This window comes from Parambassis ranga, chromosome 24, assembly GCF_900634625.1.
Source record: "Parambassis ranga chromosome 24, fParRan2.1, whole genome shotgun sequence".
NCBI lineage: Eukaryota > Metazoa > Chordata > Actinopteri > Ambassidae > Parambassis > Parambassis ranga.
This window is the reverse complement of record NC_041043.1, coordinates 10,186,104-10,248,357: the sequence shown is the minus strand read 5'-3', so window position 1 is coordinate 10,248,357 and position 62,254 is coordinate 10,186,104. Positions and strand designations below refer to the sequence as shown.

Genomic DNA, 62,254 nt, shown 5'->3' with positions numbered 1-62,254 from the left:
GACTGCAGGTCATTCGGTTTAACGGCATGTGTCACAAGAGACACATTCATGTGAGGTAATTCCATCATTGATCGTTTGCTTCAATGTAAATGTAATACTGACCGAGAGAGAAATGAATGTGAAATGAACTCCAAAATCTCCATTTACTGTTCCAATTACGGACAAAAAATGAGATCCAGGTGTCACATTGTAACTTTCACATAGTCTTTACTTGAACTGCAGAGCTGTGCAAACCCACTCTACTATAAATCCAAAACAAATAGGTCTCTTTGTGGTGTGTCGGTCGGGGGGCTGATTCGAGTCAGACGCGATGTTGAAAATCGCACACAGTGAGAAAAAGTTCTCGACCATGAGAATGGAGATGAAGCAGGGTTTTCATATCAAACTAATAAGAGTCATATGGCAAGAGAAAGGCATCAGCCATCCACACTGGGGATTGATGTGGAGAGCGGAGTGAGAGATCATGGCAGCGCAGTGTTTTTCTTGTGCTGTTGCGAAAACAGACGCCAGGACTCGGTACAAGTAGCAGCCGCTTCGTAATACGTGGTTTTAGAAGCAAATGAGCAATATAACCACGAGTGACTCTGGACACCAGACGGCATGTGTCAACATCAGGCTACATCATATATTTTTGTCGATAATGTTCTTTTAACCTTAACGTTGTGTTATGAAGTAGCAACAACCTCTTCTTCATGGGCAGGAGATCATTATTAGTGGATGCAGAGAAGGTTGGAGCCTCCGTCAGATTACCTTTCACTGGGAACAGCTTGCCAAAAAGCCCCGGAGGCTTCAAGCAAAACCCTAATTTCCTTGCAAATCCCATACACCAATATTGGTTTTAAACTAGCAAAGCATTTTACGTCATCTCCAGAGACCGGTGGTGTCCAAAAGTATAGGAAGTGGAGTCACGGAAAGGATTTGACACTCATGCCAGAAGACCTGTATGAATTTAAATCTGCTCACATCATAGAGGCAGCCTGCTTTAAACTGTGTTTTGCCACGGTTTAAATATCCATGTAATAAATAAGCGCTTCCTGCATAAGACAAGGTGTGTAGACTTTTCCATTTTGTTATGCTATCACCTTTCAAACCACAACAAACATATAAAACTGTTATTGTAAAATAATATTTCCCCTTTAATGTGATTTATATATTTGGAATGCTTAAACTTGAACTCAAAGAAAACTCAATAAAGGTGCCACTATTCACAATAATAGTGAAATAAGCACATTCATTATTTCCTTATTCCAAATCTACAAATTACATATACAGATATACTTTTTTATATGTATGCATTACATTTTTATATATGATTACAATATTACCATCTCTAGGTCCCCACCTGGTCTTCATGGCTTGGCTCTAATATCAAGTCAGACCCCTCAATGTTTTGCATTATTAAGGGTGTGACTGTGGGATTACAAGCTAAGCTAACAAAAAATCATAAAAAGAAGAAAAACAATTATTAAAGGTAGGGTAGGAGATTTTGAAAACTCAGTGAGATCAGCCAGATTTCGAAAGTAAACACACACCCCTTTCTCTCGGAGCTCACCCCGAAGCTATGCCTCTCAATCACATGGACGCACATTACCTGAAGATGAGCTGCGGTCTGTGACTTCGGCCATCATGCACGTACCTCTCTGGTGCGTGCAGAGCAGGAAGAGAGTGACAACCAGCCAATACTCCGTGCAGGTTCCACCCGGAGGATTGGCTGATGTTTTTAGCATTTTATAGCTTCCACAGATTATTATTATTCTTCGTCTTAATGCGAAACTGACAAACTAATTGGTTGCTATCGGATGGTAAAGAGAAGTTACACTAATTTAACAAAAAGTGCATCAGAATGAAATCTCCTACCCTACCTTTAATATTGTTGTTGTTGTTGTTGTTGTTGTTGTTGTTGTTGTTAATGATAATGATGATGATGTGACTGTTGTTTCTTCTTCTATGCATTTTAGTTCCTTCCACTGTTCGTTCACATATGTAGATCAGAATATCTTCACCTGGAGCTCACTCCTCCTGTGCACATGTCAATAAGAATTTTTGGGCAGTGAGTGAATGAACAACTGTGATCACTTAGTGAAAGCTCTTTGTATCAGATAGTTTACTCTGTTTTGTGTCCTACTGTATTTTTGCAATCTGCTGATGGAGCAACCAAACTTTCCCTCATGGCTCATTTAATCGTTATTTTAACTCGAAATTAAGTTTTTGCTTCAAGCAAACTCAGCAACACGAGGGGGGTTCCCCAGCATCCTGCTGTGTGCACCAGCAGCCCGTATTTCCCTAAGAAGGATATTTGTTGCATCACATTTTTGAGTGATGACTGATGTTGAGGCAAAAGACTAAATGCTGTGTAAGATTAAGGGGGATAAAGGGGGATTCCAACCTAAAAACACTGAGCATAAATTCTGTGTGCGTGTGTATGTGTGTGCATGCGGACACACATGTGTTCCACACTTTACAAAAGTAAAGGATTCCTCTGTGCACGCTCGCTGGGTGCGTCAGGAATATGTCTTTTTTGATAAATTCTGCGAGTAAATCCGAGGCTTTAGAGGCGGTGGGTTCGGTAGTTGACTTAACTAAGCCAAAGCCAGCTCTTGCTGTTGCTACACATTCACTGGGCTTTGTGGAAGTCTTAGACTATGATTGATCATAATTCACTAAGCTGGCTTACTGCAGCGCTGATGTAACTTCCCTTTTTCGCTCGCAGTGATCACATCCACAGTTGACCCTTTCTTGCCAAGGAATTGTTTCCAGAGGAATGGTGTGTTTCACCTCAATAAAATCCAAACATGAAGAGTTTGGGGGGGGGGGGGGCAAACAGACAGACACAGACAGACGATGCAGCAAATCAGGAAGCTGTGTGGAGAGATACACACCTGGTTCATCCAATAGTGAGACAGACCAATGAAAGTCAGGCAGACAATCCTGGATCAGAGTCAGCCTGAGGGGGCCAGAAAATGACTCAACAGCGGTTGTTGATGCAGAGTAAATCAAAGAGGACGCAGACGGTGCACTGTGGACCCTAAGAACAGGTGCATTAGAGTTTTTTTTTTACTAAATCTTGTTAGTTCCTCTTAAATTACTGACTTGTTATCCAAAAACCAAATAAATTTACAGCTAATTCTGACAGTCTACAATAATATAGACACATTGGTTAGACAGAGGCGCGTTTTTATCACTAGGACTGTGTTATTATTATTATTTTATCATTATTTGACAGGAAGAACTGGGATGCAGTTGGGGAGGCTGCAGGCTGGAACTGAGAACTATAGCCTCAGTTTATAGGGCAGCTGCTTTCCCAGGTGCCCCTTTAAACTCCATCTCTGCTGGGGTAAATATCTGAGCGAGCAAAAACTAATGACAACAAAAAAAGCGGTGCTCCTCATAACAGCCAAAGTGGAGTCTGCTGGGTAAAACCTGTGCCTGAGTTACCCAATGTAATGACTGTACCTCCTAAAACAAACTCAGGTAATAGGCTTTAAACAACCAACACATGTTGCACCACTGCGCACAATGAAAACAGACTCTTGTGTGATGCAAACATTCTGAGTATCAGTGTGGGGAAGACAACAAAAAGTGGTGGAGGACTACAGGATGAGAGACCTCTCCACCTCTTCGTTGGAGGAGCAGCTATAGAGATGGTGACCACACTTGAAAGCCTCGGCCGGAACATCACCAACAAAATCACATGGGCCAAAATCTCAGCCAGCATCATCGAGACGGCTCCCTAACTCAACTGATGACGGCAAGGTTTGAAAAATTCTACAAAGTTTATTTCAGTTTATTTCCTGAACCTTACAATGACAAGGAAGAAGAATACAAAAGAAAAGTCTCTCTGTGGGTTTTTTTACAAGTGATTTCTTACTGTACTGTGCAGCAGGCTGGATGGCTGCCTGGATGCTATCAGCCAACAGCAGCTGCATTTGTTTGGTGAATCACAAATAGGGTGTGTTGTGTATCTAACTGCCTCTGCCTTCACTACCTAACATCTTCATCCAGATGGTGATTGTCAAGTGAAGATTTCTTCTGATCTCAGAAGCTGTCCAATGGATCAAAGTAGACATGGCAGAGGTGAAGTTAATTTTTTTTCTCTTTTTATTGAAGGTGATTGATCTTAGGAGTTTTAGGAGCTTCTCTAGGAACACATGTTCCTAGGGTGGTGGCCAGCAGTGCCTTGGAACAGCAAAGCATGATGTATACAGAGCATTAAAAGAAAAATGAGGTCTGATTAAAATGAGGGCTGTGTTTTCTGAGAACATAATGAAGAACATGGACACACTGTAGAGATATCAGTGGACATTTCAGGTGTGCAGGTGTTGGCTGATCTCAGTGTGCACGGTTTTAAGGTTATAAATGTACCTGAGTGCCAGAGAAAACACATACCACATCAGGTCGGAGTGTTATCACAGTCACATGTGTTACTGACACAGGTTATCTGGCAGTAATGTTTCATCTCTTGTGCCAGCTGTGTGTCACATGTGTTGTGATAATGCTGAAGATGCAAAGACAGACTGAAGCCATGCAGCTCACAGAGCCAGGAAAGGTCCAGGTGAGCTGCATCAGCTGATCATTTCTAAGACAGGCTGCAGCTGCATTCCAGTTGTCCCACTTTATGCTCTCACTCACCCAGTTACATAATGTTTACAACACGTTTTTTTGTACATTCTTAATATTTACGCATCTTTCCACAACAATGATTTTTTTTAATACAATAAGTTTTGTGTTACTTTGTTGTATCAACAAACATGACAGCATCTGCAGCTGTGACTGAGTACGCCTGAGGCTGGGGACACATTCATCACATGACTTTGCCAACAGTTGAAAAGACTAGGACCCCGTTCAAACTGGGGAAAGTCAATCCAGCTAGAGTGGATTGAATCTGGATTTAAGCAGGATATATGGAGACCTATTTTCAATCTGGCTATTTCACACGTGTCCACGCTCTATCCGGCATCTTTGCTGTCCTAAAAACTGATATGGCACACATGTTTGCAGTTGATCAGTTCACACTACTCGACTGCATCCAGCCTCAGCCTGAGAAATTCAAACATGTTTGAATGACTGCGACTCGGGTTGGGTCGGGTCTGGGCATCATCTTTACAGAACTTAAAGATCAAAAACTATCCAATGATTGAATTTCAAAAGTCAATCATTTTAATTATATTACGACTACGTCTTCCATCGTGCAGACAAAATGAAAGTAATGATGGTGTGACACATTCAGTGAAGAACAAAGCCTGCTGGTATCAATTAGCTGAGGACACTGCCTCTGGGTCGTAGTCAGGGAGGCAGGCATCCTGGGTAGAACACTGAAGGTGAATGGTGTGAAGCAGAAATGGCCTTTGGCTGAGGGTAGAGTGTGGGAAAGGAAAACAAAAGAAACAGCTTGGCTGATACTGTATCATCCTTACTTCTTGGCAGCTTTGTCTGCCATTAATTTCTAAACTTTTCCATCATTATCAGTTCATTTGTGAGGTGTCTACAGATAAGACAAGTGGTAAAAAAACACAAACTGTCATCTCTTCCTTTTAATGCATCTATTGTACATGTGTGAGCTGAAGTTTCCGTTGTAGACCAAATCCATAACTCCAAAAACCTGTCGCAGATAAGGCCTCATCCATTTATTGACTGTTTTATTACTCTGCATCAAACAGTTGCATTGAACTTTATGACACAATCAGTTCAGGACCTCTATGTACCGAGCACTTGGCTCTGAGCTTATTGGATTTGTCCACGGGACTGGTGATAGTTTCACTGCGAGCTTCTGACCATTTATTCTGTTTCTCCGTATTCAGAGGTGAATGTGAATACCGGTATTCTTCTGTGTAGTATCTACTAAACAAGAGTCCACAAATGTGCATGTTTTCAGTAGTTAACTCTTTTCTATTTATAGACATCAGTCATCCGTATGTGTCTTTTTGTAAGTGATTGCTGGGTCACATTTATGTAGATTGATTGTAGCTCTCTTTCTTCAGGCTGACGACAAATGCCGCAGAGGGTGATTAAATCCAGGCCCAAAGCTCGGTCGCTTCAGGGGTGGATTTTCCGAGTGCAAGGGACTTGGCGCCGGGGATCCTGTGTATTTTCCACCCTGATCTCTGCTTGGCAGAGGCCTAAATAATAAAGCTCTTTTTACTGAGCTGCCCGGGGTTCCCTGTGTACAAACACAAGCCCCCGCACCCCCTTGTCTCTGCTGTTTTAACGTGACCCGCCGCCATGGGGGTTTACCTCACACCCCACTAAGCTCCTGCCCTGCAGTTGTCTAAAAGTCAGCACCCCCCCACTCACACACACACATATGCACACACAGTAGGGTCAAGCCAATTTGGAGGTAATTTTACTGGGACTAAAGTGCACAATGCTGGGCTTGATCAGCGAACAGGAGCACAGCTAACAACGGACAACCATCTAAACGTGAGAAAAAGAAAAAAAAAAGTCATGGAAAAAGTTTCTAAATGGTGAAGGGAGTTTCAGTGCACACTGTAACCATACCTACACCTTAATATTCCACATATGTTCTTGTGTTTTGACACGATCCTTGTTATTTTTAATTGCATCATGGGGTGCACGGAGTCCAGTACGATCACGGAAACGTAGCAAGCGGTGATGAAACGTCCATTCATGCAGCCATGCATGGCTGTGTGTTTATTTAACTACTGTGCAGGTTAATCTGGGTCCTCAAAGCCTGCTGCTGTGTGTTAGTGCCAAGGCTCACAAACCTTGTGCACTCTGATCAGCCTGCCAGCTTTGAAACCTGAGGCAGCCAGAGAAACCTCCTTCGAAAGCTACGGCCCCGGCCTCTTCTGCACTAAGAAGAAAATTTAAAGGTAAATGAGTGAGGGTTTTTTTTAAGCAAACTGCTGCATGAATACCTCACTTGTCAGAAGATGTGTGCCTTACAGTAGAAAATGTTCCATACTATGTCCAATAACACTATTGGTCATTACAATGTGTGATTTTTCTAACACCTTTACCTCCTTATGCCCACAAACATAAAGTATTAAATGGACATCCAGTCTCTCAACGACTGTGTAGGCGGAGGAGTGCCCTCTGCAAGCCAAAACAGTAGCTCAGCAGTGGAGGAAAATTAAGTGATTTTTCCATTTTTACCGGCTGAGACATTTTTCCCATGAACAATAAAACTAAAACAACGCATAAGCCTCAGGGAACACTGGAAGAAATTAGTCCCCAACTGCAGTAGCTAATCAACACAGCCACAACAGTCTTTGTGACGCCCTCTGTGCATGACAGAAGCTTTTAAAGCAAAATGTTAGTGTGGCACTCTAGAGACCTTTTGAGTGGTAATCTCTGTAAATCACATGAAAATCACCATGACATAAACATTTTAGATCATTTTAGAGGAGGGCTGTTTAGTATGATTGTGTCAATGTTTTGAAAAATACTGAAAAATAAAACAGACGATGCCAAAATGCTTTGACATGATGAGCAGAGTGCATTAAAGGGTCACCTTTTCTTTTTTAGATTTTTACATAATTATATCTTTAAAGACCCCTAAAGCCTGAAACTAACCCTTGTTTCTTTCTTTTATTCATCAATCAAACATGTATGAGCCACTCAGGTTTTCAGCCCCTTCTGTCACAAAGGGACTTAATTTGGTATGCAATTTAACTGTTTGTTAGTAGACATGCTATTTCCAATTCATGTCATTTTTCAGAAATGGGCAGCAGCATCTCATTTGCATCTAAAGCTCCACACACTGACAGCCGATTTGAGACTAAGCTAACATCAGCAGTGTACATAAAAAATGGAACAGTCACTATTATTACTGCTGAATTATTGACAGAAATTACAATTGTATGTAATTGTATAGACAGGAACAATAGCTCAATTGTGTCGCGCGTCGCTGACATAGCTAGCAGTTAACTTGCTAATGTGTGATTATTGTTAGTCCTACCTGTGAGCCCCTAAACATGTTCCCGCCTCATCAACATATACCGTACACATGTTCCTCGTCTGTTTTTGGATGTTCAAACTAAACACATTCATTTTTCAGTGCTCATTATTAAACAACTAGAGAAGGCCACACACACACACACTGGAAATATCTGATGACTGAAGAAAAATGGGATTAGTCTTTATCTTCTCTGTGGGATGAAGAAAAAGAAGAAGAACACACTGATATGAAGCACAGCACCTCCTCTGGCTCCCAGCCAGCACTAAATATCAAGAATCAGTTAACAGTTTGCCTCCATGGCAGCACCTCCCTTCCCTGCAGCCCATCTGCGAATGAGTTAAATGTCTCCACAATCTGCAGGGATGAGGTGCTCGTTCAGCGGCCTCTCCAAAATACACCGAGTGACCATCTGTGTGTGACAAAGTCTTTACCACACTTACTTGTATTTCACTCTGAACCCTAATAATACTTTCATCTCCTCACTTTCAACATCTCAAAGATCTCTGCAGCTGTTTTGATATCCCGCTTGCTCGACCTTCTCACTGTTCCTGTTTTTCTCATCTCTATAAAATGATTTGGCTTTTATCTTTTTTCCTTTTTCCCGCCTGTGTGTGTCTGCACACAGCTCCCTCTTTTTACTACTGTGTCGTACGTGGCCAGCACCATCAATCTCTGTAGCTGTTTGAACAAGCAACACAAACAGGAGGCTCTGCGTCACACCACTGCATTCGCGGCGGCCTCCTCCCTCCACATTTCTCCATCCAGCTCATGCTTTATGAGTCTGATGGCTATCTGCACTCCTACACTAACTGGCAGTGTTATTGGCAAATTGATGGTTTATTTCAAGTTTCTAACCAGAGAAAGCCTACAATCTAGTCCCTCAACCTCATTTGGAATAAACAGCACACAACTGCTTACAGAATGCTGTTTTCCTCCCTAACCTCTCTATACGAGCTAAATATAGTGTTTATAATTTTAGCTGTGTATTTTTTTGGTTTTCTAGGCTTGTGGGTGCAGGATGGATCATGGCGTGGATAGTTGATAATATCCGTGAAGCGCCAAGTAAGCAGATAGGATCGGCCACACTTAACTGTAATGACGCAGATTCCCATCATGCACTGCGGAATAAATCATCATGCCGCCGAGTGAGGTACACCATCACCCGTCCTGTGGTATAATGCTGGTAATACTGGCAACCTGGGGCATCACAATTCCCACAAGGCCCTATTATCAGCATGTCTCCATAGGATGGTGTCATTAGTTTATGTTAGCTATACTCTAGAGGAGGAGTTTCTTAGATTAGCATTTTGTAGGACATTTTAGCATTGGCAGACCTGAACCGGCTCCTTGTTAGAAAGATGGCTGTTGTGCTACATATAGTAACAGGTTGATGTGCTGCTGTCAGTTAGCATTTCAGCTAAGTCGCTAAGTAGTAGTTTGACCAACAAGGACTCAACAACAACATGTTAGATTGAATAGCAAACTTTATGTAAAAATATTGATTATGGAAATTTAAATTACATTAAATACTAAATACTGTTATTTAATGGCTCGGGCATCTGTCTCGAATGCCCGCTGGACGACTCCCTGGGCAGGTGTTCCACCGAGTGGAGACCTCAGTGGAGACCCAGGATGCAGTGGAGAGACTATGTCTCTTGGCTGGCCTGGGAACACCTCGGGATTCCCCCAGAAGAGCTAGAAGAAGTGTCCAGTGAGACACTGGATAAGCAGCAACCCGGCCCCGGATAAGCAGTTGAAGCAGTTGAAGATGGATGGATGGATACTGAATGCATTTACATATTTAAAATCTGTAATCCAATGTCTGTAATCAGATTTAAAAGTGCTAATTATACCCTAATATCTCTTATCTCCATGGTTACGAAGCTCATTTCCAAAACACTCAATCACATTAGCACCAATCCTAGCCTATATATATATATATACATATATACATACATGCATGTGCTGTTTATTGTTTTATACTGTGTTTGTAGCTTTTTTCTGTTTCCTCCACAGTGTTTTATATATATGCACACAAGCAGAAAACAATCATTTGTGGATTTAACCTCCAGTGTTTTGCCGTTACCTTAAATGTGATGCTGCACAGAAGTGCTGCATATAAACTGATATTCATCAAGAGGCTGTCACAACACATAACTCCCTCTTAAACCACTAACTGTTGCTCTTATGCGTCTGTGTGTGGCCTACACAAACAAGATTTATCTCCAGGTTTATCTCTTTGGCCAATAAATGTGTTTTCTAAAATGACAAACTATTCCCTTAAGATTTGCATGAGATTTATTGTCAGATATTTGTATGCAAATCAAAACCTGTTTAACAAAAAGTGGAAAAAAACAGGTTTCCCTTTCGAGCCCACACCAGACAGGCAAAAAGCACTTAGTAAGAGCCAAATTAGCCAAACTTTTGCACACACAGTAAGTTCTTCCAAGCGGCTCTAAAATGTCATACGCATACAAGGGGCCTTATTCAAACATCCATTTCTACATGTGGGTGGGCAGGAGTTTCCCTATTGAGCTCGAGGTCACACCCTGCCGTGTCCTCATCCTTTCATGACCTTCCTGTCTACAGATCCACATTAACGAAGCTTGTGAGGCTCATTTGTGTGGCATATTGCTTTTTCCCCCTCATCCTCGTATCCTTCTTGAACTTCTTTAGACACTATAATACTACTACTATTTCAGCAAACCTGTAGTACCAGCAGGAAAAAAAACATGACAAAAAGGAAAAATTCAAGAAAGACTCAATGCCAAGGATCAGTCACAGGCTAACTAGAGAACAATGAGATCATCAGGGAATCAGTCTGCTCTTTCAGTACTGGCCTTAAGTCAGGATGATCTCATAACTGAGGCAAGTGTATCTCTTGATGCCAATGACACGTTCAGTTTATTCAGAATAACGTTTGCACTCTCTTAAAATAATCAATACATCTATCAAAGGTGATTCCAAAACAATTATCATGACAACAGGATTATTTTTGTTTCTCCTGAATTCTTTTGGGCCTTCCTGTTCATTAGAGTGGAGCAGTGTTGCAATGCTACCACCGTGTGGCCACATAAGGACAATACAGTCCTGCTGCCATTAGAAAAGTGGACAAAGTATTGATGCACATCATCAGCAGTCCCTTTAATTCCAGAGATGTGCATGTTGGGTTAATTAAGGACTCAGGTGACCTGTTCAGGGTGTACCCCACCTCTCACCCACTGACAACAGAGACAGGCTCCAGTCCTCCTGTTACCCTGTACTGCAGGACAAATAAGGGTCACTCATCAATTCACACACCGACTTTAAACTTGATAGTTCAGTTAGTAGATGCATGTTTTAAACTAACTTTATCTTGTCTGTGTTTCTCAAAGACCCACCCACTGAGCTCCTCCACCACATATAAACCTGTTTCCCCACCAAACAGAACTGATGAAGCTGCAGGAGGAGCAGCGAAACATCTTCAAGAAAACTCTACAAGTCTAGACACCTCTCTTTAATCTTCTGAATTTCACATACACACTGCATGTGTGTACTTTTTGCCAACACTGGATACCACAAGGCCTGCTATTTTTGAGAGCACTGACCCAGTTATACAGTCACACACTGGTTTGCTTCCTGTGTGATACACCTCACTTACTGACAGGTGCTGTCAACGAGATAATCAGAGTTACTGCCCTCACCTGTCAGTGTTCTGTGGTGCACTAAAAGAATCGTAATGAATAACATTTAAAAAACTGTTTTATTTCATGTTAAATAAGTAAATATGAAAGTTGTTACAAACAGTACAGCTACACATGTTCTCCTGCTCTTCCCTTACTCTGGATTAGAAACCCCTTTACAATCATCGATCAACATGAATCAACAGAATTGGTGTCCAGTCATTATGTAAACACATAATCAACAATTTTGTGCAAAAAAATGTTTCACAGATTTGTCTGATTTAGCGACAGCGTTTAATTTAAACTTAAATATATGCAGTTATAAAACACTGTACACCTAACAGGCTAGCTGATTGTCAGTACACTGTTAGAGAAAGGAGATGACGGTCACTTTGAGGTTAGTGTGTGCATCTATAACTGGGCTTCTTTGATAATAGAGGGGGCATCCAGACTCCTGTGGTCGCAGTCGGAAGGTCCCTGTCGATCAGAAGAAGCAAGTTAAAGATTTGGATTCACTGACGCACAAAGAAGATGTTTGGCTTAACAACACTCAAGCTTTTAGACACATTCTGCACACTGAAAGCATTACTTTTAAGAAAAGATGCAACGTTTTCTGTACAGTCAATCAATAAAAATGCAGTGAACAAATAATAAATGTTAGAATTCTATAACACATTTGTTGTTGCTGTGATGACATCACTGATGTTTGAAGACAAAAGGAGCAGTGTTTGAATAAAATATCAGCTCATCAGCTCTTTAACATGCACACAGAAAATGGAAAAAAGGTGAAAGACTGATGTTTACTCAGAGCAGCTAAACTTTAACAAGATAATTAAATAATCTTTGTGGTCAGTGGTCATAAAGGTTAATGTGATCTCCAGCCAGGCCGGAACTAAAAGGAATACGGCACAAATTCCAGTTAGACTAAACTATAAATTGATTACAATCTCGTGACAAAAGGTGGGAGATCAATGTTTTTATATACACTTAGCCATTACTGTGCACAAACTAAATCAGCTTCCAGAAACTGAAGTGAATTTGATTTATTGATCCTTAGGAATAAAAGATGGATCGATCAGCAGGTGTGACGGTGGAGGGTGCAGTGCAGTGCAGTAGGTGATTAACAACAGTGTGTGGTGATTGTTCAGTGCTCCTACCTTTGTGCATCTGTATGATGAGCTAAGATTTGAGAAGATTTTTTTTTTTTTTTGGAAACAGAAAAGATTTATTGATCAGGCTTGAGAAGGAGGAGTCTGCGGCTGGGAGATTAGCGCTGTGGCTCCGTAGTCTTGTCCCGACATCTGTCCCTCCGCCTAAAACAACAGCTACTCATCATTTCTCAGTCAGAGGTTACAGTGCGTGTGTGTGGGCCTCCAGTCAATGCGGTTTATATTTAAATCTCAAAACAAATCCAGATTATGATTTTAAAGGTGAAGTTCACTCAAACATCTGATTTTCAAATGCCGTTTGGACTTATCTCCAATTAAAAAGGGGAAATAGGAATAAGTGATTCTGTATCTTTAAAGAAAATGTCAAGAATATGGCCAAATTATTGCTTTTTTAAATAAAATTTTGAAGAATTTGTTAAGATATTACTATATTATATCATGAAGATGTGAGGCGACTTCAACACAGATCTTGGAGACCCACCCAGAAACAGAAAGAAAAGTGTTATGACAGAATAGAAACAGAGAAATCACACCAATCGGACACTGTTATACACACACAGCATGTTTGTTACACTTTTATCTCAACATGAACCCTTTAGTGCTGCGCTAATAAACAAATCGTATGCAGGAGGATAAGGCTGATACCTAACACATGCAGATGTGCACACACAAAGCATTTATCCCACATCTAACAACGCTTTTGTGTAAAATTGGTGCAGACATGCACAACACAGAGCACACAGCTGGTTATTTATAGAGCAGCACAAGACACAAATATGACTTGGACTGCATGCCTTCAAAGCAAACAAACAAGGACGCATGAGTGAACACTTTTCTTTGCCACAGTATACACTGACAATACACTACTAATCCATTCCTTATTCATTATTCAGTCATATTAATTGTATATTCACAGCCAGGCTTAAGTGACTCTGACGTGTCAAAATGTCCACTATGACAAAAGATGTATTTCCACCACTATTGTTTCTCTACACACACATATACATTGACATATTGATAAGGTTGTGGCTAACGGTTTAAGATTTCCACACTCATTTATCAACAAATCTCCCCTAATCTTCAAAGGATGTCATCACTGTCAACATGGCTACCACTAAACCTTTAGAAGGTGTTGCTCTCAAATGCTTCTTATTTCTTTCTACCTTAGGCCACAAACCTACCAATCAACCCTCATAATCCCCCAACAAACTACCTCCAACACTTACAGTTGCTTTAGCCAGGAGGTTCGCAGTTTGACGCCGTAGATCAGACTTGATTAAGCCTACAGGGAGAAAAAAGACACAGATATACACACACAGGAGAAAATGATGCATAACTGGCATGAAGAATGAAAATAAGATTAATGGTTATGTTTCAAATACGCAGAAAAGCCATGTTACAGTGATTAATTCAATGGCAGGGTGTAATGCAATGTTTGTCCAGTAGGTGGCTCCGATGCACAGACACATGACAGCTTGTTAAATATTTCCAAAGACTGTGCGACAACAAATCTGAGTGTAACTCAGGTCATGCATAATTATATAAACAGCTTCATCACAATTTAATAATTAACTTTAATTCCCACCTAAGAACTATGTGTCACAACAAAAAGTAACCTTTGTGACTAAATACACACAGAGAGAGAGAAAGAGAAAACAAACACTTCTGTATGTATTTCTTGGAAAGAACTGAATATTATAGATGAGAGAGAATGAGAGGGAGGGTTTTTCTTTTAAAACTGGCACAACAAGAAGTCCACTCATATGTCTAAATGCTGAGTAACTTACAAAAAGGCAGTGAGTCAGTCTGTCTGACCTTTGTGAGTGTTTCTCCAGAGTGCACAGAGTTTAGCGCTTCAGTGGCTGATGCATTTTTAAGAAGTTATATATTGCTCATAAAACCCCTCAATGGAGTATGCAAAAACATTTCTGAGGGCCTTTGTTCTGACTGAAGCACAAATAATCCACGAAAAATATACTTTTCTCGGGGAAAGGACAGAAAGGATGGTAACAATTAAAGCAAGCAATACCTGTGGTTAAACTCTGTCTGTTCCCTTTTATAAAGAAATCTCTACAATCTCTAAACCCTGAGCTGCTCCGCATCTTTATACACAAAACACAGTAACAAGTTTGTCTCAAATTACACAAAAAACAGAATCATCTGTATTCTTGGAACCTATGTTGCTTTAAATAAACAGATCAGAAAGAGCTGCAGACAAACAGGATTCTCATGCATGTCTGTATGTGTGACTTAAAATCAGAAGTTGGTTATGACTCCATACATCACACTGCAGAAAGGTCTTACCTGTTATTATTGTGCCTATTAGAAGAAAGACGCACAGGAAGATGTTTCCTGCCAGAGTGCCGAAGCTGTCGATGATCTTCCCCTGGCAGATGGTGAATATAATGCCAAACACCTGTATGTGCAGGACACGCAAGGGTAAAACTGGTGTTCGCACATAAGCACAATAAAGGTGCTTCTGTCATTCAGATGCAAAGGCCAAGAAAGCTACACCTAAGCAGGTGATGTATCTGTATATATTGTGATCTGTACCTGTGCTGAACAGTTGAGGAGTCCTGAGGAGGTTCCCTCTGACTCTGGATACGTCAGCTCCACCGCAAATTCAAAGCCCAGCGGCAGGTAGCCCGTCATGAAGAAGCTGGACACACATTCAGAAAACATACTCAGAAATTATGATTATAGGAACTGCAGCCGCACGCTCCGCTCAGTAATGCATCATATCTTAACATAATAATACTTCACAAGTGGTTAAAAGCTGCATACTACTGTGGGAATTTAAAATGTTTGCCCTTGTTACTGCCTGCGGTGATGTCACATGAGATTCCTTTGCTCACATGACAGCAGGAAGTTATCCTTTCACTGAAGTAACAAACAAAGCCTTCTGGCATGGTGGTCAGTACAGACTCTGTTTCCAGACACAGAGCAGCTGAAATATTGCTTTTGTTTGTTTTTTTTCACCACAATATGTTAAACATTTTCTGATTTGGAGGTCAAGAAAATGTCCTCGACTTTGATACTATGTCATCAAAACCTGCTGAAGGAAGGTTCCAGTGTCTAGGGAGATGAAGGAAGGGATTATAATGTACAGACACACCTATTCTTAATGACTAAACTGAACTCTCTAAAAGGACCGAATGTAATTTACAGGGAAAATAAATGGAGGTTTAATACAGAGCCTTATGTGGAAAGCATCACACTAAATGTGCATAACTTCCTATTTATTTTGGCCTTATGTATATATTTATATTGCGTGTTAACTAATATTTGGGAAATAATTAATTTGACTACCTCTACACTCAAGTCAAATTTCCATTGTGTCATTTTTGTCTGTACCACAGAGTCTCTGTGAAGCAGTGTGGACAGTGTGTGAGTGTGTGTGTGTGTGTGTGTGGGGGGGGGGGGGGGGGGGGGGATTTTCTTGGTGGAATGACTTAAATTAGTTCAATTAAATTAACTAAAATGAATCACGTAGCTGTGACCTATAGCTGTACAGTGTTTTCCATTGAACAGACAGCTAACTGTTAACTTTGCTCTACATAACCAGAATGCATTCATGAATGCATGTGGATCAGTGGGTAAGGTAAATCTTTACCCACTGTGGGTCCCCACTGTGCGTAAGCGTCTATATGTGACAGTGAGAGTCAAAAGACACGCTGTCAAGTGTAACTGCTAACTTTGCCGACTCTACTAAGTTACATTTCATTACTTTCTAGTGAAAACTCATCAGCCTTGAGTAACCTTAACGGAAAACCTGTGTGTTGTGAACACTCAGATTTGTAAGGGTATTTTTTTAATGAGTAGTGCTTACTTAACATAACTCAGAATGTTTATGTAACCTGAACTGATATTTTATAGTATGACAAACTAATTATTTTGACTTTGACTACACTCAAATTTACTGTCATTGCATGAGTAGGCTACACACAAATAGTTCAAAAACAAAATAGTGTATCCACTGACTGACAGAACTGTATTATTCAAGTGTTTTCTCTCATGCACATTAGAAAAAAATAAAAGAACGAATGGATGAAATAATACCCAAGAGATCCAGCAGTAATGAAGACCACCCAGAGGTGTCCCAAACTGAGTGTGGCAGCATAGACGATCATCCCAACCAGAGACATGAAGTACACTGCGAGGGTGGTCTGCCTGAAAGAACAGTACTACAGTTGTCATCATGATAAACTGATGCCTTTTCAGTTTGTAACATTCAATATCACAGTAAGTGCTGCAACACAATTCAATCCAACCCAATTCTATCCACGTGCAGGCCTCAGGAAAAAGGTTACAGTTTATTTTGCAACAAAGGGTAAGTAACTAAAAACTACAAGGGAGAGTAACTCTGGTCAGACACTCTGGGCGACTGCAGCGGAGACTGGATGGGACCAGAGCTGAGCGGGTCCACGATAGATGAATAACTGAGGGAGAGTGGAGGTGAGTGAGGTCCTCTCCACTCTGCCCTGTATCTGCACGAATGAGTCAAATTTATATGAATCTTTCATTGGAACAGTATGTCACACATGATGCATTTAAGGACCATTAAAAAGTTGAAAATCTAATGTTTTTTTCTGTTTTGGTACAATTTTTTGCATTTTAAAGGTGCTACGGTCACTTTCTGACCACTAGTAGTGCTAGAAGTGCATTTTCTATGTCCTCATGAGATCTCCCTAATTTGCATTACTCCTTTTGCATTTTGCAAAACAAAGCCTTGACAATGTCTCATGACAGAGGACATTAAAAACATTTGTTACAGAACTACACTGATCAGGTGGACGCTGCTGTCAATAAACAAGCTGAGGGCCCATGAGGCAGCAAGCAAAAAGTCAGAGAGGTCATTTTGTAGCAGCAGGCCGCACCTGGATAAACAGATACCCAAGAGCCAACAAATAAACACTAAACAAGTCCAGAGGGGGAAAAGACAATAAACAGAATAAAACAAGGTTTGTGTAGCTGCTTAATGAATATTTAAACACACGAGCAGTGAAATAAACTTTCACTCTTTGTTCTCACACTTTCCTGTTTGGCATTTGTCTTACTTGTAAGTTTTAGTTTTGTCCAACCAAACGCCACAGATGAGCGAACCAACCATTCCTGCAATGACAATGGTGAGGCCGATCCGCCCAGCATTCACCTCCTCTCCCTGGAAAGTCAAGAAAGACAGGATGGGAGATGAGTCAGTGACTTTACATACCAAAGTAACAGACCGCAGTATCAGAGGAAGTGTCTGAACAAATGCTTTCTACACACACACACCCTTGCAAAAGCAAAAATCACTGTAAACATAATATGCAGGACCTACGGGGTAATGCTCAATGATCATGCGGTTCAGCAGGGTCCCGACAGCATAGAAACAACCCACGTTCAGACCTGCGTGATGAGAAAACACTCAAACGACAGACAAAACAAAGAGCTCACCCAAGAGCTCGAGACGCTGACACACATACTACACAGAAACAACATTCTGTTGTAAAATACCAACTCATATATATATATATATATATATATGTATACATGTTTGTATTGCTGCTGTGGATTATGTGAAACTGACAGCGACAGGTGGAGGCTGTGACCATGAGGTAAACTTGAGTGAACCTCCTTAGTGCTGCCCCCAAAGGAGCATTGACCGGAGGACAAAGGGACACGTTCACACTAATAATAAACTAACGCTGGTCACATGACTGTGTCACATGATAAAACATGAAAGATCAGGAAGCTGCAGCTTCTAATGATCTGATCATTTCATACCATTACATTATTAATTAATGAGCATTTTAGCATCCAAATCCTGATATGAGGATTGTTTTTTAAAATGTTAAATAATTCAATATTCGTTGGAGATTTAATAGAATTTATAACCCAGACTCTTATCATTTTATCAAATGTCACATTGATCTAATATATTTGTCAAACATTGTCAGACAATAAACAAACTTTGAACCTCTGCAGCACACACTCCTGCCACCACTCTCTTCACTATTTGAATAGTTAATGACGTTTGTGCACTTTTATTGGTAAGATTAAGATAAACCTCACTGCACTTTCAGGGGAATATATATGTCAGCAGTTTTCATGCTGTGATACTAAAATCACTGAGAGATGTGGTTAAGGGTGTGAAGTATGCACTAGTTTATTGAACAATAACCGAATTCTGAGTTTAAAACTGACTGAATACTAAAGTTAGCTCCATTTGTTTTAAACTGTAACAATATAAAACACATTCTCTGCTCATTAAAAGGTGGAGTACGCTAACCACTTTTGCACCTTCAATTACCGTAAGTGATGATGAGGAGGATGAAGGGCCTGTTGCGAAGCAGCCTTCGGATGGAGGCGGTATAGGAGTACTGCTCTGGTGGGATGCTACGAGCAGTGGCCTGGGCCTGAGTCGGGGGCAGTTTAGGACGCTCCTGGAAAACTGACACACACACAAACACACATCATGGTGATCATAGGAAAATCACCATTTTAAATGACACACTGGCTCAAGTAAAAAACCAGTGGGGATTTAGTGGGAATCCAAATGTCTATCCACAGCTGACAGTGCAGCCGACATGCTCCATCTTTATTTTGTATATGGACACATTCAGGCAGAGACGGGCAGGTTCATACTTGAGCAGTTATCTCAATACACATCTACACAGTGAATTTACTCTCTGCCAGCATTTGGCCCTGAGGCCTGGAGGATCTTGAGGTGATAAATGGGTAGAAATGTGCACTTTCAAGACCTCATGGGGAAACACAGATGTCAGACCACCCCCAAGCCCCAGGCCCCCACAGAGAATCTGACCTGAAGGTTTGTGTACAGTAACCAGTGGAGGAAGAATGACAGCTTTTATTCAAATTGGTGGAGCTTAAAGTAATTATATGTAAAAGGTGATTCCCCTTATTCACTCCACCAACCACATCCACCCTCTTTTTTTAAAAAAAAGGACTCCTCCTCTCACCTCTCTCGCTGCACACAGTTTGTGTAAATCTCTCAATCCTAGGACTCTTTCTGCCCTGCTGACTCACAGGCCTGTTGCAGGCCTACAGATGGCCCTGCCAGCAGGACAACCCTCACACATGGCATCTTGCATGTATTTGTGCGGGTGTGATGTGTGCACGAGTTTATATGTGTCATATCATGGAACTGCTGATGCCAACTGGTGTGAATTATCTTACCGTATAATTGTAATATAACCACAAACAGCATGAGCAGCACCGCTTGCTCAGTTTAATCCATGGCACAGCTAAAGAAAAGTCTGTAAACCCAGTAAATAGCCAGTAACCTACAATGCATTCCAGGTGGCCAAAACTTAATAAAATACAGATAAAATGGATAGTTTCAACATAAACATATTTGCATTCTTGCTACAAGGTGAGAGAATCAGTACCACCCTTATGTCTGTATGGAAAATTCATAACATTTGCTGCCTATTTAAAGTGTAGCCCAACATATGAAGCTCTTTATCTGCTGTATAAACATCTGATATTTACCAGCTGTGATAGTGTAGCTGCCATGTGAGTCTGAGTCATGTGACTGTATGTGTGTTATCACAGTGAATTGTTGCCCCAGTGACAGCTACCATGGACGAAACAACCAGTTCTATGCAGCCCACTGTCAGGTAACTTTAACGATGTGTACAACCCTGAGCGTATATGTATTTTCAGTATGTTTCTATAATTGTTTTCTAATTATTAAAAACTTAATTTGGAAGTAGTATTAAAAACAACATTTAACATGTGACTTCTAGGCAAAATTCTTGCCAGCTAGTTCTCAGTCTCCATGCCAGCTAAGCTAACTTTCTCCACTACACCACAGAACTGATAGTGGCATCAACCCGCTCAATTTTTAACAAACGAAAGACCTAGAGTCAGTTATGAAACAAGCTCGTGAAGTCAATAGTAGCACAATGACTGTCCACCACTGCTCACATGAGCAGAGAATGAGCTGAAGTTTGCATTTCAAGCAGTCCTAACACTGGTAGTATTAAATATTCTGCATGGCACTACTAGGAAATGCCTTAACAAGCATCCTTTTGTGTTTAGGAATGCAGAATGCATATGAGCACCCCCCCCTCCCTCAGCCCAAAAAAGACAACGCTGTTTTCATCAGTCTTCTTACCCTGCCAGTGTTCTGTATAGTAATATTATGTACATTTGACCATCACTTTATAAGTTTATAACCTGCAGATAAGCACAACTCATATCCTGTTTGTCATGTTAAGTCATGCTACTTCTCAGTGCTGAGTGTATTTGTGGTCCAAAGGTTCTATATTAATCCAAAAGTAGCAAGAAGCATATTTTTTCCGACTGTTTGTTTCGCTAATGTCCCTTACAAGGAAGCTTTTTGTGTCAGCACAAGCAAGCAAGTCAGCACTTTTCCTCTCCACTGAATGGTCCCTTTTTATAACTGATGTAAATTAAAACCATCATGGGGTAAATCCACTGAATATGGAATTCCCTTTGGCCTGAGCAAGAGAAGCTCTGAACAATACTCATCACAGCCAGAGGGTTTTTACAGCACAAAGGAGGACGACACCGCTGAAACTTCACTCACTTGACTGCTTCAACAACCACGTATCTCTTATGAACGCGTGGTTACTGTACAATCAGTTTTGCATGTAAATTCAAAAACTGACAAAAGTGCAGAAAATCTGCTACCCCTCATGGTGCCTGGCCATGCAGAACGTTTTTGTGGTTACTACCCACTGTCTAAAGGAAAAAAAGAAGAGTATTACAGCCGAGAAAAGTCATGTCGGAGGAGATGATGAGATTCTACCTGCACCTGGAAAAGTTAGCTCAGCAGTGTGGGAGTTTTTTGGATTCGCAACCTGTTTTCGGTCAAACACACAACAGCCAAAGCCTTTAGGTTCTACATCTAACTTACCAAAGACTACGAGGATGAAGAGAAAGGTGGCCACTCCTGCTGTTATGTAGAACATGATGCTGATGTGGTGAGCCAGCTCGTCCATGTTGTCCACATTAGGCACCAGGATGGGAGGCACAAGGAACCCGATGGCAATACCCAGCTGTGTGTACACAACAGACACAAATTCAAGTAAAAAAAAAGAGAAGTTGTGCCTTTAAACATCTTTAAGGTCAGGTTACCATAAATATTAACTGCAGGATAAATCATTTTAAACAATTTTAATCATGAACTGATCATTAATGTCAAACAGTTAAAACCACTACACTGTTTCTTTTATTGCAGCCAAATTAGGAGTCGCATTATCTGACAGATTCACCACAAAAACCTCTAAAACAGACAGGGTATAATGAGTGAGGCTTCAACAATCAAAACTATTTTTCTTGGACTCCACACACTAAGACACTAGAGGTCCTATGTGACTCTGGCATCCAGTCTGGAGTAATCTACACACAGCTGTCAGACACAGCTCTTGCCTCACTACAGAAACACAGCTGCAGCAGGAAAACAAAGTAATACTGATTAAACTCAGACAAACCTGGTTTCCCAGAACTCCTATGGAACACGCAGTGGAAACCTCTTGCTCTCCGAACCACACAGAGGCAAGATAAGATGGAATACCAAGGACGAACACTGTGGCTACAGAGCACACAAACTGGCCAAAAAAGGTGACTGGGAACAGACTGGGACCAGCACTGCCAATTTTTATCCAAGCACCAATGCAGTTAAAGGCTGACCCAACAAGGACAACGTCCCGGATGCCCCTGTTGTCCAACAGCCAGAGGACGGGCAGGATGAGTGGAATGTAAGTGAGAAGGTAGATCATCGACAACCAGTCAATAGCCAGAGAGTCAATGTTGTAGAAACGCATGAATATGTTGCTGATGATGCCATACTGGAGCCACATGAAGGCATTGCTGGCTGAGACGGCGCTGAAGAGAAACAGCATGAACCAGCGGCGATGGTAAAGCTTGGTTTCGGCATTTGGGACCAGCTCTGTCTGGTCGCCTAAAGCGTCAATGTCTAACCGAGGCCCAGAGGAGAGAGTTCTGCCTAAAGGCCCTGGACTCCACTGCAGAGAAGCCAGGCCCGGAGCGAGATTCTTTGCAGCCTTGGACCACGGCCATTCTTCACCACTGAGTTCAGAATTTGCACGGTTGCTTTTCAGAGTATTGTCTTGTGGCATTTCCACTGTCCTGAAACTGGGGCCCCAGGAACGTTCAAGGTGAGAGGTCCTAAGATTTCAGAGGTTGTGTCCTAACAGCTCACTGTCCTGTGTACCAACTGTGAGCGCAGCTGGAGTCACTGTCGTCCCCTGTCCCGTCGCTACAACTCATTGCATGTGATGGCATCGCACCTCTATACTGCATTTATCACCTTCAGTCCTGTCATGTGATGTTAATATAGGAAATGGTCCAATTTAACACAAACCACTCCTAAAAGCGAAAACATTCATTTATTCTGCCAAAAACAGTGAAGACAGAAAACAGGCATATTTATTAGTTAAGCCTCAAGTGAGTGATGACTGACTTGTATGTGAAGAAGACTTTAGGGCCAAGAAAAAGGTTAATATTTCCATGTCTTTGTTATAGTTCACCCACAGATCTCAGCACTGTTTAAAATCATTCCTAGAATATTCAGGTTTTCCAATCATTTTGCATGAAAGGTGTTTACAGTGTATACTTTGAGTTGTTTATAAAAGTATTATCTGTGCTCTCAGATTATAAAGACACTGTGGGCTGCACAGATGTTGCAATAAACCTGATGGGACGCTTGTGATATCATAAAGTGGTCTGATACACAGGCAGTTTGGTTGTAATAAAAAACACCCATGACACAACCGAACTACAGCTTGATTTGTCTGTAAGATTTAAGTCACAATTTACATGTAAACTCACAACATGCCATTTCTGTTTTTATTGAAACCGAATCCAAAAATCCCAGTTTGCTCACTCTGTTGCAGATTTTCCAGCTCTACGTGGTGACTTTTCAGTGACATTTACTTGCAGTTGATGTTGAGGTGACTCAACTGTTGTTTGTTTCCGAAACTTTAAGTGTTAACACTGATACTTGTGCGCTTATACCACCAGTGGCACGCTGCTGATCTTTGCACCCGTGCCTGCTTATTTGGCTGTGCATGTGAATTTTGAAATGCCCTGCTGCTACTGATTAAGACAGCAGAGCAGCACAATAGCAGCACACTATCCAAGTTTTTGTGTGTGTGGGAACTCTTTAAATGTCAATCTTAGAGTGAAGAATTTTGTTTATGTGACATGATGAAAACATCCTTTGCATGTATGTTTTTCTATTGCAGAGGCATTGGCGTCTGAAGATGTGCCAGTTTCATGCACCTTTTATTTTCCAAATACTCAAGACCAATATCTGTCATTTTGTTCCATCTCAGTTGTTTAGATGTAAGTTGCAAAGTTTAGGAGATTTCTGTTTTTGGAGATATGGTGTGGTGGTGTGCCATAAGATACAGACTAAAGAAGAAGACGTAAAATAAGTCTCAAACCAACTTATTTTATGTGTGTTTGTGGTAAGAACATATGGCACCACTTGAGAACACCTTTGAAATAATTCTTTTTAGTGTTTTGTTTTACTTCAAGTATAAATAAATGTGTTAGGTCTCAGTTTTAAGATGTATCATTGCGCTGAAACGTGCGTAATTACGCAAATGTGCCAGATGTGGGAATGTCCAAGTGATTTGTGGTTAGTGGAGCTACTACATACAAGCCACATCAGTGACCAAGTCGGTGAGGGGTTAATTTGAGTTTATGATTAGAATGTAGACTTAAACTCGCTCCACATCATACCTGATTCCCAAAGACTCCGATGGAGCAGGCTGTGGACACTTCGTGCGAGCCGAACCACACCGATGCGATTCTAGATGGCATCCCGAGGATGAACACCTGCGCCAACGAGCAGGAGAACTGTCCCAGAAAGGTGACCATGAATAGATTAGGTCTGACGCTGGCCACTTTGATCCAGGTCCCGGCGCAGTTGAGTGCCGTGGCGACCAGCGCGATGACCCGGAGCCCTTTCTTGTCTAGCAGCCAGGTTACCGGGAATATGAAGGGAATGTACGTCAGCATATAGATCATAGACATCCAGTCTATGGTAAAGGCGCTCACGTTGTAGAACTTCATGAAAATGTTGTTGATGATGCCGTACTGTATCCATTGGAAGGAGTTGCACAGTGAGTAGGAGCTGAACAAGAGGACGATGATCCAGCGCCGTTTATACAGACGGGTGGTTCGCAGTCCTTCATGACCGTCCGGCTTGATCCGATCGTCGGGGCGCTTCGGCGCGTCTCCCGACTCTAGTTTCACATTGTTCTCCAAGTCCGTTTTAGTGTCATCCTCGTTTAGTCTAGTGTTTTCCGGGACTTGTTTCTCGCTCATATTCTCAGTGTACTCATTGGAGTACAACCTTAACGCTCAACTGCCGTGTTAAACCTCTGTAAAGAGAAGTGAAACTCGCTGTTTCATGTAAAAACAAAATCCGTTCAAAGTGACACGATGACAAAAACAGACAGGTCACAGCAACTTCTGTACAAGAGGTCCCATCAGAAATCAGGAAGTCGTTTCAATGTTTGAACACACAGTATGTTTAACAGTGGATCAAGAAGTAAAGACACTACAACTTCCAGCTCAGTCGTGTCCATTAATTCATTTCCACCAACGGTTGGAAGTTCAGCTGTCGATTGACGCACAAAGCAAGTTAAAGCACACAGAGCTATATCTAGTTTACAGAATGTTTGTGCTTATTAAAGGTCGAGTTATCCAAGCGTTAACACGTGTAGGGAGCGCAGGCTGTAACCCTCCACCCGGACCTAAAAGTGGTTTGGGGGGGGGGGGGAACAAAACTCAGGGCGGAGTTTTCTAATCTGTGCTTTGTGTTTGGATCCGAGCTAACTGTACCGCTGAGATACCTGATAATCTATATGATGTGCAATTTATCTTCTAGGTGTATTATAAGTGCATCAGTTGCAAAACACACACACTGAAACCACTTGATCAACGTTACGCTCTGGTTAAAAACATGCAGGTATTTTGGGTTTTGTCAATAATTAGGAGTCTCAAATGTTTTGTTTTTTTTCAAGGACAGAATTTTAATTCATAGCCACACAGGTCAGTCTATAAATGATTTTCTTGCTTTGTAAAATAAGCTACTATAACTTCATCTCTCATACTGGCAAACAGCGCCATCTAGGGACTCCCTCAGCAGAGAAATAAATAGGTGGTTTGTCACATGTTCCTGTTGCCAGCACCTCTGCAGAATTCACACATCTTGAAGAAAAGCTCTGCATGAAAGCAAGAATAACACCCCCCACCCCTCCTGGAGGTCACAAGTGATCCTCCAAAAAGCATCACATTTAATAAATACATCTGCTGGGTCTTCTCTTGTTGTTTTTTTTTGCCAGTGCACAAGTCAAGGCCTTTTGAATGCCCCACTCTTTTCCTTCACTGTCAACCCGTATCTTTTTATGATCTTGACTTTTTACATTCTCTTTGTCCACAATCAAGCCTGTCAAAAGCTCCTGAGCATTAACATGTACTCACTAAAACACAGTAATAACACGAGAAAACACTAAACATGACAGGATGACAAAGGTGCTCGCCGATAAGCAATGTACATAAACGATGGCCTGAGTGACCTGAACATACACTAGGTCGTTTGACCTGATGTAAACACAGACAGGTCATTAATTCTACTCATCAAGCCACTGAGGTTCACAAACAGATCACTGAGGAGGAAAAGCAAAGAGATGAGCAGAAGCAAAATAAATAAGTATCTTGAATACCGCACTCTTATTTTAACAACACTTATAGACACGTCTCCAGTCAGTCTCTCTCCATTGAGGTCAGTCAGCTGTTGCCGCAGCACGTCTTCAGTAGTCAATCTGATCAGGGCTGGTAGTGTGGTACAGCGATGTGCTGATGGTAGCTGCTGGGATGAGGAGAGTAGAGGAGGTCTGTGGTCTGAGGAGCCAGGCCAGTGCACAGGGGTTCGTGACTGCTCAGCACGGATGACAGGTACTTGGCCTCCTCTGTGAGCTTCTTCACCTCCTTCCTCAGGGCAGCGTTCTCCTTTTCCAGGTTCTCACTCTCCTGAAGAACAACACAGGGATGCGACATCAGAGCAGATATTTCCATTTACGTGCTGTAATGTGCAACATGTCTTTGTAGTCATAGCATATTTTATGAACATTTTCAAAAAAATAATATTTTTTTGCACCCCAATGGGTCACAAGGAGTGACACCCAGTGTTTAACTTAACATGTGTACATATTTATGTGTTGTCTACCCTCCTGCTGCAAAGCCCAGTCTGCTCTGATTGGTCACCGCAAATGACCCAACAGCCAAAAACATCCAAGAAAGAGTTTAATTGCACACAAATTTAATTAAAAAAAAGTAATAAGTAAGTAAATAAGTAAAAAAAAAGAATACAATTCTCTTGAAATAAAATAGCTTTCTTTGGGTCTAATACAGGTTTGCAGGTGATATATAGTGAAGAGCACATCACATATAACACTTTCTGCTTCTGTTTCAACATCGTCAGTCAAAATGTGTTGAACAAGTTAGCTTGTAACTTTATCTCTTGTTCACTTTGTGTTGTTTACTGTAGTCATGGAAGGCATTACCTTAGGTGTGTCCATTAATGTGTAGAAATAAGAGAGGTGTAGCAAGAAGTTATCTAAAACCAGATTAAACAGTAGTGTGCTGCATTTATGTCAAAGATCTTTTGTCATTAGCATGTGAGAGTGTTACCTCACTTGGGCCTAGACTTTGTTTTTAGAATGAAGAGTGTAGACTTGTGTTTAAATCTGCAATGTCCTCACTTTGTTTTGATGCAACAATGTCACACAAGTATATAAAATAATAGCCTCAACATCAGCCTGTGACAAAACATAACAGCCTTCAGCTCAACATAGAAGCTCCACAGCCTGAAAAGTTGCCATTCCAACATTCTGGCTGCTACATTTGCCAAATAAATAAATTTGAGGCAGGTATCTGACTGATTGTCAGCTTTGAGATAAGTAGAGCAAAGTGTACGTCACTGAGTTGTTTTGTGTGGGAATAGAGGAGAAATCTTCCACCTAGGTAAAAAAAATTAAAGGTCATCTCACCAAAGGCCATAAGATTGTAAGACTGAGCGGTGGGTCCTTACTGTCACAGCACCTTTGGGCAAACCCCAACGCTTGCGTCACTTAGCCAAATACAGCCCACTGCTATCAGCACTTTACAAGAAGTGACTGCCTTTTTCTTCCCTCCTGCCCACACGACACACAGCATTCAAACTTACACGGAAGAAAAAATACTACTGAAGAAACAGGAAATAAGCCACAGTGTCATAGAGAGGGAAAATTCACCTTCCTGTTTATCTATGTGAGACGATGAAAGCAAAACCACAGACTGTGCTCTGTGGTACCCTGGTGCTCTCTGTGACTGACAGGGTTTAAAGCGATTCATGCATTAAATGCTTCATGGGAAAATTCTCGTCTATTCAAACCACTGGATTTACTACTGCCTGCACTGTGGCTTTTCTCTATGAAGGTTAAAACCCCTTCAGTTCAATCTGATAAAGTTCACAGAAACAGCTGCAATGAAAACATCACCATAACCTTCAAGAAGGAAGTCACACTGTGTGTGCGTGGTCTTTGTGTTAAAATATGTGCTGAGGTAAAGAAACAATGTCCACTTACTGTAAGTATAATGACTTAATTAGCCTCATGAATCCCCCACTAACCAGCTGGGGAGTGTGTTTAGCTGAAATGACAGGGTGATCTCCTACACCGAATCATCACAGAGCATAAAATTACATAATCGAAAAATAAAAGGGAGTAATGAACAAAGAGGCAAGCCCGAGAGCAGATTCAGCGCCGCAGTCTCTGGCGCTGGATTCTGCTGCAAAAGGGAGTGATTAGCCCACACGTGCTAATTTATTCCTTCTCTGCAAACACACAGAGGAGCGTCCAAGTGTGCAGCCCAACAGAAGCCATGACACATCGCCACATGGTCAGGTAGCATTTTGTAAATATAGTATAAAAGCCTTCCCCAGAGGCTGCACAATGCTGCACAAACAGCTACTGTAGGTTTCATGGAGTTAGGGAAGTTTATACCACCTTCAGCCTGCACACTATCATCTGAGATTACTTTGACCCTACCCTCTGGCTAAAATTCACTCCATCACTCTATATTTAACAAAGATATTCCTACTAATGCTGCAGCCTTCTCCTGCAATCTGATTCGTGGCGGTCTCGTGCTGGATTCGGTTCAAAATCCCGGGCGAATTATTGCATTAAGAGGTCAAAGTCTGAGTGGCATTGCTGTTGTGTGTGAATTCTCCTCACCACGTGAAGGCTGTCGGCTTTCTGAGTTTGTCTCATCCTGCTTTTCTGAGCTGCAATCCGGTTCTTTTCCCTGCGCATCACCTTCTTTGCATCATCTGAGGAGCTCTGACAATAGAAAAAAAAAACAAAAACACAGGTTAGTGAAATGTATTTGTCACAAAACATCATGTTAGCACAAAGAGGTTCCTGAGTATTAATGTTTGTGTTTATACTCAGAAAACTTTACATTGTTGGATTCTCATAGAAGATGGGCTTAACGTTACACCTAATGTGAAGGGCAGGGCCAGGCGGTGGCTGACTCATCCGTTAGGGTTAACACACACCCTGTTTCGTGTCCTGAACGTTCGATTTTCTTGGTATCATAATAAGTAAGCCATTTCAAACTGCTGAGTCAGTTCAAAGAGATAAATGAATTTTCTTCTTCACAGAAAATCCTCCAAAAACTTAAAAAAAAAACTGACTTTGCACCATCAATGAAAAGTTTTGCAGCAATTCTCTGTGCTTTGTCTCCTTTTCTGTCTGTAGAGTGTTGCACACGTGAAAGCAGCAAGCGGTGCCGCCCCACATGCACAGAAACGTTTAACACGCTGTCTGTTCCTGACAGCTCTGAAAACATCCACAGTTGCACAAAACAAAGGATTCCCATCACTTGAGCAAGTGATGAATTTTGCAATTTCACAAAAGCCTACACTTGAAGACGAGTCATGCCTCCTCCATGTGTGCATGTGAAACACGCTGTGAGAACAGCCAGCAGAAACAGGGCTGATGGGCTGATGCTGACTAAATATGCACAAAACTGTATCTCTGTTTATACGTCTATAGGACTTCAATAAATATGACAGAAACAAAATCTGCACTTACCGGTCTGCTTCCAGGTGATGGGGACTTGTAACTTGTATCATTGCTGTCAGAACCCTGAGCCATAGCCAACCGCCGCGACTGAAACTGTGTGTCTTTGTCCACTTCTGCTTTGTGTTTTTGAGGTGAGTGTGTGTATAGAGTGTGAGTGTGTGTGTAAGAGAGAGAGAGAGAGAGAAAAGGAGAGAGAGTCTTTGTAGCAGAACGAGTGCTGTGAAGAACTTGGCTTCACCACTTTGTGAGTAATGAGTCTCTTTCTTCCCTCTTTTCTCTCTCTTTCTGACACTCCTCCTTCTTCTCTTTCACTCTCGCTCGTGCTCTCTTCCTTTATCTCTCTCTCTCTCTCTCTGACACACACACACACACACACACGGTGAGACACTGCCTAATTAGCTGTTTCTGATGTGGCTTCTGGTAAGAATCAGGGTAAGTTACAATAGACTGGAAGTCACATGTCTGAGGGAAAGTTATATAGCATATAAGGTAATTTTGTAAACTCCAGAAAAATAACATTGATTCTCTATTTGAAAACACATATGTATTATAGGTTAAGTAGCGGCACAAGCGAAATGTAAGTATCAAAACTTTGTTTTGAAGAGTAAATAGGTGTAATAAACATGCATCTTGATTATTCCCTCTTCCTCTTTTTTTAGCAGCCCCCAATGATACTGCATGTTTCGACTTAATTCCCAAGAGACAGTACATCCCAAAACTCCACATTATTATTAACACATGGTTATTTCCAGAGTTGTACAGTACCCTGCTCCTTAACCAGCTGCAAATATGTTAGCGAATACCAAGGACTCAGACACATAGAAATACTGAAGGGGCTCCCCAAAAGCCCCATTATAAAAAATCCCTCATTGATTTTCACTATAAATGTGAAAAAGCGTTAGGGGTTGAATCTTCTAGAAAAGTTGAAGGAGGTTAAATATTCATCGAACAGGGGAGTAAACATACTGGAAATGAATATTTGCAATCGTGCCAAATCTTTCATCACACACACACACATAGAGGCTTCAAAGTCCAACAAAATCTAAAGCCGCTGTGCCCTTTTTAGTGTTTAGTCCCTTTCTTGTTTGCCCCTGTCACGAGATACCATTTGGTGGTGCAAGAACAAGATTTTCTTGCGAGAAAAAAAAAAAGAATCAGGACTAAAACAGCTTTGCTTGGCAGAACAGTCCTCCCACACAAAAACATGTTCCACCATCACAGGAATTTTGAAGAGCTTGGGCAAGGGCAGACATTTCTAATACTTGGCATTTAAAGCTGTCCAAAAGACTGTAAAAAGAAAAAGAGAGAGAGAGAACAGGGAGGAAAGCTGATTAGTCAAATTCTGCTTTAACCAGGGCATAGACACAATAAAGTACAAATATAGAGCTGGGAGAAAACACAGCTGCAGCTTGGACAATTTCTGTGATGGGAGAAACCTTAAATGACCGAATGGTAGGAGCGCTCACTCAACCATACTGCCTTTAAAATGTTGGGTCTATGTTTGTTTACCATTCTGGTGTTTGTTTGTTTTGTTTTTTTGCTTCTTATGGCTTAATCATGGGCCACTGAATTCAAACATCCATTCTGAATACGATTTATAAGAAGCTGAGAAGTAAAGTCTGGATGAATTTTAAACAGTGCTCAATCCCCTTCATCAGGCCACGCTTACTTAGAAAAACCCCACTGGCCCATTTATTTAGACACAAAACTGCAAAGCCCTCACTTGTGGTGTCTCTTCCTTGGAAATGACCGTGGGAGGTTTCTAATCAGCACCAAATTATTGAAAAATCATTTAGACACCACTGACAGCCAACATAGCAATAACCGCACATGCTGTGGGTTTGCTTCAAAATAAAGGACATCTATGAGTCACTCTAGATGTGTAAAGTCCAGTCTGTGAAAATATGGCTTCTCGCTTTTATTGGCACAAGCCTACTCATTTGCAAGTTATAATCAGTGTAGTATTGTGTTTATTTGAAGTCTAATCAATTTAAATGTAAACATTGTAAATACTTGTCTCACACTATTTTGTACAGCACGCTGAAAAAAGATGAAAAAGATAAAAAATAATGTAAATCTGCAATGCTACAGAGTCAGCAATTTAGCTCACCTAGCAAAAAGATGTAGCTCTCAAACATTAAGTATTAATATCTGGCCTGTATTGATGGTTAGGATTTTTTATAAAATAGATAACATAAAACAAAAAAAAAAACAAAAAAATGGCAGGTGGACAGTGATTTGTTATTAGCTACAGATGCTTCCTCGCATGGTAGAGACTATTCTAAAAATGATGACAGCTATCTTAGCTACTTAGGTACACTTTATGTAGGTAGCTTGCTAGTAGTTCAAAATATTCAACTAAATTGCTTTTCTCTTAATGTTTTTGATATCAAATCTGTCTATATGTTCTGCTTACTACTTATGTTTTAACAAAGGATGTTTTCATACCGTACACAAAAACACCTCTTGTCCTCTTCACTGTTGATGTTTTTAAATATGCTCCACCTGTGTGTCAGGGTCGAGTCTGGTAGTTGTAGTTGCGGCTGTCATCCAGTAGGAGGCGGTGTAGGACAAGCAGAGCAGCTGCTTTGTGACTGTTTTTTATGGAAATAAAACGACAAATAAGTGAGGATGGAGCTGCGGTGTGGCGTAAAGATATAATAGCTGTTGTGTGTGTTGGTGTCAGGAGTGTAAAAAGAATGGGTCCCGCTGTATTACTCAGGCTGCACTACAGCGTCTATTCACGGGCGCGAACCCACTACTGAGCGGCACGGGGGCTTTGACCTGCTCCGTTTCCGACCTGGGCCGGTGCACCCCTCCTTAGGCGACCTGGTGGTCCCGAGCTCCCCCAGGAACACCATATCGATACCGAACTTAGCGCGGACACCCGATCGGCATAGTCCACTGCAGCTCAGAGCTCCTGAGCTCAATCGATCCGCCAGCCTCAGCCTCCCAGTGACTTGGATTACAGGCGCGCGCCACCGCACCCGGCGATCTTCAGTCTCATTCACAGACCTTTTAACTCTAACTAGTGACGTCAACCGGAAGTCGGCATTGCACACAGGAAGTCTTAGAATAGTGTTTAAAAATATAAGGAGCACATGTCATGTTATGCTGTATTGTTCAATAAAGTAAAAAAGGTAAGTCTGAGTGTTTGAATATTTTACATATATTATAACATAAATCTGTTAAAATTAGTTTTTTGTAAACACAGTTTAAAATTAAACAAACAAAACACAGCTCAAAGGCCCTGAACACCCACGCAGGTGTTTTCAGCAGCTGACAGCACCTTTTGCTCCAGTTGAGCATAAATGTCACTGCTAATGTGGAAAAAGGTTGAGGTGTTCCACTCAAACAATTGAAATAAATGTCAGAGGGTTTTTAAATTTAGATCAACTCTAAATTATTTGCATAGTAAAGTGATCTCCAGGTGCTTTAGGACAAAAGGGACAAAATCACTTTAGGAGGAAGAGCCCTTGACTGTTGTGAATGTTGTTATTAGGTTAGCTCAAAAAAGTATTCAATTACTTATTTTACTGGCACGGCATTAGTTAAGGGGTAAAGTTTGCTCAAGATTGACAGGTGACAGTGGACAGGTAAGTTTGACATATTAGCTTTACGTTGACTGCAGTATGAGATGGTCCAGTTTTTAATTGTGGAAACACATCAAAATGCTGTGAGATTCAGGCACGGCTGCAGTAAATGTTATCTTTTTCTGTGGCTGAAGTACAATATGACTGATCACACGTGTAGCTCTTGGCGTAAGTTCAATCAGGAAGACTCTGTTTCATGTAATTTATCATTTATCCCTAACCTCTCCCTCATTTTTTTTGACTTGAATGTTTATTAATGTTTAGAATTTATTAGGTTTTATTTTTATTTTACGCTTACTACTTTACCTTATTTATATTTCTAACCTGTCTTTTTTGAGTATACATGGAGCACCTGGAATGAAAGCAATTTCCCCCTGGGATCAATAAAGTATTTCTGATTCTGATTTTTCTATCCCTCACTCCACTGCTCTCCCTCTCTCTACCTTCCACTTAGTCAGGTGATTAATAGAGAGCCCCTCCCTCACCAATCAGCTGTCGATCTGCCCCTCTCCTGTCCAATCACAGCTTAGGAAGCAATTTAAAAGCTTTTTGTCTCTTCTCCAGCCGTCTTCTGATCAACTCAGCCAACCCTCCTCCACCACGAACACCACCAGATTCATGCCAGTTCAAGGCCTTCTTTCTCCTGCTCTCCAGCTTTTCCACCACCTCCACCAGGTCTAGACCCAGGGGTGTCTTCTGATCTTGTGGCCTCTCCTGTTGCGCTTCCCCCCTTTTCGGATTTGGTCACATGCACATTCTAAAATTATTTTATTATAATAAATCTTTCCTCATTCAGTTCGCTGAGTCTCTCATGATTGAAATGGCTATCGTTAGGCCCTGTTACTGCAGCTGTAGTGTTACACTGAAACAATCATTAAATACAGCTACAGCTCAAACGAAGGCTCATAAAATGCAAATATCTTCATAAACAGGCACTTTTTCTGTGTTTTCAATCAACAATACATATAAATCTCAAGAGTCTGACAGCATTTGATGGTGCATGATCTTCATGTCATATATATAGAGAATAAAATGTTCAATAAACAAGTCACCAACTATCCTCACTGTGTTGTCCTTTATTTGTCAGTAAAGGCAGAAAGAACATGACACAAAAGATGAGGTCAATTATTTTTGTTTTCATTTTTTGTGCGTCACAAAAACAGAACGCTTTTCAAAACACAGTTAAAAGTAATAATGAAAATGAATGGAGACAGATAAAGAACATCCTCCACTGCTTCACACGCTGACCAGTAGACATCTGTCACTGTGTGGACTTATTAGCTGTGAGAGAGAAAAAAAAGAATTTAGTATATGCAGAAAATCTGCAAATTAATAGATGAGCTTAACTGGACACTCTTTTGTCTTCTGACACACCAAGTAGACTTGGTATTAGCTGTGTGTTTTCACCTGATCTGCGTTTTTGTCCACTTCAGAGCGTGTCTCGGAGGCACAGCTGTGGTTGGGTGGTAGAATGTACATCCAGCTCGTTTACACTGCCATGCAAAGCGACAGGGCTGCAGTAAAGGAGAGAGCAAAATCCTGGTCAGTAAAAACATTTCAAAGCCCCAAATGCAGCATGCACTAATATCACGTGTTCAAAGCTGCACTTGTGATTACCCTGGGGTGGAAAAAAGGACAGTCCATCTTCTTACACTCGGGGAAAAAGCGACACACACTGGCGGTTTGCACTTGTGGCACAGCTGTGAACACAAAGAGCCAAGTTAAGATACAGACTGGTGTGTGGAATGTATTTCAGTCTGTATATAATTTATGAAGCTTTATGTTAATGTTTCTTCATCTGCACTAAGGCCCATGAGGTATGTACGAAGAACTACAAATGGGTGTCTCATATAAACAGTATAGTATCTGTGTCTGCCATGAAGCAGTAGTAACACCATGCTACACATCAATACTAAACAATGAAGTACTGCTTAATGAATCACATTTTAATGAAAATGTCAGTCTGGATTTACCTCATCAGTTAGAATTAAGCTGGTAAAAAGCCATGTTTAACAGTCAGTGTGTTGTTAAATTGTGGCTGTACAGAAAATATTTAATTATAAAAAGAGAGTACTTGGTCTGGGTGCAGGTGTGACAGCGCTCCTGCGGCTGACGTGAGTGAAGGGACAGTCTGGCCTTGTACACCTGGCGTCGTATTTACAGTTAGGGTGCACAAAGATGCATTTCTCCCCATACTTGCAGTTGGGAAAAGTGCTTGATAAAAACAAAATACACACAGTTAATCAATGAAGACTGAATGAGACAAAAAGGTCTTTGTGTTTTACTCACTTGCACTGTGTCGTTGGGTGATGGTACGGACACTCGTCTCCACTTTTACAGACCGGCCAGAACTTGCAGCGCTCCAAAACCTTCTGTTTCTTTACAGGAACATCATCATCCTCAGCCATCTCTGCTTCTATCACATCATCTGTAACAGGTCGGCCGAATGTAAAGTTATATGTAAAGAACAGGACTAAAATATTAAGTAGAAGTAGAAAATATATAAGTAGAAAGTACTTAAAGTAAGTATACTAAAGACACATCAATAAAGTCTACTGTGATAATTGCAGTTGTATCCCAGAGGTCAAAAAAGATAAGACCCCTCACCTTCTGATGATGTGACCACTCCCTGTAGCCTGTGAAGTATGCTGACTTTGGGCTCTCTGTGGACAAGGCTGGTTGCCTCAGTGACCTTTACGGGAGGCCTCACATCGTCCAGCTCCATCTCCATGTCTACGTTTCCCAGTGGGCTTGGCACCCCATCTAATGTTACAATGAATTTAGGGCTGTCCCCTCTTTCCTTACTAGTGTGAGAAAGAAACCCACAGAAAAGAAAACATTATAATATAGCAATGTTGTGCACATTTCTACACAGAAATGAAGAAATCATCAGGGCATAAAAATATAAATGTGTGTGTACCTGGATTGAACAGTGCGTGGTATAGCAGACTGGACATGCTGCTGACTTCTAACTGGAGTTTCTTCCAGTTGCGGTCGGCTCACGATGAAGGAACGCGTGTCAAAAGGCTTTGTCTCGCTGTTCCCCATGACCTCCACACCTTAAGGCGCAACAAAAGCAAAAGTATTAAACGAAGTTATAACGTTGTAAAGCTGTTTAGGACAACAGATTGCAATGCAAGTCGTGTCTGTTTTTCCAAGACTCACCGTATGCATTCTGCTCTCTTAAATCTCTGTTTTCCAACTGAAGGCGTGAGGCTAATGATCTGGTTGGAGCTGAGTGGAAAAACAAAATTAAATCATTACAGTAACTCCTGAAACAGAAAAAAAGTCTCCAGTTGTCCTAAATTTTAATATAAAACAATGAGAACTGTAGAACACCACCATGTATCCCTTTATCCTTAATTCACACGCAGTGCTTCAGTGACTTGATTTCTTTTTTCATGCTGTAAACTTCTATTTATCATTAATATGACCTAACTGCACCTTGATGTTTTTAAACACTGCACATTTAAATGATGCCCACAACACAACCACACAATGCTGTAGACTAGTTAGCCTTCATACAGACCAGGTACTCTGGAGGGAGGTAGATCTGTAGAGGCTGAGCCCTGCACTCTGGGAGCCAGGCTGTGGAGGTGCTCCTGGACTAGCTGGATAGCTGCCGTCATCTCTTCGGTAGAGGCCAAGCGAGTACGAGGTGCCACCGGAACAGTCTGTCTCTGTGGTACTGCTGGGAAAGATCAAGATCTGAGTGATAACATCGACTTCGTCCTGAAGTTAAACAACAGGATGTTTGTGGTTATGTGTGCGTCAGCAGGAAACATACTTGTTGGATAGGCTGTAGTTTTGGTGATAGAGTCCTGTGCCTCAGAGATAGCCTTTAGTATCAGGTTTCTGTTGGCTTGTTTGGCTGGGGGAAGAGTAGGTCTGAAACAATAAAAACAACAACTGTTAAAACAAAGAACAGTGTGGGATTTAACATTGTTTCGGTTCTCTTTACTGAGAAGAAAAAAACCTGCACCTTGAGTGCAAACATATAACAATGCAGACACTAAGATGAGATCTGCCCTGAACATGCCCTTCACTCCTACAACTTCTGAGGCCAAGTTTTACATGAGGTGTTAATACTAACTTCCGTTCTGGTTTGGAGGGTAGGGATACTCTGCTGGACAGGCCTCGGCCAACATAGCTTGTATCATCTTCTTCTTCTGCATCATCACTGTCCTCATCTGTTTCTCGGCTCACCCGCACAACTGAACTCGCCACTGGTGCTTTCCTTTTCCGTGACTCTTCTTGCTAAACACAAAGTTATAACAATTCAATAATTAGCCGATAGTGCAAGTGTTTACTGATCTTTGAAAGCACGATATTTTATTGTAAAACAGCACCTTGCTGGATCCAGTTCTGGAGGTTCTGCTGCTACTGTTGTCCTGCTGCCTGGTGTGCGAGGATCCTTCTGTAAACTTGCTCTGTCCAGGCCTGTAGATTTCAATTGAGGGTCTGCTAGCTGCACTGCGTGCACGACCATGGTTGGCACCAGTTTCGACAGAGTCCTCACCAATAAGGTCATCATCCATCTCTGGTTTGATGTCAAGAACAGCTTCAGAGGGGAGTAGCTCCATGAGGGGCTTAACAGTGGAGGTCAGCCGAGAGGAGCTCTTTTCCAAGGCCCCCCTTCTGATAAAACACAGAAGAATATTAATGTTTTTATAGACAAGAAATGTTAACAATATAAGCGTAATGATCTTACAAAAATCAGTAACCTCTTTTCATGAGCTGAACTGGAAACGCGGGCTTCATTCCTATCAGAACGTGAGCTGGACACGGTCAACACTTTAGACTCATCTGCTCTGCTGTTTTCACCAACATAAGATCGACTCTTCTCTGCCACGGTAGCACTGTCAGACTGCAGCTGATATTTGAGGGATGCAGGCTCTAAAACAATTATACAGGTAAGCAGGAGAAGAAAACATGAGCTGAAATGAACGCGGATGTCACAGCACAACTCACAGCATTGTTACTTTAAAGGGTAAAAAGTGGCAAGATCCAAGAACTCAGAGACTAACTTACCTCCTGCAACAGATCTTAGTTTCTCTAGGACACCCTGCAACCTAAATTAAACCAAAAAATTAATGATGTTACAAAAAAGTTCGTTATTCTGTTTACATACTGTAAAAAAATCTGAAAACCGTTTGGCTCGTACCAGGTTGTGAACTTCACAGTGTTGTTTCCGAGGAAAAGAGAAAGATCGTCAGCCATTTGTTCAGAGGTTTTCTTGTTTGCCACCATTACCATGATGTAGTCTGGGAGTTCTTCATCTGAATTTGAAAAAAAGCTCAGTGAGTAATGCATCGAGTAGCTACTGTATCAGAGGCCATCATTGATTTTTCACTTATTACTTACCAATGTATGCACCGAGCTCTTGTAGTTTGCTTTTAATAGCAGCCTGAAACAGATAAAACATATATTTCGAAAAATGTAATTAAAACTAATTACAGAAAACATGCTAGCTGCATTGATCATTCACTAGCAATGACAAAGAAGTTACCATATAACTGACAATGTAGCAGCAGAGCACATACAAATACGATTCCTTGAAATCACTGAAATAAGTTGCTTATTTCTTAAACAGAGTGGGAAAACCCGCGGACCTACAAATAGCTATTTAACATTTGAGACACATTTATGCTAGCAAGCTAATGTTAGCTGGCAGCTCGTGTTACGCTACAGTCAAGCAACCAGGAGACACAAAATCACCCCGTGTTATTACTTACTCGTATTTTCTTGCTGATTTCAGCTCCAATTTCCATGATAGTTGTTTTTTTTAAAGCAAAGAAGTTATGAAAGGATCAACGTTTTGTCCAGCTTCACCACCACAGCTTCACTGAACCAACGAGCTATTCTGAATATTACCCCCCCCGAAAACAGTTTCTTCTTCGTCTTCTTCTTCTTCTTTTAGGAATGTAGCTGGCGGTGGGCAACCAACTTTAGGTGCATTTACCGCCACCTACCGGACTGGAGTGTGGACGTCGAGGGAATCCTTTACATAAACTAGAAAAGCATTTCCTGAAGAAAATGCAGCTGAACACAAAAATAGTATGACGTCATTGACCTTAAAGAATAGCCTGTGAATATACCATATGAAAGGTCTGAGGCGATGGATGGAGGGCACCAAGAGAGTCTAGAATCGCCACTAGCTGCAACAACCAGTGTCCTAAAGAGGTATACACACACTCACACGGTTTCCTCCTCCCTGTCTCAGTTCTTTTTCTGCTTACTTTCTTCCCTGATCAGTAATCAATATTAGTCTGTGAGGCCACAGGAGTAACACATTGTATGTCTCTCTATGGCTCTGCATGCTCCTATCAGCCCGTTGTCCCTCACTGTATGCTGATTGGTCCTCAAGCAAGGCGCCTCGTAGTGGGAAGTGAGAACTATAATCTGGTGCGATCCTGAGAGAATTGGTCTGCATTGGAAGTTTTTTCTTAAACTACCTAATTATTGACATAATTTAACCAAGGCAGAGAAAAGTGTGGATAAATGAATATGTTAAGAAGTAAAATAAATAAATGTTTTTATGATTAGGTAGTGATATATAAACCTTCCATATTCCTCCACATAAAGTAATATATATCTGCATCTTTTAACAATAGTAATTATTTTCTGCATTTGATGTCTTGTCTTCTGTTATAATTTATTGGTGATATTTTCACTATTTAAGCCTTACAAAAGAAGACAGTAAGTTATAGTACCACTTACAGAACAATAAGTATGAACTGCAACTGAAGGCTGTATCCACAAGATGGCGCAAGAGACCATCAGGACCACAACACTGATTAATTTAATGAACAGGCATGTTTCTACAGTGGTCTACATTTTGCTGAACTGCTATAAGAGACTTCACTCTCCTCATGTCAGACCGGCTGTTTCATATTAAGGTAAAGTTAAAACAGTGAATAAATGTGCATGTAACTGGCAAATCCATGTTTCTTTGCAATCAAAACATTTGTGTCAGTGTTATAATTTGAAATTTATATACATTAGGATGTAAAATACTGTACTTTTCTGCATGTACCTTTGACTTTCTAACAATCATAACTGTACTGTTATTTCCCTCAGAGATTACTTCCTGTTTTGCAGCCCCTCAATGCCAACCAACAATGACGGGAAGGATCTCGCTTGAAGTCTAGACACTTTCAGCCATGGTTGTCTGCTTGGTTTTGGGCGGCTTTGTTTACTTGTTGTCCAAACATTTTCAAGGATAGGGCGAACAGAAGTGGACGAGTGAGGGTGTGAAGTGTCTATAGAAATCTGACTGAAACAAATGCAGCTCGGGACAGAAATATGCTTCGTCTCTGTCCATTTCATTGTTGCTTAATTAGATCAGGGGAAAGACAGGACCTCTGCAGTAACTGTAGTAACAATAGTCTTGTAATAACATCCATCAGGACAGCCAAAACAGCTCTCATTCTGCACCATCACACACAGTCTGTTGCATGTTGTGTGTTCTTCATGCTCAACTCATCCCAGAAATGAAGGTTCTAATGTTATTACTGGGGTAAGACCTCCCCAGTTAGGTCTTGGAACCTCTGAAAGACGTCAAAACATGAACATATGACCACTTATCTCTTCAAATTGACATAATTCACGGCAGTCAAACTTCATAATAATGCACAAATCCGACTTTAGACTGCTAAATGTTATCAGTAAGACTGTACAGTCTGGAGTCCTCTTAGGCCCCGTTCACACTGGAGAAAGTCATTCCAGCTAGAGTAGGATTGAGCCCCGACAGCCTTTAAACTGGATGCGTTCAGACCTATTTTCAAATCTGGCTAGCACACAGTTGTGTCCGCACTCAATCCGGTATGTATCCGGCCTGTATGGACTCTGTATATTACGAGGTGCCACCTAGTGGTTTGGAGGACAACAAACAAGTCGGGTTAAGGCGGATTGAGCGCGGACATGCATGTGTGTCCAGATTTGAAAATAGGTCTGAACATGTCCAGCTTAAAGGCTATCCGGATTCAATCCCATTCTGACTGGATTGACTTTCTCCAGTGTGAAAGGGGCCTTAGACATGAGGCTAAAGAAAGTCTAAAAGATGGCACATAAATGAAACACAAATACACCTGCACCAGGTGACACAATATTTAAAGTGACACAGAATATTTCAATGGATGTTTTGCTAACACAACAACAAAAGAGTGCAATGTGGACAAACATTTCTCAGAAGTTGCATGATAATTCCAGCTCTCTGCACTGTATATGCGTAACCGCAAATCTGCTATATTGCGGCTGACATCGGTCGCCCCCACACACCTACACAGAGGACTGTGGTTACTGCACTTCCCTTTTCTTTGAAATGTTGTCATAAACGAAGCGACTTCAGTTGAATGTGAATCAGCTGATAAACTTCCGCATATTCAAACCACATCTGCACTGATGACGACGGTCATGCAACCGAGGCCTTCTTCCTGACCCAGAGACACGATGTGAAGCGCCGCTTATCTCACTCTGAAAATGCACGGAAAGTAATACTCTTTAGTGTCACATTACAGTTAAGATAAGTGGAGATCTTACCCCTGGAGGTAGGAGGTTACAGCGCAAAGCTTCAACAAAGAAAATAATTCATTGCACCTGCTCTGACAATGTCCAGAAACCTTATACTGCCTTTCCTGGACAAGCTGACACATGTATGAAAGAGGCTGCTGCAGCTGGGTGTCAGTGCACAAGCACACACACTCTCTCTCTCTCTCTCTCTCTCTCACACACACACACACACACAGATATAGAAGGGGAAGCTTGCTGGCACACAGAGTCATGCAGAAGAACAGTTGCACAGCTTTTGTGCACAACAGATAGCAAGAGCTCTATAGTGGAAACATTGTGCATGTAACCAAATGTGCAGTTTAACAATATAACATTGTTGAGGATAAAATAAGACTACACACAGATGTTTAAGGTTTAACCCACCTTCGATTCATGAGGTTTGAAGCTTTCGCTCATTAGCCTGGCAAGGAACGTGAAGGCCCATTAAGATTTACAGCTGCTCTCATCACTCCTGCCAAACCTGCTGGAGATCCAGTTTAAGATCACTGCTGCTCTCCACCGTCATGTCTGGATGAGTCAGGGTTACAGCTGGAAACACTTTAAGTATCCCTCTCGGTGTTGTGTAGCAAAGTCAAAGCTTGATTTTGTTTTTATCTCTGGAGATTTGTAGTCAAACGAAAATATTTGTGAATTCTGTACCATGATTTTTCTTACAAAGACAGTGTGTCACAGCACTGGATTTATTGATAATTGCCTCTTTGGGAGGAAAAAAAGCAGTTTGTAAGTAAGTACTGAATGTTTTCTTTCTGTCAATGTTTTTCTATTTTTCTACATGCACCAACCACCCACACAGACTGGCTATGTTTTGGTGCTTCTTCATGAGATGTGCTGGTGCAGCAGGAAAGAGAATTTTCTGGATTTAAGCTGATTTCACTGAGAACATATTGGAACCTTTTTGGAAATACAGATGTTTTGTTGTATACACAAGGTTACACCTATCAGCCAGTTAGCTTAGCTTAGCTTAGCTTAAACACTGGAAGCACATAACCTTGCTCCTTCAAGCCGAGAATGCTTATTAACACAGAAGTTGTTGCTTGATGCCTACAGCCAGAGCAAGGATGTCACAAGTGCATACAAATATGGATGAGCAGCAAAAGACCTGGGTTCTGTGTTAGACTATAAACAAACAGCTCCTCCATATATTCGGCCCTTCAGTGTCTGCTCCCAGGACAATAAACTGTACTACACCTAGCTGCAGTAGACCCAACAATATGTTATAGCATCTATTCATGGATTGTTTGTTTACAGAAGATGCAGAGACATGTTTATAAAATAAAATATGTTTACCTGAGAGATCCGTCCCAATGTCAAAACCCATGCAAAATAACTTTGCTTACATCATGTTAACAACATCAAGTCCCAAAAAAACATCAGGTTCATCTGTTGTGTTTACAGAGAAAAACATGGTGTGGTGTGACATTTCTGGTAATTTTAGGAACAAATGTTAACGAGAGCTGACAGGAAACCAGACAATGGCAGCATCACACTGTTGTTTTTCTTCTCCTGTCTACTGAAGATGCGGTTACACTTAACTAAGGGTACAATGTACTATAATCAGCTGTGCCATTATTAAAGGCTTAAAATGAATAAAAGACCTTCACTGTACTAACAGTTTCAAATGTGGACAAGCATTAAAAGTGCATTAACTTTCCCCTATCTCTCTCTGTGGGACATGCTTTGACCCTTTTCTCAGGCCAACAAGCATCAGGACTGGTTTGCAGCTCCTCTGGATGCTTTCAGCTGAAACCTGTTAAAAACCTCCACAGCTTGGCGTGCCTCCTCGAGTCTAGTAACAACCTCAACTGATTGCATTTGCAGCTGTTGGCTTCAACAAGTGCATTTTCCCATTTGAATAGACAGCATATGTGAAGTGTCTTTGTTTGCAAAGAGGTCAAAACCCTGATTCTCTCCTCCGGCTCTGACATTTACTACGGTCCCGAGGTCTCTAATATTTTACAGAATGATACACAGTAAGAGTAAATATATTCCAATAACATCATCATGTGGTAAGCGAGAGCTGCACTGCACATTCAGGCCAAAATGTTCTTCATAGAACAAAGCTTTTCTCACCTCTCCTACATTATACAGCACATGGGGTTCAGACTGTTTTAGCGAATAATCTTCCTACAAAGGCAGAAAAAGAAGATAATATGTGCTATTGCGAAGGGGAGCGACTGATTATGTGATGGAGCAAACTGCGCATCTGTTTGCCGTTAATTAGAGTATTAGCGGGAAGCCGAGGTGTGCTTTTCATCAGTGGACGAAAGGAGGGAGAAGTTCTACAATGAGACACCCTGCAGAGCTATCACTGATGTAAATAAGACTCCACAAGTCCGAAGATATGACATTCACTGAAAATCTTTCAATAATTAATCCAGTGATGTTGATTATATTCAAAGATGTTATTAAGCTGCATGGTAGATAATTATTTTTAGTCCATGCTTAAGGATATTTGGTCTTCTTTTTCTTATCAATACTGTCTGAAATTCAATATGATCCTTTGTTTCTTTGTGATACATCCAGGAGCTTCTAACAACTCAATTATTTTCTATAATAATGAACTTTTATAATGAATGACAAATCATGTGGAGATGCACGTACACGTACACGTACACATAGATGAGTTTTCCTGCAACAGGAAATTCGTGTGTCAAAACTTTGTGTTTTTCCACATCGCTCACCTCTCTCTTTCTCTCCTGATGACTCAGTATTAATACTCTTTAAGTAATACTTTTTGTTCCTCATGTGTATTGGAGTATTTTTTTTGTTAACATTGATTTAAAAATTGCATCCCTTCCCTCAGCCTTTTTTTGGCCAAAAAAATGTGTCAAAGCAGACAAAAGTTTCATTTATGGAATCAGAACTAACCTTTTGACACCGACTGTCAGTCTATTTTAAATGTCCCTTTCAGTTGTGGGAAGCAGATAGAGAAGCATATACCTGCATGAGCTAAAGCAATATTATCTTTCCTTTGTGTTCAGCGGGGAGCAGTATTTGATGAGCTATATTTATTTATTATTCATGAAGCTAAAGGAGCCTCGCTGCAGTGGTTAAACAGAAGTCGTCTTTGGTGTGTGCAGGTTTTTGTCCCGTTTAACCTGCACGCTGTCAGTTGCTCAGCATATGGATGCATCGCTGCGGCAATGAAATAGAAGTCTGAACTTTTCAGTTGGATTTAAGCTGATGTGGAATCCCACAGATGTCGAGGGATTGTCCAAACAACAAATGTCTTTAAATGGTGATTTTTGTGGTCATGGCCTCTAGGTTTGAACTTTGACCTTGTGCTCTCAACTTATCTCTCAGCACCCTCATTAACTCTGCTGCACACCTGCACACCCACCCCAGACCCCTGAGTGACCGTAGCGGGAAGGAATAATTTAACGTCGTTTCATTCTGTGACATAAAAACGTGATCTTATCTCATAAATCATCAAAACCATTTCTTATATGATTTCTCATTTTCAGAAGGGCAGTTGTGGAAGGAGAAAAATGAAACTCTGGTGGGTAAAAAAATAATTAAATATAACTTCTCAGTCTCTCTCTCTCTCTCTTTAAGCCCATCTTTCAGCACTTTCATTGCCCTTGTAGCCCCCAAAAGCCTGTAGCTATAATTATCTATCTGCTCCGCTGTGAATGGGGAGCGGCCTTAGGTTTCCAGATTAATTACCTTTGTGTGAATTTCACTGCTGGTGTTACAGCATGAATAAAGCTGTCAGACAGCACCTGATGGAGGCTGACACAGAGGAGCTGGACTTTATCTCAGAGGGATAGTTCAGCCTTGTCAGATTAAGGGTGCTAAATTGTAATAAGGCACAGATTTTCTTGCTACATAAATAGGAGTAGTTTATTTAATTAACCGTTGTTTACTTGAATTTCTAATTAAACGTGATGCTGTCTCTCTGATCGACGCTTTAAACATGGTTTCAGTATTAAGTGATTTTTTAATTAATCATCATGATCAGCCAAAATTACACACTGAAGTTATTATTTTATGAAACTAAATCTGTCAGGGGCTTAAATCATTTCTCATCACAGAGTAAAAGCTGCTCTTCTGCTTTGATAAAAATAATAATTCATTCATTGAAAACACCTTTTTAAAATGAAACTTTTGAGCTCTCGCTGACCCCCTCCTTTTTTTTTTGATAGTGCCTAACGTCACTCCTTATTACCAGTAGGACCCCTCTGCAGTATCCTCCTCATGTTGTCCTCATTCCTTTGTCCTTGTCTCTAACAGAAAAGCCCTCGGGGACGGTCGCAGCAAAGTCGCCGGCTTAATCGATTTTAGGGGACTTCAAAAGGAAATTTCTCCATTATCTTGTTCCAAGTAATCCCTGCATAAATCACGCATGAATACCTGCTGTAGCTGACCGTGGTTTAAGAAGACAAATAAAAGCCCCGTTGTCATATTAACAGAATAATTTGACCTTTATAACAAGGCAGCATTATTTGCTGCTTTTTGTGGACTATCAGTCATGAAATCAGAAATCTCCCAGCCAGCCATTCAGAGGAACAAAAAAAAGGGTGAAAACAGAAACCCAGTTTTTAAGCCACACCTTATTATGAAAATAAAGAAGATTTCAATTATGTCTTTATGGGACTTAAGTTTCAAGCGTGCTCTCACATTGTCATGCTCTTTTCTTGTCCAACAGATCACCAGAAAAAAATATTTTTTGTCCAAATTATCTTCAAGTGTTACTTACTTATTTAACCTTTACTTAACCAGGAGAGACTCATTGAGAAGAGTGTCCCGGACAAGACAGGCAGAAACTCAGCCATCAACATAAAATCTAAAAACCATAATCTGGTGAGGCAATTGCATCCCATTGTTTCAGCTTTCAACTTTGAGAACAGACAATAAAAACAAGTCATGGGGACAAAGGCTACGCCATGCTGGGACATAAGCCTGTAAGTAGGGGGGAAGCTGACCCAGTATATCCTGATTGAGTCAGTGCTCAAGTGTCAAATTTTAAACATATTTCTGACTCCATGATGGACTGATGCACAACCTGCACAACTAGGAACCTAAAGATAAATAGTAAAAGAAGACCAACACAAGTCAATGTCTCTCATATAGACACATCACAGTACAACATAACAGCCAGCCAATTGTCCTGCATGTTGGCTTTTCTTCACTCAAGTGTCTGTGAGAGTGTCAGAATCATCATGTGTAAGTTGTAACAGCAAAGTGTGTGGTCTCATGGCAGAACATTGTTGAAATTGTCCATGTGTCTTTGGCCTAAGATCAGTTAAGAAAATCCTCTAGTCTGTAGCCAGACTCATCCACAGCTAGTGTGCGTGTGTGTGTCAGCAGGTCCTGATCAAGCAATGAGCAGCAGCTGCGCTGATGAACACACCTGATGCTGCTTTCCCACACACTCCACTGCTACACCTGAACACTGAAGCTGGACACACACACTACACAACTCTCATTCATAGTAACAACTGCACCTGATGATGGATCACAGACTACATGATTTATCAGATCCAACAGAAGCCAACTGAACGCATCGAACTCTCAAAAATGGCCGAATTATTCCTGCTGTTTTCTTGTTTTATGATGCTATTTCCAGTGTCCCACCCTCTGTTTTTTATTGGCTGTTCACAGAACCCGACTGCATTCAGACTCGGCCCTAGAAATTCAAACATGCTTGAATGACTGGGAGTGAGGTCGGGTTTGTTACCCTCACACACTTGCAGATTTTAGTGCTGACCTCACACGCTGACTGTCCTCAACTAGTGCAGACTTTGCCCAACAGGGAATCATGGGTAATCACATATAGTGTGTCCCCAGCTTAACTGAGAATCGTGGGTAAAAATGTCCACTTTAACTTTCTGTCAGGAGCTTATTAGTACTATTATCAGATGATTTCGAGCAAATGCAGCAAACATATTCCTGGTGTATGTTGTTTTCTTTGAGCTTCTGCTTGCTGTAATTAACCCCTAAAGAACACGAATAGGCCATAACAGACATTGCAAGCAGGCCTCTTCTTCACCGTGCTGCTTTGTTGGAGCAGCTCGGGTGTTGAGGCCTTGTGATCAATATAAAAGACGACTGCATGTTGTGCTGGTTTTTCAATTTTCTGTCACTTAAAATAGAAAATACATAAAAGTTATTGACTTCAAACATCAAAGAGTTGAACTGCATACATATTTCTGTGAATTTGTGAAACTATAAATTGAAAAAAAAATCCCCTATACACAGTATATAAAGTGTGAATAAGTGTGTGTCTGTGAGTGCATGTATGGAGCCATTATGCTCTGTCTAACTAATGTGCATTGAAAGCTCAGTTTGAATGCACTGTGTAGTATGCCTGTGGCTGTTCTCCAGGGAATCTAACAGCCATCAGGGGTCACCACTTTGTCTAACGTTGTGACACATTAGCAGGTAATTACAGAGCACATATACTCCGCAGCTGTATGAAACACGCCTGTGAGCGTAGACACAAACACAATTACAAGTGCATTTATCATGCCGGCCATGAATAGTGTTGTTGTGTGGCAGTCGGCTTGCTTTTTTTTTTTTTTTTTTTTTTTTTTTTTTTTTACCTGTTTATATTTTAATCTAAAACTGCTAAGAATGCATTGTATGTGTAACAAACAGGCGCACAAATGCTGTTTTCACTCATTCCTCTTGTTGAAATGAATCACGTTTTTTGTGGTTGTTGTGGGGTTTATTGTGGTCTCGAATAAGAAAGGTAAGAGGAGACATGTTTCATTTTGCCTTCCAGTTGCACACAGAGTTCTTGTCATGTTTGGGATTACTCACTACACCATATGACTGTAGTTTTTGTGTTTTGTTCGGTTTTCTTTGCATGTTTTGTCTTTTCAATAAACTGGGAATTAAAATGACAAACATGATAATTGTCATGACAAAAACGAGCAGTTGTACTTTCTCTGGTTTGTTTGTGTTTGTCATTAAAATATATGAAAACAAGCAGTGTTGTCATTTTTCTCTTCACTCGCCACAGACATATGGGGTCTGGTTGAACATACTGTGGATCTGTGATGCAGACAAAATGAGTCAGAAGAGTCATAGGAAGTCATCACCTCAATCTGGACCCAGTCTGGAAACAACACCATCAGAGAACTCATTGTATGTCTCCTTCCTATGAAGGAAATAACTGTCAGTGGTTATTCACTGTATTTTAACCTCATCTGTCAGCACCGTGCCACTGGGCAATAACAAACGAGGGTAGGATGACTAACAATGGCCCAGAGAGCAGATTCACATCTGCAGCGTTTCCTACCTGCACTTTAGTATAAAGACTGTGAGGATTCATCGGATCGGCATCAACGCCCCCTGTGACCCTGAACAGGATATCCATGTATGAAAGATGGATAGGCGGAGTGGAACTACACAGTAAAAAAAGCACCACAATGTAACTGAGAATATTGCAGCTACAAAAAGACCTGATGGCTGTGTCAGCTTACTCATCTGTACGTCAACCGCTCTCAAGATTGGACACAGGGCTCAATTCTGTGACGTCAGGATTTGTTTTTTTGCAGATGATAATGCCCTATTGGTTGGTGCATGACGTGGTTAGGATGAGGGTCAGCACATGCAGTGCTAATGGCTCAGAATGTGCCTTTATGGAAAGTGGTGGGCTCTCTATAGAGCCAGGAGTTGGTTCATTTAAATGAACGGTTATGTTCATGCAAACTTTAACTTATAATTGCTTTTAGTTTTTTGAGCTGTATCACCTTTCAGACTCTTCCATGTTGAAGTTAAAACTGTGTTTTTGTCTGGCTCGAAAAAGATGATTGTCCTTAACCATTTATACAAACCTCTGATTGGATTATGTGATTATCTATCACTGAGCTGAATACCAGACCACTTTGAATGAAAAAGACCTTGAATCTGGCTGCTTGTTGTTAGCGACTCTTTATACCCTCTAATTGTGTGACAGTTGTTGATGTGTAATATAATTTGTTCACTGTCCAAAAATGTCAGTAAACAGTCAATAAGTCACCCGCTTTTTTGTCCTTGTGTCACTGAGGTTAATATGAGCTGTAACATGGAGGTTTCATTTTTAATATGTGTCACAGGAGTGGAAAATCTGCCTTGAGCCATGCAGTGTAAATCCACCCTGACAGGACTGCTGAGATAGCTTTGCGTCCACGGCAACGCTCGGAGAACTGTCTGCCTCGCCGTCCACACGGCAACAAAGCTCACACAGCGAGGTTCCACCAATCAGGAAGCTCTAAAGGTGACGGGCCCGGGCCAGGTCTTCCTTTTGCTCTCTGTCGCTATGGCTGCTGTGGTTTTTTTGTTTTCCTGAGAGAAGAACCTGGAGATAGAGAGCGCTAGAGAGAGAGAGAGAGAGAGAGAGAGAGTCTGATACAGTACGTACATGTGCACACACTTGTATTGTTACATGCTCTGTGTTGACTTGCACAAATGTGAAAGTTGCATTTGAGGATGGCGTGTGGATAAATGTGTGATTTTTCTGTGGGTGGCACGTTTCTCTTGAGTTTGCACCTTTGTTATTTTGTGGTTTTTCTACATGCATGCACAGTTTTATATTTAGAATGTACTTGTCTGGTTGTCAATATATGTCTAGACAATAGTGTCGCAAGTACATTGTGATATGGATATCATAATTCTTTGTAATCAGTGTCATATTTGTTGACTAATTGTATGACATACACATGTGATCTGGGTAAAGAAAAAACCTGTTCCTGTTGGCACACAAGTAAAAGCAATAATAAACTTGCAGCTTTTGGGTTTCCTTTCTTAAGTTTCTTTTATTCAGCAGTTTTCTTTGATAGTGCATCAATAATTTTTCTAAATAGTGCATCTCACCTTGGAGCATCACAAGCCAAGTGCTGTCTACTTCCATTACTGGAGATATAAGCATTTGATTTTTGAATGAAGTGTCCTTTAACAATGCAGCACTGAGTTACAAATAACAAACGTATGTGACTCTCAGCTCGGCTCGTCCATTTAACTCACTGTGTGCTTTCAAACCTCCACTTGTGCTGTTTCGAAGGCCTAGTCTCTGTTATTTGTGTATTTGAGACTAATTGTTCATCAAGTAGTACTCCTCAGTGTGCTGAGGTAGATAAGGTCTAGATAAGCAGTGCAATATCTTTGAAAAGAGACAGCCAGTCACAATGGATTTATTGTGTGTGTATCCTGAGGTGACCTCTATTCTCCCTCGGTGTGTGTGTATTATTGCTGGAGCCTGTTGGAGTCCATCTGGGTGTTTGGACTTAGTCGCTTCGATCCATGCCAAGAACAATACTCCTTCCTCTTGTGGCCTGGCTATTCTGCTGGCACGGCTTCACTACCTCACTCTCACATAGAGTCTTGGCATCGCAACCCGACCAATTAAGAGATACTGTCAAAAAATCTGCAGAGTGATAACCTTTGGTTCTAATGATTAAACTTTGTTTCTTCCTTTTGTTTGGTGGCAGCGAAGCCATTTTACACTGTTAGTCGTAAAACTTTCTCAGATTCTCGCCTTTTTTTCTGCCAAGGCTGACGGCACGACTCATCCTGATTTATGACCTGAGAACAAAAAAAAGAAAAAAGAAAGGAAAGTAGTTTTTCCCATCACAAAGTTGGAATCAGAGGTATGAAATCAAGCAGGAATGTGACACCGAGGATACATACACGTTAATGCATTTCCATTTTACAATGCAACAACCCTTTAACTTAGCAACCACTTTTTAAAAAAAGTGTTTTTTAGACTTTTTGGGAATAATAACACAGACAACCACATCTTGATGGATCACTCCTGATCATTTCCTGACCTTTTCATACACCTTTTGTAGGTTGACTCTCCAGAGATGCTCAACATAACAAACCATCTGGCTTTAAGATAAGATAAGATAAGATAAGATAAAACTTTATTAATCCCAAAGGAAATTCTTGTGCCAGAGGTATCAAGTCACATTAAATGCAGTTAAGTACAGAGTATAAGAGTACAAGTGTCACTATAATCCAAAATAAGAGTACAGTACGCAGTATGAGCACAATATATGATACATGGATACAAATATGGAGATGTAAGGTGCTAAGTAAACATAAACATGTGGACAAGTGGAGGGAATGACAGTGATGCCTGACATGATTATCTAGCGCTTCTCCCTACAGAAATGGGAGGAGTTATACAGTCTGATGGCCACTGGCAGGAAGGACCTCCTGTGTCCTGTGCTGCTCCTCGGTAGTCTCAGTCTACCGCTGAATGTGCTCCTGTAGGACAGCATTGTGTCGTGCAGGGGGTGAGACGTGTTGTTACGAATACTGAGTTTCCTCAGTATCCTCCTCTCTGTCACCTCCACCACAGACTCCAGCTCCACTCCCAGTACCGAGCCAGCCTTCCTAATGAGCTTGTTGAGTCTGCATCCTGCTGCCCCAGCAAACTACAGCGTAGAAGATGACGCTCGAGACCACCGAGTGGTAAAACATCTGCAGCATGGTCTGGCAGACATTAAAGGACCTGAGTCTCCTCAGTAGATACAGGCGACTCTGTCCCTTCCTGTATATTGCCTCTGCGTTTGTGGACCAGTCCAGTTTGTGGTCAATGTGGACACCCAGGTATTTGTAGCTGTCCACAATGTCCACATTGGTACCCTTGATGCTGACCGGGTTTGGGAGTGTCTGGTGCTTCCTGAAGTCCACCACCAGCTCTCTTGTCTTTGTGACATTCAGCTGCAGGTGGTTCTGTCCGCACCACTCCACAAAGCTGTCCACCACACTCATATACTCCGCCTCCCGACCTCTGCTGGTACAGCCCACAATGGCAGAGTCATCCGAGAACTTCTGCAGGTGGCAGGACTGTGAGCAGTGTCTGAAGTCCGATGTATAGAGTGTGAACAGGAATGGAGACAGTACTGTGTCCCGGGGTGCCCCCGTGCTGCTCACTATTGTGTCCGAGACGGTGTTCCTCAGCCTCACAAATTGTGGTCGACCTGTAAGATAGTTAGTGATCCAGGTGACCAGTGGGGTCTCTACCTGCATGTCCAGGAGCTTCATATTCAAAAGGGCAGGCTGCACGGTGTTATACGCACTGGAAAAATCAAAGAACATGATTCTAACAGTGTTACCTGCCTCCTCCAAGTAGGTGTGTGCTCTGTGCAGCAGGTAGATGATGGCGTCCTCCACTCCAATACGGGGCTGGTAAGCAAACTGCAGGGGGTCCAGCGATGGTTCCACAACAGCACGCAGGTGTTTCAGGACCAGCCTCTCCAGAGACTTCATCACATGTGAAGTCAGAGCAACTGGTCTGTAGTCACTATTTATCATTCAATCATTCAATGAGACAACCAGGGGACTGCATGGATTCGCAAAAATTGGCAACATAAGCATTTACACTATTTAGTAAATGCATGAGTTAAATATAAAATTATGCACTCAACAGAAATGTTAATATCTACATTTTCCTGGCAGGGTTAAAACTCACTGATACATTTTATGGTACCCATGAGAGATCTAAATCAACTTCTAAAGACTCAATATTTCTCTCACTCTTAAATGGGGCACAGTAAGCCAAAGTAAGGGTACAAACATACTACTGCCATGCAAACTATCCATGTCTTAACTAGTATGTACTAGTACAATAGTGTAGGTGATCTTATCAGTCACTTTGTGTCAGTATATGTAATGTGACACTTGCCAGTCACAGGCATCGCAGATCATTTTGTGTAATCCAGCTAACCTGCTTTGTCAATGGGTGAGAGGTGCATCCTGGTCACAGATCCCGAGTCTGTCACTTCCATACTATATGATCTGACTAAAATACTTGTGCAAACAGCAAGTGTTTTGTGGGTGTGGCCTATTAGAACCAATGCATAATGGGATAATTGTATCAATAATGGTTTAGTCAAAAGAAATCTAAGTAAATGTTAGATGTTTATTTTAACTGGGGTGAGACCGGTTTAAGACACAACAGAGTGGAGGTTTATAAATCAGGCTACTCAGTAGTAACATAATCCGATGAAGGGTAGAGGAATGTAACTTGCAATGTTATATTTTCTCTTCTAATTTTAGAGCGTGTTAAACAGTCCATGCATGTTTAAGCAGTGCAGAGCCACACAATGCTGACCAACACACAAAACGAAACAAGACACTTGTTGACAGGCATTGAATCATGTCAACCATGTGCTGGTCAAACTAAAAGCTTTTTGGAATCATCATCGTGCCCACAGTTGGTTTGCAAGATAGTTGTCTCTCAATGTTCAGACAGTGTGAGTGATGTGTGAGACCTCTCATAATCCACAGTGATGACAATACTAAACAACTACAGAAGCCTCCATTGAGACTTATGACATTTTGTTCTTGTTCAAGCAGTGGATTACTGGTAAATCTGAAGTCATGCTTTGCTTTGATTAAATACACTCCTCTAAAAAAATCCTCCTGCTATTCTTACCAATCCTTTGGCTTGTCAAATGAACTGTACTGTAAATTTAGCTCATAACCCTCAGCTGGCAAAGCATCTCCTAACTCAGCTGAGACTGACTAACAAAACATCACAGCGCTGCACGCTTCGAGTTTTCCCACGACCGTCTGTCCTCAACAGTTGGCCCTGACAGTTAGCGAGACAGGTGCACATCTTTCACTATGCCGTGCATTCAGAGTCGGAGCTGCACCGCCACAATGACCTTGAGTCATTAAAGCAAGCAGGGAGCACCCTCTGTGTCTGTGTTTGCATTTACAGGAGCTAACGTTGTGTTTGCATTGTAAACTTACAAGAGTCTGCATGTACAGTTTCCCCCTCTTTGTCATTGTGTGTTTAGTCTGGATCCGAAAACTCTGCTCAAATACACAAATGAAACAAGTGTTTGCTGGATGTAACGTCAGACTTCATGTGTACATACAGTAACACGTGATGAAGCTTCATCATGGTCCTGTTTGACCTGTTGCTGCATGTCAATATTATGTTTACTAATTTGAAGAATTTCTTTAAATTTGGCAGCAATGTTCATTTGAACTGCTGAACATTTGGTGGTCAGTAGTCCTCTGTGATCTCACAAAGGTCAAGAACTGACTGATTGGGACACAAAAATGTTAAGATAAAATTATAAAAAGATGGTTGTTCTTGTGCTTTTGACTGTCATTCCTAAAACGTATGCTTGAGCCATATTTGGGGCGGTCCCCATGGACCTTTTTGTCGCTGCTGAAACGGTTTTGGTTTCTCGTACTTTTCTCCAGCTTCACTCATACTCCAGCGTATTGAATAAACCCAGAGTTAGGCAGGCTGAGGTGCTGCCAAGATGGCAACATGACAAACGGAGCAAAGATCACAAGCTGCATTGCTGATTGTTGTTATGGAATTCTCAATAACAGAACACCACTTTAGTCCCATTTGGTGTGTCATATCTAGCACTAGGTGGCCCTTCATCCACACTACACAGCTTTAAATACCAAATCACATAGTGCATAGTAACACACATCTCTTGGCATCGACTCATGAGCTGCTCTGTATTCATCAGAGCAGGAGAACTCAACAACACAGCAAGGAAAGGAATGAAGCTCCAGCACCACCCCATCCCAAACCTTCAGCCCAGCCTGCCATCAAACTGAAAGTTTTGACCTTGTTGTTCAAATTGCTGACTCTTTGACCTTTGCTGAAGTTTTCCTTGACTTCTGCACAAGTGCGCGTTGCCCCCCGCTCACCCCAGCTTGGGACTGGATAGCATGCCACAAATACCTGGAGCGTGGGTTTACTTATGGAGCGCGGCATGCCAGCAACACACACATGAGCAGATCTGCAGCTGCTGTGCAAAGCTGCTTGTTATGAGCCTGTGATACTTTCACATACCAAACCATCAGTGAGTGTGGATATGAGAAGTGGCACGCTCAGGGGAGTGACACAGATATGGGTGTAACTGATGTGTGAACGTGTCTCGTGTGCGGGCAAGCTTGTGTGTTTATAGTCCAAAAAAACCATGAGCTGTGTATAAGCAATGTGCAGTGTGTACAGATGTATAGGATTGTTTTTCAGCTATGCAATGAATGCGTGCTCATTATTACACTTCTTAAATGGACACAACTCAAACACACTGAGACGAGGAGTTGTGTAACTTTAGCAAATATTGTTGTATGCATGCCACTACTACAGTAAAAGTGAGAGAGATGATAGGATTGTGTTACAAGTGTGTGTCTGTACATGTCTGTGCAATGCACCCTCCTCCACATGGGCCAACAACCGAAGATAAGATTGCAGGCACACACAGAGTGTGACAAACACTGAGCCGTAATGAGCTGGGCAGTGCAGGAGGAGAAGCTGCAGTGATAGCAGCAGTACATTAGGGCGCTATCGACTACTTGGACTGTAAATCTAAAAAGAAGTCTGTAGAGAAAAAAAAAACAAAAAAACAATGTGCGATGTTTCCTTGCCACACAGACCATTATAATGCAGGCTGTGATAAGAGCGATAACAACCTCCCTGCCTACCATGCTGGGCTATTCTGGGAGGAGTGGGCTCTGGGAAAACAGGATATCCCCCTTTGTTTTGGTTACTGTCGGTGTTGTTTTGTGTGAAAGAGGAACACATTTTTAATCTTTTAGATCTGAATCACCCTCATTAGGTTTTTTTTTTGATTGGCTGTGCTATGAAACACTGCACATTTTTTTTTCTCCTGGCTGCAGGCTGGGATGTGGGTCAGAGGGTTATGGGGGTCAGGCTTCAGGTTGCAGCTGGTGCTTAAACACAGAGAAACTGAGACAGTCTTAACATATAAGTCATTAAAATCATAAAAAGCCACACAAACAAATCTTTAAAAATAAAAATCTAAACACCATCTCTCTTCTGCTGTATGGATTATTGAATTTGTCATCGTTTGCCACAGGAGGTCACACATTTGAAAACATTTCACCAGGACAGGAGTCCTCATTGACACTGGTCTGTGTGAAAGTGGCTTATGTTGAACCGCAAAACCCATGCGAGAAGTGATACCGATCTGATACTAAAAATCTGGAATGACAATCAATTTCATGCATCGAATTATCTTTAGTGATTTGACTTTTTTTGGAAAGACTAAGGGCCTCTCTACACTGTGCGATTTTTATCAATCTTATAAGACCATTGCATAACACACTATGCGATGTGAATCCAATAAACTTTGGTACGACGTCAAGTTTGATGCGTGCAGATTGTACGATGACCATTCACTGAATCGCAGGCGATCACATGTTGCGACGTACGTCAACATGTGAGAAGGAGGAAGACGTGGATGCGGAGTGTTAGGTTGTAGCAGCTGTCACACTGTGAGACAGTCAATCTAAATTTCTGACACCGCTAGAATTTTTTCTCAGCTTATCTTTGGTCACAAGACAACGGCCGTCGTGGAACCTGCCTCACAGCGCGACGTAAGACCACCGTTTTAGAGCCACGACCAAAAATAAAAAAAAAATAAAAAATATATCTCCACGATTCTCCTACGATGGTCGTCTTTGTCTGCGACAGCCCAAATTCCATAGTGTAAACCGGCCATAAGGGAGTAAGAATATAACATTAATTAGGACTAAAAAGGAAGAGCTGAGGAGAGGAAGAATGTTTAGGCTGCTTATTTGGAGTTAAATGAACAACACTGTTCTTCTGATATCCTATATTTAGACTGTAAGTCATAACTGTCATTACTGACTCATGACTCACGGTCAGGTCTAGGTGTTTAATGTATAAATGTATCTCACACATTAGTCAGGTCCAGATACACCCTAAATGGGTCACAAGTCCACCTCCAGCCCAAACACACAGAGACACACACACGTAATGCCACAGTCACTTTGGACCCTGTTCACACTGGGGAAATCAATCCGGCTAGAGCCGGATTCGGGTCGTATCTGGATATATCCTGTTAGTTTTTTTCTGAGTCTTAAACCGACTCTGTATTTTACAAGGCGCCACCTAGCAGTTTGGAGGACAACAAAGAATCCGGGTTAAGGTAGATTGAGCGCGGACACATGCGTGTGATAGCCAGATTTGAAAATAGGTCCGAATGTATCCAGTTTAAAAGCTATCCGGATTCAATCCACCTCTAGCTGGATTGACTTTCTCCAGTGTGAACGGGGCCTTATAGCATCACAAAGACAACAGACCACATTGGAGTACTTAATGACTGCTGAAGATGCACTAATGAACTGTTATACAATAAAATGAGCTCAAAGTGTTTGCAGTGCAGACAGACAAAAGAGTCACCACAAGATTCCTTCACATTATTGGAACCCACATCAGTTCATGTATTTCAGCTCATTATGAGGTTTTGTCGCTGTAATGTGTTGTGTTTCACTGCTTCTCTTCTTTTTGCACTTATTCCTCCATAACTCACCACATTCCAGCCCTTCACTTCTGTACGAGTGCCGAGTTATTATCTGTCAGGGAGGGGGGTAGGGATGCTTCAATGACCCTCCCTGCACTAATCCATCCCACTCTCTATAATACACACTGACAGCACTGAATGGATTTGTTTTTCCTGCATTCTCTCCATCCCGCTCTCTCTCCGAGAGTCTCTGAGCTCAGGTTACACTGACTGTTTTACAGCCAGCTTAGTAGAAAAAAGAAAAAAAAATACAGTCCAGCTGAGACGTTGGCCTGGACAGGGGAGACACAGCTGGTGCCCCTAAACCCCAAACAGTCCCTGTTTGTTACAGCTGACACTGTAATTATAACCTGCCTCTGCCTCTTAGTGCTTTTTTAATGGAAATGAATCATGAACACAGTTTGGTGACAGTCTTATAAGTAGGTTGTTTATACTTGTAGCAGTATGGCTTTGCAGCTGCTCCCCAAGATTCCCGAATTTTTTTTCATTGTATAGATCATGTAATATAAACAAGAACAGACTGGATGTTTGTATGGTCACATTGTGAATAACTCAAGTAAGCTGAGTACAGGGACAATCCAATAATGATAAATGATGTCTTTAGTCTGGTTGCCTGCACTTACAGTTGAAATACACCCAAGAAGTTGATGTGTCCTGTGATGAACTGCTGGCCTCTCCAAGGACTTCCTAACAAACACACTCTGGGAAGGAATCCAGTCAGCCTGCTACACTGAAAGGGAAAGGCCATTATTTGTCAGGCAGAGAGTTATTCTAACAGGATGGGGTCTGATCAAGGAAAGGTGGTAAGAATTAGCCTTTTTTATGGATAATGGTCTTGTTGTGGGGGTGCACGCTGGTGCAGTGGTTAGCAATGTCCCCTCATCCTGGTTCTGTGTGGAGTATGCATTCTTATTGTGCATGTGTGGGTTGTCACCGCACATGATAAAGATGCCAATGTGAGGGTTAAATGGGGATTCTAAATTAGGGATTCTTGTGCAAACAGCATTTTGGGTATGGCCTATTAGACCCAATGCATAAAGGGATAATTTTGTCAATGATAGTTTAGCTGTGATCAACCTCAGCAGATCATGTGATGATCATCTTCAGGTGTGTAATATGTTAACATGTGTTTTCATGTGAAAATAGTGATATGAAATTGATATTGAGATCAATACAGCATAGTATGAGAATTCCCATAGGACATCTGTTTTTACATTAAGATCTCACCTTTAATCCAATCTACTATGCAATTTTTTTTTCTAAAACATTGTCAGAGCTTGTACTGGTTTCCCTGATCCTGCCTGAGTCTGTGCCACCAAAACCCTCTGATGAAAGCTATCATGGTAATCAAGGACTGAACTGAAACTCTCAAGATGCCGTGTCATGCCAGGAGAGTCTCTGTGCTCAGGGTAGTCTCCAGGGACAATTGATGTCATCTGTCTAACGGTTAGATAAGAGCTACTTGGAAAGTCCCCTGTATGGTGCTACCCCCCCCCCCCCCCACACACACACACACAAATCTGTTTAAGTGAGGAAAAATACAGATGCTTCCATTTGTTGTTGGAAATAAACACACACAGAAACACACATAAACACACTGCTTGCTGCTGCTTTTTAGATAAACATGCTTGTGTGTCACATGTTTAAACCTGCTGCATGTAAACAACTAGCATGATGTGTGCATCTGTGTCTTCATTGAAGTAATGAGTGTGATGGTTAGCAACTGCAGCTGAGGTTTACACACAAAAAACCTCAGCTCCCACAAGATGAGGTAGGCTGTGTGTGACTGTGAAGCAATTAAAACGTGTGCGATAAAAGGTCAAATAAAAGATCAGTATTGTAACACAGAAGAAATTAAAGACACAATAATGTTTCTTGCAAACTACTAAAGTGTGTGTGTGTGTGTGTGTGTGTGAGCAGCTGGATGTCATTACTCATGTTTGCATTTGCTCTACTCAGCTCCCCTTTTGGCCTTTTGTAAGTGTCTGTGGTGCCAAAGGCTGATTCCCTGAGCAACCAGGAGTTTAATGTTCCCCACATGAAATTGATCTTTTGCCAAAATAGACAAACTCGCCATCATTCAGTGTCATGACAGTTTTTCTGATAAGGCCTTCTCACAAAAGGGAAAAAGGTTTCAGCTTTGATGTGATTTAGATTTGAAATTAAATCCTTGCCATGTAAGTCAGCTGTCAGAAGGATCACACAGGGCAAACACACCACTGTTTGTTGCAGCATTGTGGCCAGACAAGGGATGGCTCACAACCAGAACAATGCAAACGTCTTGTTTCAAGATGTTTCAAGATGTTTCAAAGATCGGATATTAACAGATGCATGAATTGCATTTAGAATACAATGGGTTAATCTCAGTGCTGCCCCTCTTGTCCTTCTTTCCAGCTCAAACTCCTATTTAAAGTTTCATTACCCTGTCTTTCTCCATCTGCTTCTACAGTGCACCTCTACTCCACCTCCTCCAACTTATATTTGACTTCAATGTATCTTAAGGCCAGAGTCAATGTTCACAAAGAAGAAGTGACAAATTCATTTAATAGTTGTGATTGTTTAGTCATGACTGTGACAATATTGATTAGTGCATGTTAGCACAAAACCCACATCTTAAGCTTAGTCCCTGTATTCTTTCATATTAATGAAACCCTGAAGCAAGGGAACATTAAAAGCCTTCATTTTATGTTACACTATTTCACATAATTTGCTTTGTAAACAGTATGTTTGATGATGCAACCATGCAGACAGGGACATTCACAGACCTCAAAGTAAGAAGTGGGTTTCACTGGCAATGAAACCAGTTTTTTTTATCTCTCTCTCTCTCTCTGTGTGTGTGTGTGAGAGAGAGAGAGAAAATAATATCGGAGCAATTTGTGCAGAAACATGCACTGCATGTGGTTTTATTTCTCATATACATGTGCATATCCTTTTAAACACTTCAGGTTTAAAACCACATCATTATCTACAGCAGTCAGTGTCTGACACGAGGTTTCCATGTCTATCAGGCTGTGGGAAAGTGTCTGATAGGAACAACACACACTAAATATGACGCATGACAGCATGCTAAGTGTGAAAAAGACCGTGTCTTATAGAACGTGCTGCTCACAGAGAGGAACCACATAATACACATTAAGGTGGGGTGAATATTACTAGGATACACTATTAGTTGGCTAAGCTGAAAGGTGTATTTCTAATCTTCTTGCAAAGAACCTCAGAGACCCATTTGTGAGAGGATCTAGAACTTACAGGATCCTGATTGGGTGCAAGACCTTCTGGATTTTGCATTGCTTATAACATCACTGTATGATTAAGTATGCTATAATGAGGAGTTTCCTCAGTATTATCTTCTCTGTCAGCTCAACTCCCAGGACTGAACCAACCTTTCTAATTAGCTTGTCAAGTCTGTTGGTGTCCATCCTCATCCTGCTGCTGGTAAAACATATAAGGGAACACCTCTGTGAAATCAGCCTGTCCAGTTAGTTATCAACACTGATTGTGAATCAATTTCAGCTGCTGTTGTGCAAATGGAACAGACAACAGGTGGAAATGAGGGGCAATTATCAAGACAGCCCCTATAAAGGAGAGGTTCTGCAGGTGCTGACCACAGACCATTTCTCTGTTCTCATCCTTTCTGCCTGAAGTTTTATCACTTTTGCATTTTGTCAGTGCTCTCACCCCTAGAGGTAGCATGAGGCACAGAAGTTGCTCAGGTAGTCCAGCTCATCCAGGATGGTACATCAATGAGAGCTGTGGCAAGAAGGTTTGCTGTGTCTGCCAGCACAGTGTCCAGAGCAATGACCTCCAGCAGGCCACTAATGTGCATGTTTCTGCTCAAACTGTCAGAAAAGACATGAGGGTGGTATGAGGGCCTGACCTCCACAAGTGGGGCTTGCAGCCCAACACCACGCAGGGCGATTGCCATTTGCCAGAGAACACCA

General features: G+C 41.4%; 3 protein-coding genes across 7 annotated transcripts; all 3 read right to left on the bottom strand.

Moving 5' to 3' along the window:
* Window positions 1-11,641: 11,641 nt before the first annotated feature.
* flvcr2b (FLVCR choline and putative heme transporter 2b) lies at window positions 11,642-25,505 on the bottom strand. Of its 3 annotated transcripts, none has more exons than XM_028397272.1 (10): window positions 24,492-25,505; window positions 21,637-21,778; window positions 19,042-19,182; window positions 18,070-18,137; window positions 17,807-17,910; window positions 16,809-16,919; window positions 15,303-15,408; window positions 15,054-15,165; window positions 13,976-14,031; window positions 11,642-12,893 (listed from the first exon to the last, which is right to left on the bottom strand). In XM_028397272.1, the coding sequence occupies exons 1-10, from the start codon at window positions 25,077-25,079 to the stop codon at window positions 12,813-12,815; spliced, it is 1,509 nt and encodes a 502-aa protein (XP_028253073.1). In that variant the 5' UTR covers window positions 25,080-25,505; the 3' UTR covers window positions 11,642-12,812. The 3 variants fall into 3 exon arrangements, with proteins under 3 accessions (XP_028253073.1, XP_028253074.1, XP_028253075.1); XM_028397273.1 differs by having other exon boundaries at window positions 11,642-12,057; XM_028397274.1 differs by lacking the exon at window positions 24,492-25,505 and adding an exon at window positions 22,214-22,876.
* Window positions 25,506-25,768: 263 nt separating this feature from the next.
* Window positions 25,769-32,901, bottom strand: batf (basic leucine zipper transcription factor, ATF-like). Its single transcript, XM_028397855.1, has 4 exons — window positions 32,333-32,901; window positions 29,894-31,171; window positions 29,033-29,137; window positions 25,769-26,789 (listed from the first exon to the last, which is right to left on the bottom strand). The coding sequence occupies exons 2-4, from the start codon at window positions 29,954-29,956 to the stop codon at window positions 26,586-26,588; spliced, it is 372 nt and encodes a 123-aa protein (XP_028253656.1). The 5' UTR covers window positions 29,957-31,171; window positions 32,333-32,901; the 3' UTR covers window positions 25,769-26,585.
* Window positions 32,902-34,533: 1,632 nt separating this feature from the next.
* Window positions 34,534-39,390, bottom strand: zc3h14 (zinc finger CCCH-type containing 14). 3 transcript variants are annotated; one of them, XM_028397095.1, is made up of 17 exons: window positions 39,213-39,390; window positions 38,842-38,884; window positions 38,642-38,756; window positions 38,509-38,549; window positions 38,202-38,373; window positions 37,827-38,112; window positions 37,571-37,734; window positions 37,265-37,365; window positions 37,007-37,168; window positions 36,643-36,711; window positions 36,398-36,536; window positions 36,085-36,281; window positions 35,767-35,905; window positions 35,552-35,691; window positions 35,095-35,177; window positions 34,885-34,991; window positions 34,534-34,758 (listed from the first exon to the last, which is right to left on the bottom strand). In XM_028397095.1, exons 1-17 carry the CDS (start codon window positions 39,246-39,248, stop codon window positions 34,755-34,757), a joined length of 1,998 nt encoding a protein of 665 aa, XP_028252896.1. In that variant the 5' UTR covers window positions 39,249-39,390; the 3' UTR covers window positions 34,534-34,754. The 3 variants fall into 3 exon arrangements, with proteins under 3 accessions (XP_028252896.1, XP_028252894.1, XP_028252895.1); XM_028397093.1 differs by having other exon boundaries at window positions 37,827-38,115; window positions 39,213-39,389; XM_028397094.1 differs by having other exon boundaries at window positions 37,007-37,165; window positions 37,827-38,115; window positions 39,213-39,389.
* Between the last annotated feature and the right edge of the window lie 22,864 nt (window positions 39,391-62,254).

Coding starts and splice junctions, on each gene's coding strand:
- flvcr2b (XM_028397274.1), bottom strand. CDS start 22,861: ATGCCACAAGACAATACTCTGAAAAGCAACCGTGCAAATTCTGAACTC. Junction 18,138..19,041: donor CCTCCTCATCATCACTTACG/GTAATTGAAGGT, acceptor CTCATCACGCAG/GTCTGAACGTGGGTTGTTTC. Junction 17,911..18,069: donor TGATCATTGAGCATTACCCC/GTAGGTCCTGCA, acceptor TTGACTTTCCAG/GGAGAGGAGGTGAATGCTGG.
- batf (XM_028397855.1), bottom strand. CDS start 29,956: ATGGCTCAGGGTTCTGACAGCAATGATACAAGTTACAAGTCCCCATCA. Junction 29,138..29,893: donor CATCACCTGGAAGCAGACCG/GTAAGTGCAGAT, acceptor TTCTATTGTCAG/AGCTCCTCAGATGATGCAAA. Junction 26,790..29,032: donor AAGCCGACAGCCTTCACGTG/GTGAGGAGAATT, acceptor GTTGTTCTTCAG/GAGAGTGAGAACCTGGAAAA.
- zc3h14 (XM_028397093.1), bottom strand. CDS start 39,248: ATGGAAATTGGAGCTGAAATCAGCAAGAAAATACGA. Junction 36,537..36,642: donor AAGAGAGCAGAATGCATACG/GTGAGTCTTGGA, acceptor TTGCGCCTTAAG/GTGTGGAGGTCATGGGGAAC. Junction 36,282..36,397: donor CCACGCACTGTTCAATCCAG/GTACACACACAT, acceptor TTCTCACACTAG/TAAGGAAAGAGGGGACAGCC.